Here is a 72,089-nt window from a genome sequence, read left to right as displayed (position 1 = left end):
AGCAAGAAAAGTGCGCTTTCCAGATAGAGCTCAAATTCGAAAAACAAACACATATTCATGTTCCCCCAGCTCACCGAAGACCAAAAAACCATCAGTTATGCAGATCTGATGTCTCCTTGCGGAGATAGCCCATGTTATATCTTGCATTTGTTAGGAAAAACTGCTTAAAGCATGAAAAGTGCCCTTTGCAGATAGAGCTCAAATTTGAAAAACAAACACATATTCATGTTCCCCCGGCTTACGGAAGACCAAAAACCCATCAGTTATGCAGATCTGATGTCTCCTTGCGGAGATAGCCCATGTTATATCTTGCATTTGTTAGGAAAAACAGCTTATAGCAAGAAAAGTGCCCTTTGCAGATAGAGCTCAAATTCGAAAAACGAACACATATTCATGTTCCCCCGGCTCACCGAAGACCAAAAAACCATCAGTTATGCAGATCTGATGTTTCCTTGCGGAGATTGCCCGTTATATCTTGCATTTGTTAGGAAAAACTGCTTTTAGCAAGAAAAGTGCCCTTTGCAGATAGAGCTCAAATTCGAAAAACAAACACATATTCATGTTCCCCCGGCTCACCGAAGACCAAAAAACCATAAGTTTTGCAGATCTGATGTCTCCTTGCGGAGATAGCCCATGTTATAACTTGCATTTGTAAGGAAAAAATGCTTTTAGCAAGAAAAGTGCCCTTTGCAGATAGAGCTCAATTTCGAAAAACAAACACATATTCATGTTCCCCCGGCTCACCGAAGACCAAAAAACCATGAGTTTTACAGATCTGATGTCTCCTTGCGGAGATAGCCCATGTTATATCTTGCATTTGTTAGGAAAAACTGCCTAAAGCATGAAAAGTGCCCTTTGCAGATAGAGCTCAAATTCGAAAAACAAACACATATTCATGTTCCCCCGGCTCACAGAAGACCAAAAACCCATGAGTTATGCAGATCTGATATCTCCTTGCGCAGATAGCCGATGTTATATCTTGCATTTGTTAGGAAAAACTGCTTAAAGCATGAAAAGTGCCCTTTGCAGATAGAGCTCAAATTCGAAAAACAAACACGTATTCATGTTCCCCCGGCTCACCGAAGACGAAAAAACCATGAGTTTTGCAGATCTGATGTCTCCTTGCGGAGATAGCCCATGTTATATCTTGCATTTGTTAGGAAAAACTGCTTTTAGCAAGAAAAGTGCCCTTTGCAGATAGAGCTCAAATTCGAAAAACGAACACATATTCATGTTCCCCCGGCTCACCGAAGACCAAAAAACCATCAGTTATGCAGATCTGATGTCTCCTTGCGGAGATAGCCCATGTTATATCTTGCATTTGTTAGGAAAAACTGCTTTTCGCAAGAAAAGTGCCCTTAGCAGATAGAGCTCAAATTCGAAAACGAACACATATTCATGTTCCCCCGGGTCACCGAAGACCAAAAAACCATCAGTTATGCAGATCTGATGTCTCCTTGCAGAGATAGCCCATGTTATAACTTGCATTTGTTAGGAAAAACTGCTTTTAGCAAGAAAAGTGCCCTTTGCAGATAGAGCTCAATTTTGAAAAACAAACACATATTCATGTTCCCCCGGCTCACCGAAGACCAAAAAACCATGAGTTATGCAGATCTGATGTTTCCTTGCGGAGATACCCCATGTTATATCTTGCATTTGTTAGGAAAAACTGCTTTTAGCAAGAAAAGTGCCCTTTGCAGATAGAGCTCAAATTCGAAAAACGAACACATATTCATGTTCCCCCGGCTCACCGAAGACCAAAAAACCATCAGTTATGCAGATCTGATGTCTCCTTGCGGAGATAGCCCATGTTATATCTTGCATTTGTTAGGAAAAACTGCTTTTAGCAAGAAAAGTGCCCTTTGCAGATAGAGCTCAAATTTGAAAAACAAACACATATTCATGTTCCCCCGGCTCACCGAAGACCAAAAAACCATGAGTTTTGCAGATCTGATGTCTCCTTGCGGAGATAGCCCATGTTATATCTTGCATTTGTTAGGAAAAACTGCTTTTAGCAAGAAAAGTGCCCTTTGCAGATAGAGCTCAAATTCGAAAAACAAACACATATTCATGTTCCCCCGGCTCACCGAAGACCAAAAAACCATCAGTTATGCAGATCTGATGTCTCCTTGCGGAGATAGCCCATGTTATATCTTGCATTTGATAGGAAAAACTGCTTTTAGCAAGAAAAGTGCCCTTTGCAGATAGAGCTCAAATTCGAAAAACAAACACATATTCATGTTCCCCTGGCTCACCGAAGACCAAAAAACCATGAGTTTTACAGATCTGATATCTCCTTGCGGAGATAGCCCATGTTATATCTTGCATTTGTTAGGAAAAACTGCTTATAGCATGAAAAGTGCCCTTTAAAGATAGAGCTCAAATTCGAAAAACAAACACGTATTCATGTTCCCCAACCTCCCCGAAGACCAAAAAACCATGCGTTTTGCAGTTCTGATGTCTCCTTGCAGAGATAGCCCATGTTATATCTTGCATTTGTTTGTAAAAACTGTTTATAGCATGAAAAGTTCTCATTGCAGATAGAGCTCAAATTCGAAAAACAAACACATATTCATGTTCCCCCGGCTCACTGAAGACAAAAAAACCATGAGTTTTGCAGATCTGATGTCTCCTTGCGGAGATAGCCCATGTTATATCTTGCATTTGTTAGGAAAAACTGCTTATAGCAAGAAAAGTGCCCTTTGCAGATAGAGCTCAAATTCGAAAAACGAACACATATTCATGTTCCCCCGGCTCACCGAAGACCAAAAAACCATGAGTTTTACAGTTCTGATGTCTCCTTGCGGAGATAGCCCATGTTATATCTTGCATTTGTTAGGAAAAACTGCTTATAGCATGAAAAGTGCCCTTTGCAGATAGAGCTCAAATTCGAAAAACAAACACATATTCATGTTCCGCCGGCTCACCGAAGACCAAAAAACCATGAGTTTTACAGATCTGATGTCTCCTTGCGGAGATAGCCCATGTTATATCTTGCATTTGTTAGGAAAAACTGCTTAAAGCATGAAAAGTGCCCTTTGCAGATAGAGCTCAAATTCGAAAAACAAACACATATTCATGTTCCCCCGGCTCACGGAAGACCAAAAACCCATCAGTTATGCAGATGTGATGTCTCCTTGCGCAGATAGCTCATGTTATATCTTGCATTTGTTAGGAAAAACTGCTTTTAGCAAGAAAAGTGCCCTTTCCAGATAGAGCTCAAATTCGAAAAACAAACACATATTCATGTTCCCCCAGCTCACCGAAGACCAAAAAACCATCAGTTATGCAGATCTGATGTCTCCTTGCGGAGATAGCCCATGTTATATCTTGCATTTGTTAGGAAAAACTGCTTAAAGCATGAAAAGTGCCCTTTGCAGATAGAGCTCAAATTTGAAAAACAAACACATATTCATGTTCCCCCGGCTCACGGAAGACCAAAAACCCATCAGTTATGCAGATCTGATGTCTCCTTGCGGAGATAGCCCATGTTATATCTTGCATTTGTTAGGAAAAACAGCTTATAGCAAGAAAAGTGCCCTTTGCAGATAGAGCTCAAATTCGAAAAACGAACACATATTCATGTTCCCCCGGCTCACCGAAGACCAAAAAACCATCATTTATGCAGATCTGATGTTTCCATGCGGAGATTGCCCGTTATATCTTGCATTTGTTAGGAAAAACTGCTTTTAGCAAGAAAAGTGCCCTTTGCAGATAGAGCTCAAATTCGAAAAACAAACACATATTCATGTTCCCCCGGCTCACCGAAGACCAAAAAACCATAAGTTTTGCAGATCTGATGTCTCCTTGCGGAGATAGCCCATGTTATAACTTGCATTTGTAAGGAAAAAATGCTTTTAGCAAGAAAAGTGCCCTTTGCAGATAGAGCTCAATTTCGAAAAACAAACACATATTCATGTTCCCCCGGCTCACAGAAGACCAAAAACCCATGAGTTATGCAGATCTGATATCTCCTTGCGCAGATAGCCGATGTTATATCTTGCATTTGTTAGGAAAAACTGCTTAAAGCATGAAAAGTGCCCTTTGCAGATAGAGCTCAAATTCGAAAAACAAACACGTATTCATGTTCCCCCGGCTCACCGAAGACGAAAAAACCATGAGTTTTGCAGATCTGATGTCTCCTTGCGGAGATAGCCCATGTTATATCTTGCATTTGTTAGGAAAAACTGCTTTTAGCAAGAAAAGTGCCCTTTGCAGATAGAGCTCAAATTCGAAAAACGAACACATATTCATGTTCCCCCGGCTCACCGAAGACCAAAAAACCATCAGTTATGCAGATCTGATGTCTCCTTGCGGAGATAGCCCATGTTATATCTTGCATTTGTTAGGAAAAACTGCTTTTCGCAAGAAAAGTGCCCTTAGCAGATAGAGCTCAAATTCGAAAACGAACACATATTCATGTTCCCCCGGCTCACCGAAGACCAAAAAACCATCAGTTATGCAGATCTGATGTCTCCTTGCAGAGATAGCCCATGTTATAACTTGCATTTGTTAGGAAAAACTGCTTTTAGCAAGAAAAGTGCCCTTTGCAGATAGAGCTCAATTTTGAAAAACAAACACATATTCATGTTCCCCCGGCTCACCGAAGACCAAAAAACCATGAGTTATGCAGATCTGATGTTTCCTTGCGGAGATAGCCCATGTTATATCTTGCATTTGTTAGGAAAAACTGCTTTTAGCAAGAAAAGTGCCCTTTGCAGATAGAGCTCAAATTCGAAAAACGAACACATATTCATGTTCCCCCGGCTCACCGAAGACCAAAAAACCATCAGTTATGCAGATCTGATGTCTCCTTGCGGAGATAGCCCATGTTATATCTTGCATTTGTTAGGAAAAACTGCTTTTAGCAAGAAAAGTGCCCTTTGCAGATAGAGCTCAAATTTGAAAAACAAACACATATTCATGTTCCCCCGGCTCACCGAAGACCAAAAAACCATGAGTTTTGCAGATCTGATGTCTCCTTGCGGATATAGCCCATGTTATATCTTGCATTTGTTAGGAAAAACTGCTTAAAGGATGAAAAGAGCCCTTTGCAGATAGAGCTCAAATTCGAAAAACAAAGACATATTCATGTTCCCCCGGCTCACCGAAGACCAAAAACCCATCAGTTATGCAGATCTCATGTCTCCTTGCGGAGATAGCCCATGTTATATCTTGCATTTGTTAGGAAAAACTGCTTATAGCATGAAAAGTGCCCTTTGCAGATAGAGCTCAAATTCGAAAAACAAACACGTATTCATGTTCCCCAACCTCCCCGAAGACCAAAAAACCATGAGTTACGCAGATCTGATGTTTCCTTGCGGAGATAGCCCATGTTATATCTTGCATTTGTTAGGAAAAACTGCTTTTCGCAAGAAAAGTGCCCTTAGCAGATAGAGCTCAAATTCGAAAAACGAACACATATTCATGTTCCCCCGGCTCACCGAAGACCAAAAAACCATCAGTTATGCAGATCTGATGTCTCCTTGCGGAGATAGCCCATGTTATATCTTGCATTTGTTAGGAAAAACTGCTTTTAGCAAGAAAAGTGCCCTTTGCAGATAGAGCTCAAATTCGAAAAACAAACACATATTCATGTTCCCCCGGCTCACCGAAGACCAAAAAACCATGAGTTTTGCAGATCTGATGTCTCCTTGCGGAGATAGCCCATGTTATAACTTGCATTTGTTAGGAAAAACTGCTTTTAGCAAGAAAAGTGCCCTTTGCAGATAGAGCTCAATTTCGAAAAACAAACACATATTCATGTTCCCCCGGCTCACCGAAGACCAAAAAACCATCAGTTATGCAGATCTGATATTTCCTTGCGGAGATAGCCCATGTTATATCTTGCATTTGTTAGGAAAAACTGCTTATAGCATGAAAAGTGCCCTTTAAAGATAGAGCTCAAATTCGAAAAACAAACACGTATTCATGTTCCCCAACCTCCCCGAAGACCAAAAAACCATGCGTTTTGCAGTTCTGATGTCTCCTTGCAGAGATAGCCCATGTTATATATAGCATTTGTTAGGAAAAACTGCTTATAGCATGAAAAGTGCCCTTTGCAGATAGAGCTCAAATTCAAAAAACAAACACATATTCATGTTCCGCCGGCTCACCGAAGACCAAAAAACCATGAGTTTTGCAGATCTGATGTCTCCTTGCGGAGATAGCCCATGTTATATCTTGCATTTGTTAGGAAAAACTGCTTTTAGCAAGAAAAGTGCCCTTTGCAGATAGAGCTCAAATTCGAAAAACGAACACATATTCATGTTCCCCCGGCTCACCGAAGACCAAAAAACCATCAGTTATGCAGATCTGATGTCTCCTTGCGGAGATAGCCCATGTTATATCTTGCATTTGTTAGGAAAAACTGCTTTTAGCAAGAAAAGTGCCCTTTGCAGATAGAGCTCAAATTCGAAAAACAAACACATATTCATGTTCCCCCGGCTCACCGAAGACCAAAAAACCATGAGTTTTGCAGATCTGATGTCTCCTTGCGGAGATAGCCCATGTTATATGTTGCATTTGTTAGGAAAAACTGCTTAAAGCATGAAAAGTGCCCTTTGCAGATAGAGCTCAAATTCGAAAAACAAACACATATTCATGTTCCCCCGGCTCACCGAAGACCAAAAACCCATCAGTTATGCAGATCTCATGTCTCCTTACGGAGATAGCCCATGTTATATCTTGCATTTGTTAGGAAAAACTGCTTATAGCATGAAAAGTGCCCTTTGCAGATAGAGCTCAAATTCGAAAAACAAACACATATTCATGTTCCCCCGGCTCACCGAAGACCAAAAAACCATCAGTTACGCAGATCTGATGTCTCCTTGCGGAGATAGCCCATGTTATATCTTGCATTTGTTAGGAAAAACTGCTTTTAGCAAGAAAAGTGCCCTTTCAAGATAGAGCTCAAATTCGAAAAACAAACACATATTCATGTTCCCCCGGCTCACCGAATACCAAAAAACCATGAGTTTTGCAGATCTGATGTCTCCTTGCGGAGATAGCCCATGTTATAACTTGCATTTGTTAGGAAAAACTGCTTTTAGCAAGAAAAGTGCCCTTTCAAGATAGAGCTCAATTTCGAAAAACAAACACATATTCATGTTCCGCCGGCTCACCGAAGACCAAAAAACCATGAGTTATGCAGATCTGATGTATCCTTGCGGAGATAGCCCATGTTGTATCTTGCATTTGTTAGGAAAAACTGCTTTTAGCAAGAAAAGTGCCCTTTGCAGATAGAGCTCAAATTCGAAAAACAAACACATATTCATGTTCCCCCGGCTCACCAAAGACCAAAAAACCATCAGTAATGCAGATCTGATGTCTCCTTGCGGAGATAGCCCATGTTGCATTTGTTAGGAAAAACTGCTTATAGCAAGAAAAGTGCCCTTTGCAGATAGAGCTCAAATTCGAAAAACAAACACGTATTCTTGTTCCCCAACCTCCCCGAAGACCAAAAAACCATGCGTTTTGCAGTTCTGATGTCTCCTTGCGGAGATAGCCCATGTTATATCTTGCATTTGTTAGTAAAAAGTGTTTATAGCATGAAAAGTGCCCATTGCAGATAGAGCTCAAATTCGAAAAACAAACACATATTCATGTTCCCCCGGCTCACTGAAGACCAAAAAACCATGAGTTATGCAGATCTGATATCTCCTTGCGCAGATAGCCCATGTTATATCTTGCATTTGTTAGGAAAAACTGCTTAAAGCATGAAAAGTGCCCTTTGCAGATAGAGCTCAAATTCGAAAAACAAACACGTATTCATGTTCCCCCGGCTCACCGAAGACAAAAAAAACCATAAGTTTTGCAGATCTGATGTCTCCTTGCGGAGATAGCCCATGTTATAACTTGCATTTGTTAGGAAAAACTGCTTTTAGCAAGAAAAGTGCCCTTTGCAGATAGAGCTGAAATTCGAAAAATAAACACATATTCATGTTCCCCCGGCTCACCGAAGACCAAAAAACCATCAGTTATGCAGATCTGATGTCTCCTTGCGGAGATAGCCCATGTTGCATTTGTTAGGAAAAACTGCTTATAGCAAGAAAAGTGCCCTTTGCAGATAGAGCTCAAATTCGAAAAACAAACACATATTCATGTTCCCCCAGCTCACCGAAGACCAAAAAATCATGAGTTTTACAGATCTGATGTCTCCTTGCGGAGATAGCCCATGTTATATCTTGCATTTGTTAGGAAAAACTACTTATAGCATGAAAAGTGCCCTTTGCAGATAGAGCTCAAATTCGAAAAACAAACACGTATTCTTGTTCCCCAACCTCCCCAAAGACCAAAAAACCATGCGTTTTGCAGTTCTGATGTTTCCTTGCGGAGATAGCCCATGTTATATCTTGCATTTGTTAGGAAAAACTGCTTTTAGCAAGAAAAGTGCCCTTTGCAGATAGAGCTCAAATTCGAAAAACGAACACATATTCATGTTCCCCCGGCTCACCGAAGACCAAAAAACCATCAGTTATGCAGATCTGATGTCTCCTTGCGGAGATAGCCCATGTTATATCTTGCATTTGTTAGGAAAAACTGCTTTTAGCAAGAAAAGTGCCCTTTGCAGATAGAGCTCAAATTCGAAAAACAAACACATATTCATGTTCCCCCGGCTCACCGAAGACCAAAAAACCATGAGTTTTGCAGATCTGATGTCTCCTTGCGGAGATAGCCCATGTTATATCTTGCATTTGTTAGGAAAAACTGCTTAAAGCATGAAAAGTGCCCTTTGCAGATAGAGCTCAAATTCGAAAAACAAACACATATTCATGTTCCCCCGGCTCACCGAAGACCAAAAACCCATCAGTTATGCAGATCTCATGTCTCCTTACGGAGATAGCCCATGTTATATCTTGCATTTGTTAGGAAAAACTGCTTATAGCATGAAAAGTGCCCTTTGCAGATAGAGCTCAAATTCGAAAAACAAACACATATTCATGTTCCCCCGGCTCACCGAAGACCAAAAAACCATCAGTTACGCAGATCTGATGTCTCCTTGCGGAGATAGCCCATGTTATATCTTGCATTTGTTAGGAAAAACTGCTTTTAGCAAGAAAAGTGCCCTTTCAAGATAGAGCTCAAATTCGAAAAACAAACACATATTCATGTTCCCCCGGCTCACCGAATACCAAAAAACCATGAGTTTTGCAGATCTGATGTCTCCTTGCGGAGATAGCCCATGTTATAACTTGCATTTGTTAGGAAAAACTGCTTTTAGCAAGAAAAGTGCCCTTTCAAGATAGAGCTCAATTTCGAAAAACAAACACATATTCATGTTCCGCCGGCTCACCGAAGACCAAAAAACCATGAGTTATGCAGATCTGATGTATCCTTGCGGAGATAGCCCATGTTGTATCTTGCATTTGTTAGGAAAAACTGCTTTTAGCAAGAAAAGTGCCCTTTGCAGATAGAGCTCAAATTCGAAAAACAAACACATATTCATGTTCCCCCGGCTCACCAAAGACCAAAAAACCATCAGTAATGCAGATCTGATGTCTCCTTGCGGAGATAGCCCATGTTGCATTTGTTAGGAAAAACTGCTTATAGCAAGAAAAGTGCCCTTTGCAGATAGAGCTCAAATTCGAAAAACAAACACGTATTCTTGTTCCCCAACCTCCCCGAAGACCAAAAAACCATGCGTTTTGCAGTTCTGATGTCTCCTTGCGGAGATAGCCCATGTTATATCTTGCATTTGTTAGTAAAAAGTGTTTATAGCATGAAAAGTGCCCATTGCAGATAGAGCTCAAATTCGAAAAACAAACACATATTCATGTTCCCCCGGCTCACTGAAGACCAAAAAACCATGAGTTATGCAGATCTGATATCTCCTTGCGCAGATAGCCCATGTTATATCTTGCATTTGTTAGGAAAAACTGCTTAAAGCATGAAAAGTGCCCTTTGCAGATAGAGCTCAAATTCGAAAAACAAACACGTATTCATGTTCCCCCGGCTCACCGAAGACAAAAAAACCATAAGTTTTGCAGATCTGATGTCTCCTTGCGGAGATAGCCCATGTTATAACTTGCATTTGTTAGGAAAAACTGCTTTTAGCAAGAAAAGTGCCCTTTGCAGATAGAGCTCAAATTCGAAAAATAAACACATATTCATGTTCCCCCGGCTCACCGAAGACCAAAAAACCATCAGTTATGCAGATCTGATGTCTCCTTGCGGAGATAGCCCATGTTGCATTTGTTAGGAAAAACTGCTTATAGCAAGAAAAGTGCCCTTTGCAGATAGAGCTCAAATTCGAAAAACAAACACATATTCATGTTCCCCCAGCTCACCGAAGACCAAAAAATCATGAGTTTTACAGATCTGATGTCTCCTTGCGGAGATAGCCCATGTTATATCTTGCATTTGTTAGTAAAAACTGTTTATTGCATGAAAAGTGCCCATTGCAGATAGAGCTCAAATTCGAAAAACAAACACATATTCATGTTCCCCCGGCTCACTGAAGACCAAAAAACCATGAGTTATGCAGATCTGATATCTCCTTGCGCAGATAGCCCATGTTATATCTTGCATTTGTTAGGAAAAAAAGCATGAAAAGTGCCCTTTGCAGATAGAGCTCAAATTCGAAAAACAAACACGTATTCATGTTCCCCCGGCTCACCGAAGATGAAAAAACCATGAGTTTTGCAGATCTGATGTCTCTTTGCGGAGATAGCCCATGTTATATCTTGCATTTGTTAGGAAAAACTGCTTTTAGCAAGAAAAGTGCCCTTTGCAGATAGAGCTCAAATTCGAAAAACAAACACATATTCATGTTCCCCCGGCTCACCAAAGACCAAAAAACCATCAGTAATGCAGATCTGATGTCTCCTTGCGGAGATAGCCCATGTTGCATTTGTTAGGAAAAACTGCTTATAGCAAGAAAAGTGCCCTTTGCAGATAGAGCTCAAATTCGAAAAACAAACACGTATTCTTGTTCCCCAACCTCCCCGAAGACCAAAAAACCATGCGTTTTGCAGTTCTGATGTCTCCTTGCGGAGATAGCCCATGTTATATCTTGCATTTGTTAGTAAAAAGTGTTTATAGCATGAAAAGTGCCCATTGCAGATAGAGCTCAAATTCGAAAAACAAACACATATTCATGTTCCCCCGGCTCACTGAAGACCAAAAAACCATGAGTTATGCAGATCTGATATCTCCTTGCGCAGATAGCCCATGTTATATCTTGCATTTGTTAGGAAAAACTGCTTAAAGCATGAAAAGTGCCCTTTGCAGATAGAGCTCAAATTCGAAAAACAAACACGTATTCATGTTCCCCCGGCTCACCGAAGACAAAAAAACCATAAGTTTTGCAGATCTGATGTCTCCTTGCGGAGATAGCCCATGTTATAACTTGCATTTGTTAGGAAAAACTGCTTTTAGCAAGAAAAGTGCCCTTTGCAGATAGAGCTCAAATTCGAAAAATAAACACATATTCATGTTCCCCCGGCTCACCGAAGACCAAAAAACCATCAGTTATGCAGATCTGATGTCTCCTTGCGGAGATAGCCCATGTTGCATTTGTTAGGAAAAACTGCTTATAGCAAGAAAAGTGCCCTTTGCAGATAGAGCTCAAATTCGAAAAACAAACACATATTCATGTTCCCCCAGCTCACCGAAGACCAAAAAATCATGAGTTTTACAGATCTGATGTCTCCTTGCGGAGATAGCCCATGTTATATCTTGCATTTGTTAGTAAAAACTGTTTATTGCATGAAAAGTGCCCATTGCAGATAGAGCTCAAATTCGAAAAACAAACACATATTCATGTTCCCCCGGCTCACTGAAGACCAAAAAACCATGAGTTATGCAGATCTGATATCTCCTTGCGCAGATAGCCCATGTTATATCTTGCATTTGTTAGGAAAAAAAGCATGAAAAGTGCCCTTTGCAGATAGAGCTCAAATTCGAAAAACAAACACGTATTCATGTTCCCCCGGCTCACCGAAGATGAAAAAACCATGAGTTTTGCAGATCTGATGTCTCTTTGCGGAGATAGCCCATGTTATATCTTGCATTTGTTAGGAAAAACTGCTTTTAGCAAGAAAAGTGCCCTTTGCAGATAGAGCTCAAATTCGAAAAATGAACACATATTCATGTTCCCCCGGCTCACCGAAGACCAAAAAACCATCAGTTATGCAGATCTGATGTCTCCTTGTGCAGATAGCTCATGTTTTATCTTGCATTTGTTAGGAAAAACTGCTTTTAGCAAGAAAAGTGCCCTTTGCAGATAGAGCTCAAATTCGAAAAACAAACACATATTCATGTTCCCCCGGCTCACCGAAGACCGAAAAACCATCAGTTATGCAGATCTGATGTCTCCTTGCGGAGATAGCCCATGTTATATCTTGCATTTGTTAGGAAAAACTGCTTATAGCATGAAAAGTGCCCTTTGCAGATAGAGCTCAAATTCGAAAAACAAACACATATTCATGGTCCCCCGGCTCACCGAAGACCAAAAAACCATGAGTTTTGCAGATCTGATGTCTCCTGCGGAGATAGCCCATGTTATAAATTGCATTGGTTAGGAAAAACTGCTTTTAGCAAGAAAAGTGCCCTTTGCAGATAGAGCTCAATTTCGAAAAACAAACACATATTCATGTTCCCCCGGCTCACCGAAGACCAAAAAAACCATGAGTTATGCAGATCTGATGTCTCCTTGCGGAGATAGCCCATGTTATATCTTGCATTTGTTAGGAAAAACTGCTTATAGCATGAAAAGTGCCCTTTGCAGATAGAGCTCAAATTCGAAAAACAAACACGTATTCATGTTCCCCAACCTCCCCGAAGACCAAAAAACCATGAGTTATGCAGATCTGATGTTTCCTTGCGGAGATAGCCCATGTTATATCTTGCATTTGTTAGGAAAAACTGCTTATAGCATGAAAAGTGCCCTTTGCAGATAGAGCTCAAATTCGAAAAACAAACACGTATTCATGTTCCCCAACCTCCCCGAAGACCAAAAAACCATGTGTTTTGCAGTTCTGATGTTTCCTTGCGGAGATAGCCCATGTTATATCTTGTATTTGTTAGGAAAAACTGCTTATAGCAAGAAAAGTGCCCTTTGCAGATAGAGCTCAAATTCGAAAAACAAACACATATTCATGTTCCCCCGGCTCACCGAAGACCAAAAAACCATGAGTTTTGCAGATCTGATGTCTCCTTGCGGAGATAACCCATGTTATAACTTGCATTTCTTAGGAAAAACTGCTTTTAGCAAGAAAAGTGCCCTTAGCAGATAGAGCTCAAATTCGAAAAACAAACACATATTCATGTTCCCCCGGCTCACCGAAGACCAAAAAACCATCAGTTATGCAGATCTGATATCTCCTTGCGGAGATAGCCCATGTTATATCTTGCATTTGTTAGGAAAAACTGCTTATAGCATGAAAAGTGCCCTTTAAAGATAGAGCTCAAATTCGAAAAACAAACACGTATTCATGTTCCCCAACCTCCCCGAAGACCAAAAAACCATGCGTTTTGCAGTTCTGATGTCTCCTTGCAGAGATAGCCCATGTTATATCTTGCATTTGTTAGTAAAAACTGTTTATAGCATGAAAAGTTCTCATTGCAGATAGAGCTCAAATTCGAAAAACAAACACATATTCATGTTCCCCCGGCTCACTGAAGACAAAAAAACCATGAGTTTTGCAGATCTGATGTCTCCTTGCGGAGATAGCCCATGTTATATCTTGCATTTGTTAGGAAAAACTGCTTATAGCAAGAAAAGTGCCCTTTGCAGATAGAGCTCAAATTCGAAAAACGAACACATATTCATGTTCCCCCGGCTCACCGAAGACCAAAAAACCATGATTTTTACAGTTCTGATGTCTCCTTGCGGAGATAGCCCATGTTATATCTTGCATTTGTTAGGAAAAACTGCTTATAGCATGAAAAGTGCCCTTTGCAGATAGAGCTCAAATTCGAAAAACAAACACATATTCATGTTCCGCCGGCTCACCGAAGACCAAAAAACCATGAGTTTTACAGATCTGATGTCTCCTTGCGGAGATAGCCCATGTTATATCTTGCATTTGTTAGGAAAAACTGCTTAAAGCATGAAAAGTGCCCTTTGCAGATAGAGCTCAAATTCGAAAAACAAACACATATTCATGTTCCCCCGGCTCACGGAAGACCAAAAACCCATCAGTTATGCAGATCTGATGTCTCCTTGCGCAGATAGCTCATGTTATATCTTGCATTTGTTAGGAAAAACTGCTTTTAGCAAGAAAAGTGCCCTTTCCAGATAGAGCTCAAATTCGAAAAACAAACACATATTCATGTTCCCCCAGCTCACGGAAGACCAAAAACCCATCAGTTATGCAGATCTGATGTCTCCTTGCGTAGATAGCCCATGTTATATCTTGCATTTGTTAGGAAAAACAGCTTATAGCAAGAAAAGTGCCCTTTGCAGATAGAGCTCAAATTCGAAAAACGAACACATATTCATGTTCCCCCGGCTCACCGAAGACCAAAAAACCATCAGTTATGCAGATCTGATGTTTCCTTGCGGAGATTGCCCGTTATATCTTGCATTTGTTAGGAAAAACTGCTTTTAGCAAGAAAAGTGCCCTTTGCAGATAGAGCTCAAATTCGAAAAACAAACACGTATTCATGTTCCCCCGGCTCACCGAAGACGAAAAAACCATGAGTTTTGCAGATCTGATGTCTCCTTGCGGAGATAGCCCATGTTATATCTTGCATTTGTTAGGAAAAACTGCTTTTAGCAAGAAAAGTGCCCTTTGCAGATAGAGCTCAAATTCGAAAAACGAACACATATTCATGTTCCCCCGGCTCACCGAAGACCAAAAAACCATCAGTTATGCAGATCTGATGTCTCCTTGCGGAGATAGCCAATGTTATATCTTGCATTTGTTAGGAAAAACTGCTTTTAAGCAAGAAAAGTGCCCTTTGCAGATAGAGCTCAAATTCGAAAAACAAACACATATTCATGTTCCCCCGGCTCACCGAAGACCAAAAAACCACGAGTTTTGCAGATCTGATGTCTCCTTGCGGAGATAGCCCATGTTATTATATCTTGCATTTGTTAGGAAAAACTGCTTTTCGCAAGAAAAGTGCCCTTAGCAGATAGAGCTCAAATTCGAAAACGAACACATATTCATGTTCCCCCGGCTCACCGAAGACCAAAAAACCATCAGTTATGCAGATCTGATGTCTCCTTGCAGAGATAGCCCATGTTATAACTAGCATTTGTTAGGAAAAACTGCTTTTAGCAAGAAAAGTGCCCTTTGCAGATAGAGCTCAATTTTGAAAAACAAACACATATTCATGTTCCCCTGGCTCACCGAAGACCAAAAAACCATGAGTTATGCAGATCTGATGTTTCCTTGCGTAGATAGCCCATGTTATATCTTGCATTTGTTAGGAAAAACTGCTTTTAGCAAGAAAAGTGCCCTTTGCAGATAGAGCTCAAATTCGAAAAACGAACACATATTCATGTTCCCCCGGCTCACCGAAGACCAAAAAACCATCAGTTATGCAGATCTGATGTCTCCTTGCGGAGATAGCCCATGTTATATCTTGCATTTGTTAGGAAAAACTGCTTTTAGCAAGAAAAGTGCCCTTTGCAGATAGAGCTCAAATTTGAAAAACAAACACATATTCATGTTCCCCCGGCTCACCGAAGACCAAAAAACCATGAGTTTTGCAGATCTGATGTCTCCTTGCGGAGATAGCCCATGTTATATCTTGCATTTGTTAGGAAAAACTGCTTAAAGGATGAAAAGAGCCCTTTGCAGATAGAGCTCAAATTCGAAAAACAAAGACATATTCATGTTCCCCCGGCTCACCGAAGACCAAAAACCCATCAGTTATGCAGATCTCATGTCTCCTTGCGGAGATAGCCCATGTTATATCTTGCATTTGTTAGAAAAAACTGCTTATAGCATGAAAAGTGCCCTTTGCAGATAGAGCTCAAATTCGAAAAACAAACACGTATTCATGTTCCCCAACCTCCCCGAAGACCAAAAAACCATGAGTTACGCAGATCTGATGTTTCCTTGCGGAGATAGCCCATGTTATATCTTGCATTTCTTAGGAAAAACTGCTTTTAGCAAGAAAAGTGCCCTTTGCAGATAGAGCTCAAATTCGAAAAACAAACACATATTCATGTTCCCCCGGCTCACCGAAGACCAAAAAACCATGAGTTTTGCAGATCTGATGTCTCCTTGCGGAGATAGCCCATGTTATAACTTGCATTTGTTAGGAAAAACTGCTTTTAGCAAGAAAAGTGCCCTTTGCAGATAGAGCTCAATTTCGAAAAACAAACACATATTCATGTTCCCCCGGCTCACCGAAGACCAAAAAACCATCAGTTATGCAGATCTGATGTTTCCTTGCGGAGATAGCCCATGTTATATCTTGCATTTGTTAGGAAAAACTGCTTATAGCATGAAAAGTGCCCTTTAAAGATAGAGCTCAAATTCGAAAAACAAACACGTATTCATGTTCCCCAACCTCCCCGAAGACCAAAAAACCATGCGTTTTGCAGTTCTGATGTCTCCTTGCAGAGATAGCCCATGTTATATATTGCATTTGTTAGGAAAAACTGCTTATAGCATGAAAAGTGCCCTTTGCAGATAGAGCTCAAATTCAAAAAACAAACACATATTCATGTTCCGCCGGCTCACCGAAGACCAAAAAACCATGAGTTTTGCAGATCTGATGTCTCCTTGCGGAGATAGCCCATGTTATAACTTGCATTTGTTAGGAAAAACTGCTTTTAGCAAGAAAAGTGCCCTTTGCAGATAGAGATCAATTTCGAAAAACAAACACATATTCATGTTCCCCCGGCTCACCGAAGACCAAAAAACCATGAGTTATGCAGATCTGATGTTTCCTTGCGGAGATAGCCCATGTTATATCTTGCATTTGTTAGGGAAAACTGCTTTTAGCAAGAAAAGTGCCCTTTGCAGATAGAGCTCAAATTCGAAAAACGAACACATATTCATGTTCCCCCGGCTCACCGAAGACCAAAAAACCATGAGTTTTGCAGATCTGATGTCTCCTTGCGGAGATAGCCCATGTTATAACTTGCATTTGTTAGGAAAAACTGCTTATAGCAAGAAAAGTGCCCTTTGCAGATAGAGCTCAATTTCGAAAAACAAACACATATTCATGTTCCCCCGGCTCACCGAAGACCAAAAAACCATCAGTTATGCAGATCTGATGTTTCCTTGCGGAGATAGCCCATGTTATATCTTGCATTTGTTAGGAAAAACTGCTTATAGCATGAAAAGTGCCCTTTAAAGATAGAGCTCAAATTCGAAAAACAAACACGTATTCATGTTCCCCAACCTCCCCGAAGACCAAAAAACCATGCGTTTTGCAGTTCTGATGTCTCCTTGCAGAGATAGCCCATGTTATAACTTGCATTTGTTAGGAAAAACTGCTTTTAGCAAGAAAATTGCCCTTTGCAGATAGAGCTCAATTTCGAAAAACAAACACATATTCATGTTCCCCCGGCTCACCGAAGACCAAAAAACCATGAGTTTTGCAGATCTGATGTCTCCTTGCGGAGATAGCCCATGTTATAACTTGCATTTGTTAGGAAAAACTGCTTATAGCAAGAAAAGTGCCCTTTGCAGATAGAGCTCAATTTCGAAAAACAAACACATATTCATGTTCCCCCGGCTCACCGAAGACCAAAAAACCATCAGTTATGCAGATCTGATGTTTCCTTGCGGAGATAGCCCATGTTATATCTTGCATTTGTTAGGAAAAACTGCTTATAGCATGAAAAGTGCCCTTTAAAGATAGAGCTCAAATTCGAAAAACAAACACGTATTCATGTTCCCCAACCTCCCCGAAGACCAAAAAACCATGCGTTTTGCAGTTCTGATGTCTCCTTGCAGAGATAGCCCATGTTATAACTTGCATTTGTTAGGAAAAACTGCTTTTAGCAAGAAAATTGCCCTTTGCAGATAGAGCTCAATTTCGAAAAACAAACACATATTCATGTTCCCCCGGCTCACCGAAGACCAAAAAACCATGAGTTATGCAGATCTGATGTTTCCTTGCGGAGATAGCCCATGTTATATCTTGCATTTGTTAGGGAAAACTGCTTTTAGCAAGAAAAGTGCCCTTTGCAGATAGAGCTCAAATTCGAAAAACGAACACATATTCATGTTCCCCCGGCTCACCGAAGACCAAAAAACCATCAGTTATGCAGATCTGATGTCTCCTTGCGGAGATAGCCCATGTTATATCTTGCATTTGTTAGGAAAAACTGCTTTTAGCAAGAAAAGTGCCCTTTGCAGATAGAGCTCAAATTCGAAAAACAAACACATATTCATGTTCCCCCGGCTCACCGAAGACCAAAAAACCATGAGTTTTGCAGATCTGATGTCTCCTTGCGGAGATAGCCCATGTTATATCTTGCATTTGTTAGGAAAAACTGCTTAAAGCATGAAAAGTGCCCTTTGCAGATAGAGCTCAAATTCGAAAAACAAACACATATTCATGTTCCCCCGGCTCACCGAAGACCAAAAACCCATCAGTTATGCAGATCTGATGTCTCCTTGCGGAGATAGCCCATGTTATATCTTGCATTTGTTAGGAAAAACTGCTTATAGCATGAAAAGTGCCCTTTGCAGATAGAGCTCAAATTCGAAAAACAAACACATATTCATGTTCCCCCGGCTCACCGAAGACCAAAAAACCATGAGTTTTGCAGATCTGATGTCTCCTTGCGGAGATAGCCCATGTTATATCTTGCATTTGTTAGGAAAAACTGCTTAAAGCATGAAAAGTGCCCTTTGCAGATAGAGCTCAAATTCGAAAAACAAACACATATTCATGTTCCCCCGGCTCACCGAAGACCAAAAACCCATCAGTTATGCAGATCTCATGTCTCCTTGCGGAGATAGCCCATGTTATATCTTGCATTTGTTAGGAAAAACTGCTTATAGCATGAAAAGTGCCCTTTGCAGATAGAGCTCAAATTCGAAAAACAAACACGTATTCATGTTCCCCAACCTCCCCGAAGACAAAAAAACCATGAGTTACGCAGATCTGATGTTTCCTTGCGGAGATAGCCCATGTTATATCTTGCATTTGTTAGGAAAAACTGCTTTTCGCAAGAAAAGTGCCCTTAGCAGATAGAGCTCAAATTCGAAAAACGAACACATATTCATGTTCCCCCGGCTCACCGAAGACCAAAAAACCATCAGTTATGCAGATCTGATGTCTCCTTGCGGAGATAGCCCATGTTATAACTTGCATTTGTTAGGAAAAACTGCTTTTAGCAAGAAAAGTGCCCTTTGCAGATAGAGCTCAATTTCGAAAAACAAACACATATTCATGTTCCCCCGGCTCACCGAAGACCAAAAAACCATGAGTTATGCAGATCTGATGTCTCCTTGCGGAGATAGCCCATGTTATATCTTGCATTTGTTAGGAAAAACTGCTTATAGCATGAAAAGTGCCCTTTGCAGATAGAGCTCAAATTCGAAAAACAAACACGTATTCATGTTCCCCAACCTCCCCGAAGACCAAAAAACCATGAGTTACGCAGATCTGATGTTTCCTTGCGGAGATAGCCCATGTTATATCTTGCATTTGTTAGGAAAAACTGCTTTTCGCAAGAAAAGTGCCCTTAGCAGATAGAGCTCAAATTCGAAAAACGAACACATATTCATGTTCCCCCGGCTCACCGAAGACCAAAAAACCATCAGTTATGCAGATCTGATGTCTCCTTGCGGAGATAGCCCATGTTATATGTTGCATTTGTTAGGAAAAACTGCTTTTAGCAAGAAAAGTGCCCTTTGCAGATAGAGCTCAAATTCGAAAAACAAACACATATTCATGTTCCCCCGGCTCACCGAAGACCAAAAAACCATGAGTTTTGCAGATCTGATGTCTCCTTGCGGAGATAGCCCATGTTATAACTTGCATTTGTTAGGAAAAACTGCTTTTAGCAAGAAAAGTGCCCTTTGCAGATAGAGCTCAATTTCGAAAAACAAACACATATTCATGTTCCCCCGGCTCACCGAAGACCAAAAAACCATGAGTTTTGCAGATCTGATGTCTCCTTGCAGAGATAGCCCATGTTATATCTTGCATTTGTTAGTAAAAACTGTTTATAGCATGAAAAGTTCTCATTGCAGATAGAGCTCAAATTCAAAAAACAAACACATATTCATGTTCCCCCGGCTCACTGAAGACGAAAAAACCATCAGTTATGCAGATCTGATGTCTCCTTGCGGAGATAGCCCATGTTATATCTTGCATTTGTTAGGAAAAACTGCTTTTAGCAAGAAAAGTGCCCTTTGCAGATAGAGCTCAAATTCGAAAAACAAACACATATTCATGTTCCCCCGGCTCACCGAAGACCAAAAAACCATGAGTTTTGCAGATCTGATGTCTCCTTGCGGAGATAGCCCATGTTATAACTTGCATTTGTTAGGAAAAACTGCTTTTAGCAAGAAAAGTGCCCTTTGCAGATAGAGCTCAATTTCGAAAAACAAACACATATTCATGTTCCCCCGGCTCACCGAAGACCAAAAAACCATCAGTTATGCAGATCTGATGTTTCCTTGCGGAGATAGCCCATGTTATATCTTGCATTTGTTAGGAAAAACTGCTTATAGCATGAAAAGTGCCCTTTAAAGATAGAGCTCAAATTCAAAAAACAAACACGTATTCATGTTCCCCAACCTCCCCGAAGACCAAAAAACCATGCGTTTTGCAGTTCTGATGTCTCCTTGCAGAGATAGCCCATGTTATATATTGCATTGTTAGGAAAAACTGCTTATAGCATGAAAAGTGCCCTTTGCAGATAGAGCTCAAATTCGAAAAACAAACACATATTCATGTTCCGCCGGCTCACCGAAGACCAAAAAACCATGAGTTTTGCAGATCTGATGTCTCCTTGCGGAGATAGCCCATGTTATAACTTGCATTTGTTAGGAAAAACTGCTTTTAGCAAGAAAAGTGCCCTTTGCAGATAGAGCTCAATTTCGAAAAACAAACACATATTCATGTTCCCCCGGCTCACCGAAGACCAAAAAACCATGAGTTATGCAGATCTGATGTTTCCTTGCGGAGATAGCCCATGTTATATCTTGCATTTGTTAGGAAAAACTGCTTTTAGCAAGAAAAGTGCCCTTTGCAGATAGAGCTCAAATTCGAAAAACGAACACATATTCATGTTCCGCCGGCTCACCGAAGACCAAAAAACCATCAGTTATGCAGATCTGATGTCTCCTTGCGGAGATAGCCCATGTTATATCTTGCATTTGTTAGGAAAAACTGCTTTTAGCAAGAAAAGTGCCCTTTGCAGATAGAGCTCAAATTCGAAAAACAAACACATATTCATGTTCCCCCGGCTCACCGAAGACCAAAAACCCATCAGTTATGCAGATCTCATGTCTCCTTGCGGAGATAGCCCATGTTATATCTTGCATTTGTTAGGAAAAACTGCTTTTCGCAAGAAAAGTGCCCTTAGCAGATAGAGCTCAAATTCGAAAAACGAACACATATTCATGTTCCCCCGGCTCACCGAAGACCAAAAAACCATCAGTTATGCAGATCTGATGTCTCCTTGCGGAGATAGCCCATGTTATAACTTGCATTTGTTAGGAAAAACTGCTTTTAGCAAGAAAAGTGCCCTTTGCAGATAGAGCTCAATTTCGAAAAACAAACACATATTCATGTTCCCCCGGCTCACCGAAGACCAAAAAACCATGAGTTATGCAGATCTGATGTTTCCTTGCGGAGATAGCCCATGTTATATCTTGCATTTGTTAGGAAAAACTGCTTTTAGCAAGAAACGACCCTTTGCAGATAGAGCTCAAATTCGAAAAACGAACACATATTCATGTTCCCCCGGCTCACCGAAGACCAAAAAACCATCAGTTATGCAGATCTGATGTCTCCTTGCGGAGATAGCCCATGTTATATCTTGCATTTGTTAGGAAAAACTGCTTATAGCATGAAAAGTGCCCTTTGCAGATAGAGCTCAAATTCGAAAAACAAACACGTATTCATGTTCCCCAACCTCCCCGAAGACCAAAAAACCATGAGTTACGCAGATCTGATGTTTCCTTGCGGAGATAGCCCATGTTATATCTTGCATTTGTTAGGAAAAACTGCTTTTCGCAAGAAAAGTGCCCTTAGCAGATAGAGCTCAAATTCGAAAAACGAACACATATTCATGTTCCCCCGGCTCACCGAAGACCAAAAAACCATGAGTTACGCAGATCTGATGTTTCCTTGCGGAGATAGCCCATGTTATATCTTGCATTTGTTAGGAAAAACTGCTTATAGCATGAAAAGTGCCCTTTGCAGATAGAGCTCAAATTCGAAAAACAAACACGTATTCATGTTCCCCAACCTCCCCGAAGACCAAAAAACCATGAGTTACGCAGATCTGATGTTTCCTTGCGGAGATAGCCCATGTTATATCTTGCATTTGTTAGGAAAAACTGCTTTTCGCAAGAAAAGTGCCCTTAGCAGATAGAGCTCAAATTCGAAAAACGAACACATATTCATGTTCCCCCGGCTCACCGAAGACCAAAAAACCATCAGTTATGCAGATCTGATGTCTCCTTGCGGAGATAGCCCATGTTATATCTTGCATTTGTTAGGAAAACTGCTTTTAGCAAGAAAAGTGCCCTTTGCAGATAGAGCTCAAATTCGAAAAACAAACACATATTCATGTTCCCCCGGCTCACCGAAGACCAAAAAACCATGAGTTTTGCAGATCTGATGTCTCCTTGCGGAGATAGCCCATGTTATAACTTGCATTTGTTAGGAAAAACTGCTTTTAGCAAGAAAAGTGCCCTTTGCAGATAGAGCTCAATTTCGAAAAACAAACACATATTCATGTTCCCCCGGCTCACCGAAGACCAAAAAACCATGAGTTTTGCAGATCTGATGTCTCCTTGCGGAGATAGCCCATGTTATAACTTGCATTTGTTAGGAAAAACTGCTTATAGCATGAAAAGTGCCCTTTAAAGATAGAGCTCAAATTCGAAAAACAAACACGTATTCATGTTCCCCAACCTCCCCGAAGACCAAAAAACCATGCGTTTTGCAGTTCTGATGTCTCCTTGCAGAGATAGCCCATGTTATATCTTGCATTTGTTAGTAAAAACTGTTTATAGCATGAAAAGTTCTCATTGCAGATAGAGCTCAAATTCGAAAAACAAACACATATTCATGTTCCCCCGGCTCACTGAAGACAAAAAAACCATGAGTTTTGCAGATCTGATGTCTCCTTGCGGAGATAGCCCATGTTATATCTTGCATTTGTTAGGAAAAACTGCTTTTAGCAAGAAAAGTGCCCTTTGCAGATAGAGCTCAAATTCGAAAAACGAACACATATTCATGTTCCCCCGGCTCACCGAAGACCAAAAAACCATCAGTTATGCAGATCTGATGTCTCCTTGCGGAGATAGCCCATGTTATATCTTGCATTTGTTAGGAAAAACTGCTTATAGCATGAAAAGTGCCCTTTGCAGATAGAGCTCAAATTCGAAAAACAAACACGTATTCATGTTCCCCAACCTCCCCGAAGACCAAAAAACCATGAGTTACGCAGATCTGATGTTTCCTTGCGGAGATAGCCCATGTTATATCTTGCATTTGTTAGGAAAAACTGCTTTTCGCAAGAAAAGTGCCCTTTAAAGATAGAGCTCAAATTCAAAAAACGAACACATATTCATGTTCCCCCGGCTCACCGAAGACAAAAAACCATCAGTTATGCAGATCTGATGTCTCCTTGCGGAGATAGCCCATGTTATATCTTGCATTTGTTAGGAAAAACTGCTTTTAGCAAGAAAAGTGCCCTTTGCAGATAGAGCTCAAATTCGAAAAACAAACACATATTCATGTTCCCCCGGCTTACCGAAGACCAAAAAACCATGAGTTTTGCAGATCTGATGTCTCCTTGCGGAGATAGCCCATGTTATATATTGCATTTGTTAGGAAAAACTGCTTATAGCATGAAAAGTGCCCTTTGCAGATAGAGCTCAAATTCGAAAAACAAACACATATTCATGTTCCGCCGGCTCACCGAAGACCAAAAAACCATGAGTTTTGCAGATCTGATGTCTCCTTGCGGAGATAGCCCATGTTATAACTTGCATTTGTTAGGAAAAACTGCTTTTAGCAAGAAAAGTGCCCTTTGCAGATAGAGCTCAATTTCGAAAAACAAACACATATTCATGTTCCCCCGGCTCACCGAAGACCAAAAAACCATGAGTTATGCAATTCTGATGTTTCCTTGCGGAGATAGCCCATGTTATATCTTGCATTTGTTAGGAAAAACTGCTTTTAGCAAGAAAAGTGCCCTTTGCAGATAGAGCTCAAATTCGAAAAACGAACACATATTCATGTTCCCCCGGCTCACCGAAGACCAAAAAACCATCAGTTATGCAGATCTGATGTCTCCTTGCGGAGATAGCCCATGTTATATCTTGCATTTGTTAGGAAAAACTGCTTTTAGCAAGAAAAGTGCCCTTTGCAGATAGAGCTCAAATTCGAAAAACAAACACATATTCATGTTCCCCCGGCTCACCGAAGACCAAAAAACCATGAGTTTTGCAGATCTGATGTCTCCTTGCGGAGATAGCCCATGTTATATCTTGCATTTGTTAGGAAAAACTGCTTAAAGCATGAAAAGTGCCCTTTGCAGATAGAGCTCAAATTCGAAAAACAAACACATATTCATGTTCCCCCGGCTCACCGAAGACCAAAAACCCATCAGTTATGCAGATCTCATGTCTCCTTGCGGAGATAGCCCATGTTATATCTTGCATTTGTTAGGAAAAACTGCTTATAGCATGAAAAGTGCCCTTTGCAGATAGAGCTCAAATTCGAAAAACAAACACGTATTCATGTTCCCCAACCTCCCCGAAGACAAAAAAACCATGAGTTACGCAGATCTGATGTTTCCTTGCGGAGATAGCCCATGTTATATCTTGCATTTGTTAGGAAAAACTGCTTATAGCATGAAAAGTGCCCTTTGCAGATAGAGCTCAAATTCGAAAAACGAACACATATTCATGTTCCCCCGGCTCACCGAAGACCAAAAAACCATGAGTTTTGCAGATCTGATGTCTCCTTGCGGAGATAGCCCATGTTATAACTTGCATTTGTTAGGAAAAACTGCTTTTAGCAAGAAAAGTGCCCTTTGCAGATAGAGCTCAATTTCGAAAAACAAACACATATTCATGTTCCCCCGGCTCACCGAAGACCAAAAAACCATGAGTTTTGCAGATCTGATGTCTCCTTGCGGAGATAGCCCATGTTATAACTTGCATTTGTTAGGAAAAACTGCTTATAGCATGAAAAGTGCCCTTTAAAGATAGAGCTCAAATTCGAAAAACAAACACGTATTCATGTTCCCCAACCTCCCCGAAGACCAAAAAACCATGCGTTTTGCAGTTCTGATGTCTCCTTGCAGAGATAGCCCATGTTATATCTTGCATTTGTTAGTAAAAACTGTTTATAGCATGAAAAGTTCTCATTGCAGATAGAGCTCAAATTCGAAAAACAAACACATATTCATGTTCCCCCGGCTCACTGAAGACGAAAAAACCATGAGTTTTGCAGATCTGATGTCTCCTTGCGGAGATAGCCCATGTTATATCTTGCATTTGTTAGGAAAAACTGCTTATAGCAAGAAAAGTGCCCTTTGCAGATAGAGCTCAAATTCGAAAAACGAACACATATTCATGTTCCCCCGGCTCACCGAAGACCAAAAAACCATGAGTTTTACAGATCTGATGTCTCCTTGCGGAGATAGCCCATGTTATATATTGCATTTGTTAGGAAAAACTGCTTATAGCATGAAAAGTGCCCTTTGCAGATAGAGCTCAAATTCGAAAAACAAACACATATTCATGTTCCGCCGGCTCACCGAAGACCAAAAAACCATGAGTTTTGCAGATCTGATGTCTCCTTGCGGAGATAGCCCATGTTATAACTTGCATTTGTTAGGAAAAACTGCTTTTAGCAAGAAAAGTGCCCTTTGCAGATAGAGCTCAATTTCGAAAAACAAACACATATTCATGTTCCCCCGGCTCACCGAAGACCAAAAAACCATGAGTTATGCAATTCTGATGTTTCCTTGCGGAGATAGCCCATGTTATATCTTGCATTTGTTAGGAAAAACTGCTTTTAGCAAGAAAAGTGCCCTTTGCAGATAGAGCTCAAATTCGAAAAACGAACACATATTCATGTTCCCCCGTCTCACCGAAGACCAAAAAACCATCAGTTATGCAGATCTGATGTCTCCTTGCGGAGATAGCCCATGTTATATCTTGCATTTGTTAGGAAAAACTGCTTTTAGCAAGAAAAGTGCCCTTTGCAGATAGAGCTCAAATTCGAAAAACAAACACATATTCATGTTCCCCCGGCTCACCGAAGACCAAAAAACCATGAGTTTTGCAGATCTGATGTCTCCTTGCGGAGATAGCCCATGTTATATCTTGCATTTGTTAGGAAAAACTGCTTAAAGCATGAAAAGTGCCCTTTGCAGATAGAGCTCAAATTCGAAAAACAAACACGTATTCATGTTCCCCAACCTCCCCGAAGACAAAAAAACCATGAGTTACGCAGATCTGATGTTTCCTTGCGGAGATAGCCCATGTTATATCTTGCATTTGTTAGGAAAAACTGCTTATAGCATGAAAAGTGCCCTTTGCAGATAGAGCTCAAATTCGAAAAACAAACACGTATTCATGTTCCCCAACCTCCCCGAAGACCAAAAAACCATGTGTTTTGCAGTTCTGATGTTTCCTTGCGGAGATAGCCCATGTTATATCTTGCATTTGTTAGGAAAAACTGCTTTTCGCAAGAAAAGTGCCCTTAGCAGATAGAGCTCAATTTCGAAAAACAAACACATATTCATGTTCCCCCGGCTCACCGAAGACCAAAAAACCATCAGTTATGCAGATCTGATGTTTCCTTGCGGAGATAGCCCATGTTATATCTTGCATTTGTTAGGAAAAACTGCTTATAGCATGAAAAGTGCCCTTTAAAGATAGAGCTCAAATTCGAAAAACAAACACGTATTCATGTTCCCCAACCTCCCCGAAGACCAAAAAACCATGCGTTCTGCAGTTCTGATGTCGCCTTGCAGAGATAGCCCATGTTATATCTTGCATTTGTTAGTAAAAACTGTTTATAGCATGAAAATTTCTCATTGCAGATAGAGCTCAAATTCGAAAAACAAACACATATTCATGTTCCCCCGGCTCACTGAAGACGAAAAAACCATGAGTTTTGCAGATCTGATGTCTCCTTGCGGAGATAGCCCATGTTATATCTTGCATTTGTTAGGAAAAACTGCTTATAGCAAGAAAAGTGCCCTTTGCAGATAGAGCTCAAATTCGAAAAACAAACACATATTCATGTTCCCCCGGCTCACCGAAGACCAAAAAACCATGAGTTTTACAGATCTGATGTCACCTTGCGGAGATAGCCCATGTTATATCTTGCATTTGTTAGGAAAAACTGCTATAGCATGAAAAGTGCCCTTTGCAGATAGAGCTCAAATTCGAAAAACAAACACATATTCATGTTCCGCCGGCTCACCGAAGACCAAAAAACCATGAGTTTTACAGATCTGATGTCTCCTTGCGGAGATAGCCCATGTTATATCTTGCATTTGTTAGGAAAAACTGCTTAAAGCATGAAAAGTGCCCTTTGCAGATAGAGCTCAAATTCGAAAAACAAACACATATTCATGTTCCCCCGGCTCACGGACGACCAAAAACCCATCAGTTATGCAGATCTGATGTCTCCTTGCGCAGATAGCTCATGTTTATATCTTGCATTTGTTAGGAAAAACTGCTTTTAGCAAGAAAAGTGCCCTTTGCAGATAGAGCTCAAATTCGAAAAACGAACACATATTCATGTTCCCCCGGCTCACCGAAGACCAAAAAACCATGAGTTTTACAGATCTGATGTCTCCTTGCGGAGATAGCCCATGTTATATCTTGCATTTGTTAGGAAAAACTGCTTAAAGCATGAAAAGTGCCCTTTGCAGATAGAGCTCAAATTCGAAAAACAAACACATATTCATGTTCCGCCGGCTCACCGAAGACCAAAAAACCATGAGTTTTACAGATCTGATGTCTCCTTGCGGAGATAGCCCATGTTATATCTTGCATTTGTTAGGAAAAACTGCTTAAAGCATGAAAAGTGCCCTTTGCAGATAGAGCTCAAATTCGAAAAACAAACACATATTCATGTTCCCCCGGCTCACGGAAGACCAAAAACCCATCAGTAATGCAGATCTGATGTCTCCTTGCGCAGATAGCTCATGTTATATCTTGCATTTGTTAGGAAAAACTGCTTTTAGCAAGAAAAGTGCCCTTTGCAGATAGAGCTCAAATTCGAAAAACGAACACATATTCATGTTCCCCCGGCTCACCGAAGACCAAAAAACCATCAGTTATGCAGATCTGATGTTTCCTTGCGGAGATTGCCCGTTATATCTTGCATTTCTTAGGGAAAACTGCTTTTAGCAAGAAAAGTGCCCTTTGCAGATAGAGCTCAAATTCGAAAAACAAACACATATTCATGTTCCCCTGGCTCACCGAAGACCAAAAAACCATGAGTTATGCAGATCTGATGTCTCCTTGCGGAGATAGCCCATGTTATATCTTGCATTTGTTAGGAAAAACTGCTTTTAGCAAGAAAAGTGCCCTTTGCAGATAGAGCTCAAATTCGAAAAACGAACACATATTCATGTTCCCCCGGCTCACCGAAGACCAAAAAACCATAATTTTTGCAGATCTGATGTCTCCTTGCGGAGATAGCCCATGTTATATCTTGCATTTGTTAGGAAAAACTGCTTAAAGCATGAAAAGTGCCCTTTGCAGATAGAGCTCAAATTCGAAAAACAAACACATATTCATGTTCCCCCGGCTCACCGAAGACCAAAAACCCATCAGTTATGCAGATCTCATGTCTCCTTGCGGAGATAGCCCATGTTATATCTTGCATTTGTTAGGAAAAACTGCTTATAGCATGAAAAGTGCCCTTTGCAGATAGAGCTCAAATTCGAAAAACAAACACGTATTCATGTTCCCCAACCTCCCCGAAGACCAAAAAACCATGCGTTCTGCAGTTCTGATGTCGCCTTGCAGAGATAGCCCATGTTATATCTTGCATTTGTTAGTAAAAACTGTTTATAGCATGAAAATTTCTCATTGCAGATAGAGCTCAAATTCGAAAAACAAACACATATTCATGTTCCCCCGGCTCACTGAAGACGAAAAAACCATGAGTTTTGCAGATCTGATGTCTCCTTGCGGAGATAGCCCATGTTATATCTTGCATTTGTTAGGAAAAACTGCTTATAGCAAGAAAAGTGCCCTTTGCAGATAGAGCTCAAATTCGAAAAACGAACACATATTCATGTTCCCCCGGCTCACCGAAGACCAAAAAACCATGAGTTTTACAGATCTGATGTCACCTTGCGGAGATAGCCCATGTTATATCTTGCATTTGTTAGGAAAAACTGCTATAGCATGAAAAGTGCCCTTTGCAGATAGAGCTCAAATTCGAAAAACAAACACATATTCATGTTCCGCCGGCTCACCGAAGACCAAAAAACCATGAGTTTTACAGATCTGATGTCACCTTGCGGAGATAGCCCATGTTATATCTTGCATTTGTTAGGAAAAACTGCTTAAAGCATGAAAAGTGCCCTTTGCAGATAGAGCTCAAATTCGAAAAACAAACACATATTCATGTTCCCCCGGCTCACGGACGACCAAAAACCCATCAGTTATGCAGATCTGATGTCTCCTTGCGCAGATAGCTCATGTTTATATCTTGCATTTGTTAGGAAAAACTGCTTTTAGCAAGAAAAGTGCCCTTTGCAGATAGAGCTCAAATTCGAAAAACGAACACATATTCATGTTCCCCCGGCTCACCGAAGACCAAAAAACCATGAGTTTTACAGATCTGATGTCTCCTTGCGGAGATAGCCCATGTTATATCTTGCATTTGTTAGGAAAAACTGCTTAAAGCATGAAAAGTGCCCTTTGCAGATAGAGCTCAAATTCGAAAAACAAACACATATTCATGTTCCGCCGGCTCACCGAAGACCAAAAAACCATGAGTTTTACAGATCTGATGTCTCCTTGCGGAGATAGCCCATGTTATATCTTGCATTTGTTAGGAAAAACTGCTTAAAGCATGAAAAGTGCCCTTTGCAGATAGAGCTCAAATTCGAAAAACAAACACATATTCATGTTCCCCCGGCTCACGGAAGACCAAAAACCCATCAGTAATGCAGATCTGATGTCTCCTTGCGCAGATAGCTCATGTTATATCTTGCATTTGTTAGGAAAAACTGCTTTTAGCAAGAAAAGTGCCCTTTGCAGATAGAGCTCAAATTCGAAAAACGAACACATATTCATGTTCCCCCGGCTCACCGAAGACCAAAAAACCATCAGTTATGCAGATCTGATGTTTCCTTGCGGAGATTGCCCGTTATATCTTGCATTTGTTAGGGAAAACTGCTTTTAGCAAGAAAAGTGCCCTTTGCAGATAGAGCTCAAATTCGAAAAACAAACACATATTCATGTTCCCCTGGCTCACCGAAGACCAAAAAACCATGAGTTATGCAGATCTGATGTCTCCTTGCGGAGATAGCCCATGTTATATCTTGCATTTGTTAGGAAAAACTGCTTTTAGCAAGAAAAGTGCCCTTTGCAGATAGAGCTCAAATTCGAAAAACGAACACATATTCATGTTCCCCCGGCTCACCGAAGACCAAAAAACCATAAGTTTTGCAGATCTGATGTCTCCTTGCGGAGATAGCCCATGTTATATCTTGCATTTGTTAGGAAAAACTGCTTAAAGCATGAAAAGTGCCCTTTGCAGATAGAGCTCAAATTCGAAAAACAAACACATATTCATGTTCCCCCGGCTCACCGAAGACCAAAAACCCATCAGTTATGCAGATCTCATGTCTCCTTGCGGAGATAGCCCATGTTATATCTTGCATTTGTTAGGAAAAACTACTTATAGCATGAAAAGTGCCCTTTGCAGATAGAGCTCAAATTCGAAAAAGAAACACGTATTCATGTTCCCCAACCTCCCCGAAGACCAAAAAACCATGTGTTTTGCAGTTCTGATGTTTCCTTGCGGAGATAGCCCATGTTATATCTTGCATTTGTTAGGAAAAACTGCTTTTAGCAAGAAAAGTACCCTTTGCAGATAGAGCTCAAATTCGAAAAACAAACACATATTCATGTTCCCCCGGATCACCGAAGACCAAAAAACCATCAGTTATGCAGATCTGATGTATGCTTGCGGAGATTGCCCATGTTATATCTTGCATTTGTTAGGAAAAACTGCTTAAAGCATGAAAAGTGCCCTTTGCAGATAGAGCTCAAATTCGAAAAACAAACACATATTCATGTTCCCCCGGCTCACCGAAGACCAAAAAACCATCAGTTATGCAGATCTGATGTTTCCTTGCGGAGATTGCCCGTTATATCTTGCATTTGTTAGGAAAAACTGCTTTTAGCAAGAAAAGTGCCCTTTGCAGATAGAGCTCAAATTCGAAAAACAAACACATATTCATGTTCCCCCGGCTCACCGAAGACCAAAAAACCATGCGTTTTGCAGTTCTGATGTCTCCTTGCGGAGATAGCCCATGTTATATCTTGCATTAGTTAGTAAAAACTGTTTATAGCATGAAAAGTGCCCATTGCAGATAGAGCTCAATTTCGAAAAACAAACACATATTCATGTTCCCCCGGCTCACTGAAGACCAAAAAACCATGAGTTTTACAGATCTGATGTCTCCTTGCGGAGATAGCCCATGTTATATCTTGCATTAGTTAGTAAAAACTGTTTATAGCATGAAAAGTGCCCATTGCAGATAGAGCTCAATTTCGAAAAACGAACACATATTCATGTTCCCCCGGCTCACCGAAGACCAAAAAACCATCAGTTATGCAGATCTGATGTCTCCTTGCGGAGATAGCCCATGTTATATCTTGCATTTGTTAGGAAAAACTGCTTTTAGCAAGAAAAGTGCCCTTTGCAGATAGAGCTCAAATTCGAAAAACAAACACATATTCATGTTCCCCCGGCTCACCGAAGACCAAAAAACCATGAGTTTTGCAGATCTGATGTCTCCTTGCGGAGATAGCCCATGTTATATCTTGCATTTGTTAGGAAAAACTGCTTTTCGCAAGAAAAGTGCCCTTAGCAGATAGAGCTCAAATTCGAAAACGAACACATATTCATGTTCCCCCGGCTCACCGAAGACCAAAAAACCATCAGTTATGCAGATCTGATGTCTCCTTGCGGAGATAGCCCATGTTATAACTTGCATTTGTTAGGAAAAACTGCTTTTAGCAAGAAAAGTGCCCTTTGCAGATAGAGCTCAATTTCGAAAAACAAACACATATTCATGTTCCCCCGGCTCACCGAAGACCAAAAAACCATGAGTTATGCAGATCTGATGTTTCCTTGCGGAGATAGCCCATGTTATATCTTGCATTTGTTAGGAAAAACTGCTTTTAGCAAGAAAAGTGCCCTTTGCAGATAGAGCTCAAATTCGAAAAACGAACACATATTCATGTTCCCCCGGCTCACCGAAGACCAAAAAACCATCAGTTATGCAGATCTGATGTCTCCTTGCGGAGATAGCCCATGTTATATCTTGCATTTGTTAGGAAAAACTGCTTTTAGCAAGAAAAGTGCCCTTTGCAGATAGAGCTCAAATTCGAAAAACAAACACATATTCATGTTCCCCAACCTCCCCGAAGACCAAAAAACCATGAGTTTTGCAGATCTGATGTCTCCTTGCGGAGATAGCCCATGTTATATCTTGCATTTGTTAGGAAAAACTGCTTAATGCATGAAAAGAGCCCTTTGCAGATAGAGCTCAAATTCGAAAAACAAACACATATTCATGTTCCCCCGGCTCACCGAAGACCAAAAACCCATCAGTTATGCAGATCTCATGTCTCCTTGCGGAGATAGCCCATGTTATATCTTGCATTTGTTAGGAAAAACTGCTTATAGCATGAAAAGTGCCCTTTGCAGATAGAGCTCAAATTCGAAAAACAAACACGTATTCATGTTCCCCAACCTCCCCGAAGACCAAAAAACCATGAGTTACGCAGATCTGATGTTTCCTTGCGGAGATAGCCCATGTTATATCTTGCATTTGTTAGGAAAAACTGCTTTTCGCAAGAAAAGTGCCCTTAGCAGATAGAGCTCAAATTCGAAAAACGAACACATATTCATGTTCCCCCGGCTCACCGAAGACCAAAAAACCATCAGTTATGCAGATCTGATGTCTCCTTGCGGAGATAGCCCATGTTATATCTTGCATTTGTTAGGAAAAACTGCTTTTAGCAAGAAAAGTGCCCTTTGCAGATAGAGCTCAAATTCGAAAAACAAACACATATTCATGTTCCCCCGGCTCACTGAAGACCAAAAAACCATGAGTTATGCAGATCTGATATCTCCTTGCGCTGATAGCCAATGTTATATCTTGCATTTGTTAGGAAAAACTGCTTAAAGCATGAAAAGTGCCCTTTGCAGATAGAGCTCAAATTCGAAAAACAAACACGTATTCATGTTCCCCCGGCTCACCGAAGACGAAAAAACCATGAGTTTTGCAGATCTGATGTCTCCTTGCGGAGATCGCCCATGTTATATCTTGCATTTGTTAGGAAAAACTGCTTTTAGCAAGAAAAGTGCCCTTTGCAGATAGAGCTCAAATTCGAAAAACGAACACATATTCATGTTCCCCCGGCTCACCGAAGACCAAAAAACCATCAGTTATGCAGATCTGATGTCTCCTTGCGGAGATAGCCCATGTTATATCTTGCATTTGTTAGGAAAAACTGCTTTTAGCAAGAAAAGTGCCCTTTGCAGATAGAGCTCAAATTCGAAAAACAAACACATATTCATGTTCCCCCAGCTCACCGAAGACCAAAAAACCATCAGTTATGCAGATCTGATGTCTCCTTGCGGAGATAGCCCATGTTATATCTTGCATTTGTTAGGAAAAACTGCTTAAAGCATGAAAAGTGCCCTTTGCAGATAGAGCTCAAATTCGAAAAACAAACACATATTCATGTTCCCCCGGCTCACCGAAGACCAAAAAACCATCAGTTATGCAGATCTGATGTTTCCTTGCGGAGATTGCCCGTTATATCTTGCATTTGTTAGGAAAAACTGCTTTTAGCAAGAAAAGTGCCCTTTGCAGATAGAGCTCAAATTCGAAAAACAAACACATATTCATGTTCCCCCGGCTCACCGAAGACCAAAAAACCATGCGTTTTGCAGTTCTGATGTCTCCTTGCGGAGATAGCCCATGTTATATCTTGCATTAGTTAGTAAAAACTGTTTATAGCATGAAAAGTGCCCATTGCAGATAGAGCTCAATTTCGAAAAACAAACACATATTCATGTTCCCCCGGCTCACTGAAGACCAAAAAACCATCAGTTATGCAGATCTGATGTCTCCTTGCGGAGATAGCCCATGTTATATCTTGCATTTGTTAGGAAAAACTGCTTTTAGCAAGAAAAGTGCCCTTTGCAGATAGAGCTCAAATTCGAAAAACAAACACATATTCATGTTCCCCCGGCTCACCGAAGACCAAAAAACCATGAGTTTTGCAGATCTGATGTCTCCTTGCGGAGATAGCCCATGTTATATCTTGCATTTGTTAGGAAAAACTGCTTTTCGCAAGAAAAGTGCCCTTAGCAGATAGAGCTCAAATTCGAAAACGAACACATATTCATGTTCCCCCGGCTCACCGAAGACCAAAAAACCATCAGTTATGCAGATCTGATGTCTCCTTGCGGAGATCGCCCATGTTATAACTTGCATTTGTTAGGAAAAACTGCTTTTAGCAAGAAAAGTGCCCTTTGCAGATAGAACTCAATTTCGAAAAACGAACACATATTCATGTTCCCCCGGCTCACCGAAGACCAAAAAACCATCAGTTATGCAGATCTGATGTTTCCTTGCGGAGATTGCCCGTTATATCTTGCATTTGTTAGGGAAAACTGCTTTTAGCAAGAAAAGTGCCCTTTGCAGATAGAGCTCAAATTCGAAAAACAAACACATATTCATGTTCCCCTGGCTCACCGAAGACCAAAAAACCATGAGTTATGCAGATCTGATGTCTCCTTGCGGAGATAGCCCATGTTATATCTTGCATTTGTTAGGAAAAACTGCTTTTAGCAAGAAAAGTGCCCTTTGCAGATAGAGCTCAAATTCGAAAAACGAACACATATTCATGTTCCCCCGGCTCACCGAAGACCAAAAAACCATAAGTTTTGCAGATCTGATGTCTCCTTGCGGAGATAGCCCATGTTATATCTTGCATTTGTTAGGAAAAACTGCTTAAAGCATGAAAAGTGCCCTTTGCAGATAGAGCTCAAATTCGAAAAACAAACACATATTCATGTTCCCCCGGCTCACCGAAGACCAAAAACCCATCAGTTATGCAGATCTCATGTCTCCTTGCGGAGATAGCCCATGTTATATCTTGCATTTGTTAGGAAAAACTGCTTATAGCATGAAAAGTGCCCTTTGCAGATAGAGCTCAAATTCGAAAAAGAAACACGTATTCATGTTCCCCAACCTCCCCGAAGACCAAAAAACCATGTGTTTTGCAGTTCTGATGTTTCCTTGCGGAGATAGCCCATGTTATATCTTGCATTTGTTAGGAAAAACTGCTTTTAGCAAGAAAAGTACCCTTTGCAGATAGAGCTCAAATTCGAAAAACAAACACATATTCATGTTCCCCCGGATCACCGAAGACCAAAAAACCATCAGTTATGCAGATCTGATGTATGCTTGCGGAGATTGCCCATGTTATATCTTGCATTTGTTAGGAAAAACTGCTTATAGCATGAAAAGTGCCCTTTGCAGATAGAGCTCAAATTCGAAAAACAAACACGTATTCTTGTTCCCCAACCTCCCTAAAGACCAAAAAACCATGCGTTTTGCAGTTCTGATGTCTCCTTGCGGAGATAGCCCATGTTATATCTTGCATTAGTTAGTAAAAACTGTTTATAGCATGAAAAGTGCCCATTGCAGATAGAGCTCAAATTCGAAAAACAAACACATATTCATGTTCCCCCGGCTCACTGAAGACCAAAAAACCATGAGTTATGCAGATCTGATATCTCCTTGCGCTGATAGCCAATGTTATATCTTGCATTTGTTAGGAAAAACTGCTTAAAGCATGAAAAGTGCCCTTTGCAGATAGAGCTCAAATTCGAAAAACAAACACGTATTCATGTTCCCCCGGCTCACCGAAGACGAAAAAACCATGAGTTTTGCAGATCTGATGTCTCCTTGCGGAGATCGCCCATGTTATATCTTGCATTTGTTAGGAAAAACTGCTTTTAGCAAGAAAAGTGCCCTTTGCAGATAGAGCTCAAATTCGAAAAACGAACACATATTCATGTTCCCCCGGCTCACCGAAGACCAAAAAACCATCAGTTATGCAGATCTGATGTCTCCTTGCGGAGATAGCCCATGTTATATCTTGCATTTGTTAGGAAAAACTGCTTTTAGCAAGAAAAGTGCCCTTTGCAGATAGAGCTCAAATTCGAAAAACAAACACATATTCATGTTCCCCCAGCTCACCGAAGACCAAAAAACCATCAGTTATGCAGATCTGATGTCTCCTTGCGGAGATAGCCCATGTTATATCTTGCATTTGTTAGGAAAAACTGCTTAAAGCATGAAAAGTGCCCTTTGCAGATAGAGCTCAAATTCGAAAAACAAACACATATTCATGTTCCCCCGGCTCACCGAAGACCAAAAAACCATCAGTTATGCAGATCTGATGTTTCCTTGCGGAGATTGCCCGTTATATCTTGCATTTGTTAGGAAAAACTGCTTTTAGCAAGAAAAGTGCCCTTTGCAGATAGAGCTCAAATTCGAAAAACAAACACATATTCATGTTCCCCCGGCTCACCGAAGACCAAAAAACCATGCGTTTTGCAGTTCTGATGTCTCCTTGCGGAGATAGCCCATGTTATATCTTGCATTAGTTAGTAAAAACTGTTTATAGCATGAAAAGTGCCCATTGCAGATAGAGCTCAATTTCGAAAAACAAACACATATTCATGTTCCCCCGGCTCACTGAAGACCAAAAAACCATGAGTTTTACAGATCTGATGTCTCCTTGCGGAGATAGCCCATGTTATATCTTGCATTAGTTAGTAAAAACTGTTTATAGCATGAAAAGTGCCCATTGCAGATAGAGCTCAATTTCGAAAAACGAACACATATTCATGTTCCCCCGGCTCACCGAAGACCAAAAAACCATCAGTTATGCAGATCTGATGTCTCCTTGCGGAGATAGCCCATGTTATATCTTGCATTTGTTAGGAAAAACTGCTTTTAGCAAGAAAAGTGCCCTTTGCAGATAGAGCTCAAATTCGAAAAACAAACACATATTCATGTTCCCCCGGCTCACCGAAGACCAAAAAACCATGAGTTTTGCAGATCTGATGTCTCCTTGCGGAGATAGCCCATGTTATATCTTGCATTTGTTAGGAAAAACTGCTTTTCGCAAGAAAAGTGCCCTTAGCAGATAGAGCTCAAATTCGAAAACGAACACATATTCATGTTCCCCCGGCTCACCGAAGACCAAAAAACCATCAGTTATGCAGATCTGATGTCTCCTTGCGGAGATAGCCCATGTTATAACTTGCATTTGTTAGGAAAAACTGCTTTTAGCAAGAAAAGTGCCCTTTGCAGATAGAGCTCAATTTCGAAAAACAAACACATATTCATGTTCCCCCGGCTCACCGAAGACCAAAAAACCATGAGTTATGCAGATCTGATGTTTCCTTGCGGAGATAGCCCATGTTATATCTTGCATTTGTTAGGAAAAACTGCTTTTAGCAAGAAAAGTGCCCTTTGCAGATAGAGCTCAAATTCGAAAAACGAACACATATTCATGTTCCCCCGGCTCACCGAAGACCAAAAAACCATCAGTTATGCAGATCTGATGTCTCCTTGCGGAGATAGCCCATGTTATATCTTGCATTTGTTAGGAAAAACTGCTTTTAGCAAGAAAAGTGCCCTTTGCAGATAGAGCTCAAATTCGAAAAACAAACACATATTCATGTTCCCCAACCTCCCCGAAGACCAAAAAACCATGAGTTTTGCAGATCTGATGTCTCCTTGCGGAGATAGCCCATGTTATATCTTGCATTTGTTAGGAAAAACTGCTTAATGCATGAAAAGAGCCCTTTGCAGATAGAGCTCAAATTCGAAAAACAAACACATATTCATGTTCCCCCGGCTCACCGAAGACCAAAAACCCATCAGTTATGCAGATCTCATGTCTCCTTGCGGAGATAGCCCATGTTATATCTTGCATTTGTTAGGAAAAACTGCTTATAGCATGAAAAGTGCCCTTTGCAGATAGAGCTCAAATTCGAAAAACAAACACGTATTCATGTTCCCCAACCTCCCCGAAGACCAAAAAACCATGAGTTACGCAGATCTGATGTTTCCTTGCGGAGATAGCCCATGTTATATCTTGCATTTGTTAGGAAAAACTGCTTTTCGCAAGAAAAGTGCCCTTAGCAGATAGAGCTCAAATTCGAAAAACGAACACATATTCATGTTCCCCCGGCTCACCGAAGACCAAAAAACCATCAGTTATGCAGATCTGATGTCTCCTTGCGGAGATAGCCCATGTTATATCTTGCATTTGTTAGGAAAAACTGCTTTTAGCAAGAAAAGTGCCCTTTGCAGATAGAGCTCAAATTCGAAAAACAAACACATATTCATGTTCCCCCGGCTCACTGAAGACCAAAAAACCATGAGTTATGCAGATCTGATATCTCCTTGCGCTGATAGCCAATGTTATATCTTGCATTTGTTAGGAAAAACTGCTTAAAGCATGAAAAGTGCCCTTTGCAGATAGAGCTCAAATTCGAAAAACAAACACGTATTCATGTTCCCCCGGCTCACCGAAGACGAAAAAACCATGAGTTTTGCAGATCTGATGTCTCCTTGCGGAGATCGCCCATGTTATATCTTGCATTTGTTAGGAAAAACTGCTTTTAGCAAGAAAAGTGCCCTTTGCAGATAGAGCTCAAATTCGAAAAACGAACACATATTCATGTTCCCCCGGCTCACCGAAGACCAAAAAACCATCAGTTATGCAGATCTGATGTCTCCTTGCGGAGATAGCCCATGTTATATCTTGCATTTGTTAGGAAAAACTGCTTTTAGCAAGAAAAGTGCCCTTTGCAGATAGAGCTCAAATTCGAAAAACAAACACATATTCATGTTCCCCCAGCTCACCGAAGACCAAAAAACCATCAGTTATGCAGATCTGATGTCTCCTTGCGGAGATAGCCCATGTTATAACTTGCATTTGTTAGGAAAAACTGCTTTTAGCAAGAAAAGTGCCCTTTGCAGATAGAGCTCAATTTCGAAAAACAAACACATATTCATGTTCCCCCGGCTCACCGAAGACCAAAAAACCATCAGTTATGCAGATCTGATGTTTCCTTGCGGAGATTGCCCGTTATATCTTGCATTTGTTAGGAAAAACTGCTTTTAGCAAGAAAAGTGCCCTTTGCAGATAGAGCTCAAATTCGAAAAACAAACACATATTCATGTTCCCCTGGCTCACCGAAGACCAAAAAACCATGAGTTATGCAGATCTGATGTCTCCTTGCGGAGATAGCCCATGTTATATCTTGCATTTGTTAGGAAAAACTGCTTTTAGCAAGAAAAGTGCCCTTTGCAGATAGAGCTCAAATTCGAAAAACGAACACATATTCATGTTCCCCCGGCTCACCGAAGACCAAAAAACCATAAGTTTTGCAGATCTGATGTCTCCTTGCGGAGATAGCCCATGTTATATCTTGCATTTGTTAGGAAAAACTGCTTAAAGCATGAAAAGTGCCCTTTGCAGATAGAGCTCAAATTCGAAAAACAAACACATATTCATGTTCCCCCGGCTCACCGAAGACCAAAAACCCATCAGTTATGCAGATCTCATGTCTCCTTGCGGAGATAGCCCATGTTATATCTTGCATTTGTTAGGAAAAACTGCTTTTAGCAAGAAAAGTGCCCTTTGCAGATAGAGCTCAAATTCGAAAAACAAACACATATTCATGTTCCCCTGGCTCACCGAAGACCAAAAAACCATGAGTTATGCAGATCTGATGTCTCCTTGCGGAGATAGCCCATGTTATATCTTGCATTTGTTAGGAAAAACTGCTTTTAGCAAGAAAAGTGCCCTTTGCAGATAGAGCTCAAATTCGAAAAACGAACACATATTCATGTTCCCCCGGCTCACCGAAGACCAAAAAACCATGAGTTATGCAGATCTGATATCTCCTTGCGCTGATAGCCAATGTTATATCTTGCATTTGTTAGGAAAAACTGCTTAAAGCATGAAAAGTGCCCTTTGCAGATAGAGCTCAAATTCGAAAAACAAACACGTATTCATGTTCCCCCGGCTCACCGAAGACGAAAAAACCATGAGTTTTGCAGATCTGATGTCTCCTTGCGGAGATCGCCCATGTTATATCTTGCATTTGTTAGGAAAAACTGCTTTTAGCAAGAAAAGTGCCCTTTGCAGATAGAGCTCAAATTCGAAAAACGAACACATATTCATGTTCCCCCGGCTCACCGAAGACCAAAAAACCATCAGTTATGCAGATCTGATGTCTCCTTGCGGAGATAGCCCATGTTATATCTTGCATTTGTTAGGAAAAACTGCTTTTAGCAAGAAAAGTGCCCTTTGCAGATAGAGCTCAAATTCGAAAAACAAACACATATTCATGTTCCCCCAGCTCACCGAAGACCAAAAAACCATCAGTTATGCAGATCTGATGTCTCCTTGCGGAGATAGCCCATGTTATATCTTGCATTTGTTAGGAAAAACTGCTTAAAGCATGAAAAGTGCCCTTTGCAGATAGAGCTCAAATTCGAAAAACAAACACATATTCATGTTCCCCCGGCTCACCGAAGACCAAAAAACCATCAGTTATGCAGATCTGATGTTTCCTTGCGGAGATTGCCCGTTATATCTTGCATTTGTTAGGAAAAACTGCTTTTAGCAAGAAAAGTGCCCTTTGCAGATAGAGCTCAAATTCGAAAAACAAACACATATTCATGTTCCCCCGGCTCACCGAAGACCAAAAAACCATGCGTTTTGCAGTTCTGATGTCTCCTTGCGGAGATAGCCCATGTTATATCTTGCATTAGTTAGTAAAAACTGTTTATAGCATGAAAAGTGCCCATTGCAGATAGAGCTCAATTTCGAAAAACAAACACATATTCATGTTCCCCCGGCTCACTGAAGACCAAAAAACCATGAGTTTTACAGATCTGATGTCTCCTTGCGGAGATAGCCCATGTTATATCTTGCATTAGTTAGTAAAAACTGTTTATAGCATGAAAAGTGCCCATTGCAGATAGAGCTCAATTTCGAAAAACGAACACATATTCATGTTCCCCCGGCTCACCGAAGACCAAAAAACCATCAGTTATGCAGATCTGATGTCTCCTTGCGGAGATAGCCCATGTTATATCTTGCATTTGTTAGGAAAAACTGCTTTTAGCAAGAAAAGTGCCCTTTGCAGATAGAGCTCAAATTCGAAAAACAAACACATATTCATGTTCCCCCGGCTCACCGAAGACCAAAAAACCATGAGTTTTGCAGATCTGATGTCTCCTTGCGGAGATAGCCCATGTTATATCTTGCATTTGTTAGGAAAAACTGCTTTTCGCAAGAAAAGTGCCCTTAGCAGATAGAGCTCAAATTCGAAAACGAACACATATTCATGTTCCCCCGGCTCACCGAAGACCAAAAAACCATCAGTTATGCAGATCTGATGTCTCCTTGCGGAGATAGCCCATGTTATAACTTGCATTTGTTAGGAAAAACTGCTTTTAGCAAGAAAAGTGCCCTTTGCAGATAGAGCTCAATTTCGAAAAACAAACACATATTCATGTTCCCCCGGCTCACCGAAGACCAAAAAACCATGAGTTATGCAGATCTGATGTTTCCTTGCGGAGATAGCCCATGTTATATCTTGCATTTGTTAGGAAAAACTGCTTTTAGCAAGAAAAGTGCCCTTTGCAGATAGAGCTCAAATTCGAAAAACGAACACATATTCATGTTCCCCCGGCTCACCGAAGACCAAAAAACCATCAGTTATGCAGATCTGATGTCTCCTTGCGGAGATAGCCCATGTTATATCTTGCATTTGTTAGGAAAAACTGCTTTTAGCAAGAAAAGTGCCCTTTGCAGATAGAGCTCAAATTCGAAAAACAAACACATATTCATGTTCCCCAACCTCCCCGAAGACCAAAAAACCATGAGTTTTGCAGATCTGATGTCTCCTTGCGGAGATAGCCCATGTTATATCTTGCATTTGTTAGGAAAAACTGCTTAATGCATGAAAAGAGCCCTTTGCAGATAGAGCTCAAATTCGAAAAACAAACACATATTCATGTTCCCCCGGCTCACCGAAGACCAAAAACCCATCAGTTATGCAGATCTCATGTCTCCTTGCGGAGATAGCCCATGTTATATCTTGCATTTGTTAGGAAAAACTGCTTATAGCATGAAAAGTGCCCTTTGCAGATAGAGCTCAAATTCGAAAAACAAACACGTATTCATGTTCCCCAACCTCCCCGAAGACCAAAAAACCATGAGTTACGCAGATCTGATGTTTCCTTGCGGAGATAGCCCATGTTATATCTTGCATTTGTTAGGAAAAACTGCTTTTCGCAAGAAAAGTGCCCTTAGCAGATAGAGCTCAAATTCGAAAAACGAACACATATTCATGTTCCCCCGGCTCACCGAAGACCAAAAAACCATCAGTTATGCAGATCTGATGTCTCCTTGCGGAGATAGCCCATGTTATATCTTGCATTTGTTAGGAAAAACTGCTTTTAGCAAGAAAAGTGCCCTTTGCAGATAGAGCTCAAATTCGAAAAACAAACACATATTCATGTTCCCCCGGCTCACTGAAGACCAAAAAACCATGAGTTATGCAGATCTGATATCTCCTTGCGCTGATAGCCAATGTTATATCTTGCATTTGTTAGGAAAAACTGCTTAAAGCATGAAAAGTGCCCTTTGCAGATAGAGCTCAAATTCGAAAAACAAACACGTATTCATGTTCCCCCGGCTCACCGAAGACGAAAAAACCATGAGTTTTGCAGATCTGATGTCTCCTTGCGGAGATCGCCCATGTTATATCTTGCATTTGTTAGGAAAAACTGCTTTTAGCAAGAAAAGTGCCCTTTGCAGATAGAGCTCAAATTCGAAAAACGAACACATATTCATGTTCCCCCGGCTCACCGAAGACCAAAAAACCATCAGTTATGCAGATCTGATGTCTCCTTGCGGAGATAGCCCATGTTATATCTTGCATTTGTTAGGAAAAACTGCTTTTAGCAAGAAAAGTGCCCTTTGCAGATAGAGCTCAAATTCGAAAAACAAACACATATTCATGTTCCCCCAGCTCACCGAAGACCAAAAAACCATCAGTTATGCAGATCTGATGTCTCCTTGCGGAGATAGCCCATGTTATATCTTGCATTTGTTAGGAAAAACTGCTTAAAGCATGAAAAGTGCCCTTTGCAGATAGAGCTCAAATTCGAAAAACAAACACATATTCATGTTCCCCCGGCTCACCGAAGACCAAAAAACCATCAGTTATGCAGATCTGATGTTTCCTTGCGGAGATTGCCCGTTATATCTTGCATTTGTTAGGAAAAACTGCTTTTAGCAAGAAAAGTGCCCTTTGCAGATAGAGCTCAAATTCGAAAAACAAACACATATTCATGTTCCCCCGGCTCACCGAAGACCAAAAAACCATGCGTTTTGCAGTTCTGATGTCTCCTTGCGGAGATAGCCCATGTTATATCTTGCATTAGTTAGTAAAAACTGTTTATAGCATGAAAAGTGCCCATTGCAGATAGAGCTCAATTTCGAAAAACAAACACATATTCATGTTCCCCCGGCTCACTGAAGACCAAAAAACCATCAGTTATGCAGATCTGATGTCTCCTTGCGGAGATAGCCCATGTTATATCTTGCATTTGTTAGGAAAAACTGCTTTTAGCAAGAAAAGTGCCCTTTGCAGATAGAGCTCAAATTCGAAAAACAAACACATATTCATGTTCCCCCGGCTCACCGAAGACCAAAAAACCATGAGTTTTGCAGATCTGATGTCTCCTTGCGGAGATAGCCCATGTTATATCTTGCATTTGTTAGGAAAAACTGCTTTTCGCAAGAAAAGTGCCCTTAGCAGATAGAGCTCAAATTCGAAAACGAACACATATTCATGTTCCCCCGGCTCACCGAAGACCAAAAAACCATCAGTTATGCAGATCTGATGTCTCCTTGCGGAGATCGCCCATGTTATAACTTGCATTTGTTAGGAAAAACTGCTTTTAGCAAGAAAAGTGCCCTTTGCAGATAGAGCTCAATTTCGAAAAACAAACACATATTCATGTTCCCCCGGCTCACCGAAGACCAAAAAACCATCAGTTATGCAGATCTGATGTTTCCTTGCGGAGATTGCCCGTTATATCTTGCATTTGTTAGGAAAAACTGCTTTTAGCAAGAAAAGTGCCCTTTGCAGATAGAGCTCAAATTCGAAAAACAAACACATATTCATGTTCCCCCGGCTCACCGAAGACCAAAAAACCATCAGTTATGCAGATCTGATGTCTCCTTACGGAGATAGCCCATGTTATATCTTGCATTAGTTAGTAAAAACTGTTTATAGCATGAAAAGTGCCCATTGCAGATAGAGCTCAATTTCGAAAAACAAACACATATTCATGTTCCCCCGGCTCACTGAAGACCAAAAAACCATGAGTTTTACAGATCTGATGTCTCCTTGCGGAGATAGCCCATGTTATATCTTGCATTAGTTAGTAAAAACTGTTTATAGCATGAAAAGTGCCCATTGCAGATAGAGCTCAATTTCGAAAAACGAACACATATTCATGTTCCCCCGGCTCACCGAAGACCAAAAAACCATCAGTTATGCAGATCTGATGTCTCCTTGCGGAGATAGCCCATGTTATATCTTGCATTTGTTAGGAAAAACTGCTTTTAGCAAGAAAAGTGCCCTTTGCAGATAGAGCTCAAATTCGAAAAACAAACACATATTCATGTTCCCCCGGCTCACCGAAGACCAAAAAACCATGAGTTTTGCAGATCTGATGTCTCCTTGCGGAGATAGCCCATGTTATATCTTGCATTTGTTAGGAAAAACTGCTTTTCGCAAGAAAAGTGCCCTTAGCAGATAGAGCTCAAATTCGAAAACGAACACATATTCATGTTCCCCCGGCTCACCGAAGACCAAAAAACCATCAGTTATGCAGATCTGATGTCTCCTTGCGGAGATAGCCCATGTTATAACTTGCATTTGTTAGGAAAAACTGCTTTTAGCAAGAAAAGTGCCCTTTGCAGATAGAGCTCAATTTCGAAAAACAAACACATATTCATGTTCCCCCGGCTCACCGAAGACCAAAAAACCATCAGTTATGCAGATCTGATGTTTCCTTGCGGAGATTGCCCGTTATATCTTGCATTTGTTAGGAAAAACTGCTTTTAGCAAGAAAAGTGCCCTTTGCAGATAGAGCTCAAATTCGAAAAACAAACACATATTCATGTTCCCCTGGCTCACCGAAGACCAAAAAACCATGAGTTATGCAGATCTGATGTCTCCTTGCGGAGATAGCCCATGTTATATCTTGCATTTGTTAGGAAAAACTGCTTTTAGCAAGAAAAGTGCCCTTTGCAGATAGAGCTCAAATTCGAAAAACGAACACATATTCATGTTCCCCCGGCTCACCGAAGACCAAAAAACCATAAGTTTTGCAGATCTGATGTCTCCTTGCGGAGATAGCCCATGTTATATCTTGCATTTGTTAGGAAAAACTGCTTAAAGCATGAAAAGTGCCCTTTGCAGATAGAGCTCAAATTCGAAAAACAAACACATATTCATGTTCCCCCGGCTCACCGAAGACCAAAAACCCATCAGTTATGCAGATCTCATGTCTCCTTGCGGAGATAGCCCATGTTATATCTTGCATTTGTTAGGAAAAACTGCTTTTAGCAAGAAAAGTGCCCTTTGCAGATAGAGCTCAAATTCGAAAAACAAACACATATTCATGTTCCCCTGGCTCACCGAAGACCAAAAAACCATGAGTTATGCAGATCTGATGTCTCCTTGCGGAGATAGCCCATGTTATATCTTGCATTTGTTAGGAAAAACTGCTTTTAGCAAGAAAAGTGCCCTTTGCAGATAGAGCTCAAATTCGAAAAACGAACACATATTCATGTTCCCCCGGCTCACCGAAGACCAAAAAACCATGAGTTATGCAGATCTGATATCTCCTTGCGCTGATAGCCAATGTTATATCTTGCATTTGTTAGGAAAAACTGCTTAAAGCATGAAAAGTGCCCTTTGCAGATAGAGCTCAAATTCGAAAAACAAACACGTATTCATGTTCCCCCGGCTCACCGAAGACGAAAAAACCATGAGTTTTGCAGATCTGATGTCTCCTTGCGGAGATCGCCCATGTTATATCTTGCATTTGTTAGGAAAAACTGCTTTTAGCAAGAAAAGTGCCCTTTGCAGATAGAGCTCAAATTCGAAAAACGAACACATATTCATGTTCCCCCGGCTCACCGAAGACCAAAAAACCATCAGTTATGCAGATCTGATGTCTCCTTGCGGAGATAGCCCATGTTATATCTTGCATTTGTTAGGAAAAACTGCTTTTAGCAAGAAAAGTGCCCTTTGCAGATAGAGCTCAAATTCGAAAAACAAACACATATTCATGTTCCCCCAGCTCACCGAAGACCAAAAAACCATCAGTTATGCAGATCTGATGTCTCCTTGCGGAGATAGCCCATGTTATATCTTGCATTTGTTAGGAAAAACTGCTTAAAGCATGAAAAGTGCCCTTTGCAGATAGAGCTCAAATTCGAAAAACAAACACATATTCATGTTCCCCCGGCTCACCGAAGACCAAAAAACCATCAGTTATGCAGATCTGATGTTTCCTTGCGGAGATTGCCCGTTATATCTTGCATTTGTTAGGAAAAACTGCTTTTAGCAAGAAAAGTGCCCTTTGCAGATAGAGCTCAAATTCGAAAAACAAACACATATTCATGTTCCCCCGGCTCACCGAAGACCAAAAAACCATGCGTTTTGCAGTTCTGATGTCTCCTTGCGGAGATAGCCCATGTTATATCTTGCATTAGTTAGTAAAAACTGTTTATAGCATGAAAAGTGCCCATTGCAGATAGAGCTCAATTTCGAAAAACAAACACATATTCATGTTCCCCCGGCTCACTGAAGACCAAAAAACCATGAGTTTTACAGATCTGATGTCTCCTTGCGGAGATAGCCCATGTTATATCTTGCATTAGTTAGTAAAAACTGTTTATAGCATGAAAAGTGCCCATTGCAGATAGAGCTCAATTTCGAAAAACGAACACATATTCATGTTCCCCCGGCTCACCGAAGACCAAAAAACCATCAGTTATGCAGATCTGATGTCTCCTTGCGGAGATAGCCCATGTTATATCTTGCATTTGTTAGGAAAAACTGCTTTTAGCAAGAAAAGTGCCCTTTGCAGATAGAGCTCAAATTCGAAAAACAAACACATATTCATGTTCCCCCGGCTCACCGAAGACCAAAAAACCATGAGTTTTGCAGATCTGATGTCTCCTTGCGGAGATAGCCCATGTTATATCTTGCATTTGTTAGGAAAAACTGCTTTTCGCAAGAAAAGTGCCCTTAGCAGATAGAGCTCAAATTCGAAAACGAACACATATTCATGTTCCCCCGGCTCACCGAAGACCAAAAAACCATCAGTTATGCAGATCTGATGTCTCCTTGCGGAGATAGCCCATGTTATAACTTGCATTTGTTAGGAAAAACTGCTTTTAGCAAGAAAAGTGCCCTTTGCAGATAGAGCTCAATTTCGAAAAACAAACACATATTCATGTTCCCCCGGCTCACCGAAGACCAAAAAACCATGAGTTATGCAGATCTGATGTTTCCTTGCGGAGATAGCCCATGTTATATCTTGCATTTGTTAGGAAAAACTGCTTTTAGCAAGAAAAGTGCCCTTTGCAGATAGAGCTCAAATTCGAAAAACGAACACATATTCATGTTCCCCCGGCTCACCGAAGACCAAAAAACCATCAGTTATGCAGATCTGATGTCTCCTTGCGGAGATAGCCCATGTTATATCTTGCATTTGTTAGGAAAAACTGCTTTTAGCAAGAAAAGTGCCCTTTGCAGATAGAGCTCAAATTCGAAAAACAAACACATATTCATGTTCCCCAACCTCCCCGAAGACCAAAAAACCATGAGTTTTGCAGATCTGATGTCTCCTTGCGGAGATAGCCCATGTTATATCTTGCATTTGTTAGGAAAAACTGCTTAATGCATGAAAAGAGCCCTTTGCAGATAGAGCTCAAATTCGAAAAACAAACACATATTCATGTTCCCCCGGCTCACCGAAGACCAAAAACCCATCAGTTATGCAGATCTCATGTCTCCTTGCGGAGATAGCCCATGTTATATCTTGCATTTGTTAGGAAAAACTGCTTATAGCATGAAAAGTGCCCTTTGCAGATAGAGCTCAAATTCGAAAAACAAACACGTATTCATGTTCCCCAACCTCCCCGAAGACCAAAAAACCATGAGTTACGCAGATCTGATGTTTCCTTGCGGAGATAGCCCATGTTATATCTTGCATTTGTTAGGAAAAACTGCTTTTCGCAAGAAAAGTGCCCTTAGCAGATAGAGCTCAAATTCGAAAAACGAACACATATTCATGTTCCCCCGGCTCACCGAAGACCAAAAAACCATCAGTTATGCAGATCTGATGTCTCCTTGCGGAGATAGCCCATGTTATATCTTGCATTTGTTAGGAAAAACTGCTTTTAGCAAGAAAAGTGCCCTTTGCAGATAGAGCTCAAATTCGAAAAACAAACACATATTCATGTTCCCCCGGCTCACTGAAGACCAAAAAACCATGAGTTATGCAGATCTGATATCTCCTTGCGCTGATAGCCAATGTTATATCTTGCATTTGTTAGGAAAAACTGCTTAAAGCATGAAAAGTGCCCTTTGCAGATAGAGCTCAAATTCGAAAAACAAACACGTATTCATGTTCCCCCGGCTCACCGAAGACGAAAAAACCATGAGTTTTGCAGATCTGATGTCTCCTTGCGGAGATCGCCCATGTTATATCTTGCATTTGTTAGGAAAAACTGCTTTTAGCAAGAAAAGTGCCCTTTGCAGATAGAGCTCAAATTCGAAAAACGAACACATATTCATGTTCCCCCGGCTCACCGAAGACCAAAAAACCATCAGTTATGCAGATCTGATGTCTCCTTGCGGAGATAGCCCATGTTATATCTTGCATTTGTTAGGAAAAACTGCTTTTAGCAAGAAAAGTGCCCTTTGCAGATAGAGCTCAAATTCGAAAAACAAACACATATTCATGTTCCCCCAGCTCACCGAAGACCAAAAAACCATCAGTTATGCAGATCTGATGTCTCCTTGCGGAGATAGCCCATGTTATATCTTGCATTTGTTAGGAAAAACTGCTTAAAGCATGAAAAGTGCCCTTTGCAGATAGAGCTCAAATTCGAAAAACAAACACATATTCATGTTCCCCCGGCTCACCGAAGACCAAAAAACCATCAGTTATGCAGATCTGATGTTTCCTTGCGGAGATTGCCCGTTATATCTTGCATTTGTTAGGAAAAACTGCTTTTAGCAAGAAAAGTGCCCTTTGCAGATAGAGCTCAAATTCGAAAAACAAACACATATTCATGTTCCCCCGGCTCACCGAAGACCAAAAAACCATGCGTTTTGCAGTTCTGATGTCTCCTTGCGGAGATAGCCCATGTTATATCTTGCATTAGTTAGTAAAAACTGTTTATAGCATGAAAAGTGCCCATTGCAGATAGAGCTCAATTTCGAAAAACAAACACATATTCATGTTCCCCCGGCTCACTGAAGACCAAAAAACCATCAGTTATGCAGATCTGATGTCTCCTTGCGGAGATAGCCCATGTTATATCTTGCATTTGTTAGGAAAAACTGCTTTTAGCAAGAAAAGTGCCCTTTGCAGATAGAGCTCAAATTCGAAAAACAAACACATATTCATGTTCCCCCGGCTCACCGAAGACCAAAAAACCATGAGTTTTGCAGATCTGATGTCTCCTTGCGGAGATAGCCCATGTTATATCTTGCATTTGTTAGGAAAAACTGCTTTTCGCAAGAAAAGTGCCCTTAGCAGATAGAGCTCAAATTCGAAAACGAACACATATTCATGTTCCCCCGGCTCACCGAAGACCAAAAAACCATCAGTTATGCAGATCTGATGTCTCCTTGCGGAGATAGCCCATGTTATAACTTGCATTTGTTAGGAAAAACTGCTTTTAGCAAGAAAAGTGCCCTTTGCAGATAGAGCTCAATTTCGAAAAACAAACACATATTCATGTTCCCCCGGCTCACCGAAGACCAAAAAACCATCAGTTATGCAGATCTGATGTTTCCTTGCGGAGATTGCCCGTTATATCTTGCATTTGTTAGGAAAAACTGCTTTTAGCAAGAAAAGTGCCCTTTGCAGATAGAGCTCAAATTCGAAAAACAAACACATATTCATGTTCCCCTGGCTCACCGAAGACCAAAAAACCATGAGTTATGCAGATCTGATGTCTCCTTGCGGAGATAGCCCATGTTATATCTTGCATTTGTTAGGAAAAACTGCTTTTAGCAAGAAAAGTGCCCTTTGCAGATAGAGCTCAAATTCGAAAAACGAACACATATTCATGTTCCCCCGGCTCACCGAAGACCAAAAAACCATAAGTTTTGCAGATCTGATGTCTCCTTGCGGAGATAGCCCATGTTATATCTTGCATTTGTTAGGAAAAACTGCTTAAAGCATGAAAAGTGCCCTTTGCAGATAGAGCTCAAATTCGAAAAACAAACACATATTCATGTTCCCCCGGCTCACCGAAGACCAAAAACCCATCAGTTATGCAGATCTCATGTCTCCTTGCGGAGATAGCCCATGTTATATCTTGCATTTGTTAGGAAAAACTGCTTTTAGCAAGAAAAGTGCCCTTTGCAGATAGAGCTCAAATTCGAAAAACAAACACATATTCATGTTCCCCTGGCTCACCGAAGACCAAAAAACCATGAGTTATGCAGATCTGATGTCTCCTTGCGGAGATAGCCCATGTTATATCTTGCATTTGTTAGGAAAAACTGCTTTTAGCAAGAAAAGTGCCCTTTGCAGATAGAGCTCAAATTCGAAAAACGAACACATATTCATGTTCCCCCGGCTCACCGAAGACCAAAAAACCATAAGTTTTGCAGATCTGATGTCTCCTTGCGGAGATAGCCCATGTTATATCTTGCATTTGTTAGGAAAAACTGCTTAAAGCATGAAAAGTGCCCTTTGCAGATAGAGCTCAAATTCGAAAAACAAACACATATTCATGTTCCCCCGGCTCACCGAAGACCAAAAACCCATCAGTTATGCAGATCTCATGTCTCCTTGCGGAGATAGCCCATGTTATATCTTGCATTTGTTAGGAAAAACTGCTTATAGCATGAAAAGTGCCCTTTGCAGATAGAGCTCAAATTCGAAAAACAAACACGTATTCATGTTCCCCAACCTCCCCGAAGACCAAAAAACCATGAGTTACGCAGATCTGATGTTTCCTTGCGGAGATAGCCCATGTTATATCTTGCATTTGTTAGGAAAAACTGCTTATAGCATGAAAAGTGCCCTTTGCAGATAGAGCTCAAATTCGAAAAAGAAACACGTATTCATGTTCCCCAACCTCCCCGAAGACCAAAAAACCATGTGTTTTGCAGTTCTGATGTTTCCTTGCGGAGATAGCCCATGTTATATCTTGCATTTGTTAGGAAAAACTGCTTTTAGCAAGAAAAGTACCCTTTGCAGATAGAGCTCAAATTCGAAAAACAAACACATATTCATGTTCCCCCGGATCACCGAAGACCAAAAAACCATCAGTTATGCAGATCTGATGTATGCTTGCGGAGATTGCCCATGTTATATCTTGCATTTGTTAGGAAAAACTGCTTATAGCATGAAAAGTGCCCTTTGCAGATAGAGCTCAAATTCGAAAAACAAACACGTATTCTTGTTCCCCAACCTCCCTAAAGACCAAAAAACCATGCGTTTTGCAGTTCTGATGTCTCCTTGCGGAGATAGCCCATGTTATATCTTGCATTAGTTAGTAAAAACTGTTTATAGCATGAAAAGTGCCCATTGCAGATAGAGCTCAAATTCGAAAAACAAACACATATTCATGTTCCCCCGGCTCACTGAAGACCAAAAAACCATGAGTTATGCAGATCTGATATCTCCTTGCGCAGATAGCCGATGTTATATCTTGCATTTGTTAGGAAAAACTGCTTAAAGCATGAAAAGTGCCCTTTGCAGATAGAGCTCAAATTCGAAAAACAAACACGTATTCATGTTCCCCCGGCTCACCGAAGACGAAAAAACCATGAGTTTTGCAGATCTGATGTCTCCTTGCGGAGATCGCCCATGTTATATCTTGCATTTGTTAGGAAAAACTGCTTTTAGCAAGAAAAGTGCCCTTTGCAGATAGAGCTCAAATTCGAAAAACGAACACATATTCATGTTCCCCCGGCTCACCGAAGACCAAAAAACCATCAGTTATGCAGATCTGATGTCTCCTTGCGGAGATAGCCCATGTTATATCTTGCATTTGTTAGGAAAAACTGCTTTTAGCAAGAAAAGTGCCCTTTGCAGATAGAGCTCAAATTCGAAAAACAAACACATATTCATGTTCCCCCAGCTCACCGAAGACCAAAAAACCATCAGTTATGCAGATCTGATGTCTCCTTGCGGAGATAGCCCATGTTATATCTTGCATTTGTTAGGAAAAACTGCTTAAAGCATGAAAAGTGCCCTTTGCAGATAGAGCTCAAATTCGAAAAACAAACACATATTCATGTTCCCCCGGCTCACCGAAGACCAAAAAACCATCAGTTATGCAGATCTGATGTTTCCTTGCGGAGATTGCCCGTTATATCTTGCATTTGTTAGGAAAAACTGCTTTTAGCAAGAAAAGTGCCCTTTGCAGATAGAGCTCAAATTCGAAAAACAAACACATATTCATGTTCCCCCGGCTCACCGAAGACCAAAAAACCATGCGTTTTGCAGTTCTGATGTCTCCTTGCGGAGATAGCCCACGTTATATCTTGCATTAGTTAGTAAAAACTGTTTATAGCATGAAAAGTGCCCATTGCAGATAGAGCTCAATTTCGAAAAACAAACACATATTCATGTTCCCCCGGCTCACTGAAGACCAAAAAACCATGAGTTTTACAGATCTGATGTCTCCTTGCGGAGATAGCCCATGTTATATCTTGCATTAGTTAGTAAAAACTGTTTATAGCATGAAAAGTGCCCATTGCAGATAGAGCTCAATTTCGAAAAACGAACACATATTCATGTTCCCCCGGCTCACCGAAGACCAAAAAACCATCAGTTATGCAGATCTGATGTCTCCTTGCGGAGATAGCCCATGTTATAACTTGCATTTGTTAGGAAAAACTGCTTTTAGCAAGAAAAGTGCCCTTTGCAGATAGAGCTCAATTTCGAAAAACAAACACATATTCATGTTCCCCCGGCTCACCGAAGACCAAAAAACCATGAGTTATGCAGATCTGATGTTTCCTTGCGGAGATAGCCCATGTTATATCTTGCATTTGTTAGGAAAAACTGCTTTTAGCAAGAAAAGTGCCCTTTGCAGATAGAGCTCAAATTCGAAAAACGAACACATATTCATGTTCCCCCGGCTCACCGAAGACCAAAAAACCATCAGTTATGCAGATCTGATGTCTCCTTGCGGAGATAGCCCATGTTATATCTTGCATTTGTTAGGAAAAACTGCTTTTAGCAAGAAAAGTGCCCTTTGCAGATAGAGCTCAAATTCGAAAAACAAACACATATTCATGTTCCCCAACCTCCCCGAAGACCAAAAAACCATGAGTTTTGCAGATCTGATGTCTCCTTGCGGAGATAGCCCATGTTATATCTTGCATTTGTTAGGAAAAACTGCTTAATGCATGAAAAGAGCCCTTTGCAGATAGAGCTCAAATTCGAAAAACAAACACATATTCATGTTCCCCCGGCTCACCGAAGACCAAAAACCCATCAGTTATGCAGATCTCATGTCTCCTTGCGGAGATAGCCCATGTTATATCTTGCATTTGTTAGGAAAAACTGCTTATATCATGAAAAGTGCCCTTTGCAGATAGAGCTCAAATTCGAAAAACAAACACGTATTCATGTTCCCCAACCTCCCCGAAGACCAAAAAACCATGAGTTACGCAGATCTGATGTTTCCTTGCGGAGATAGCCCATGTTATATCTTGCATTTGTTAGGAAAAACTGCTTTTCGCAAGAAAAGTGCCCTTAGCAGATAGAGCTCAAATTCGAAAAACGAACACATATTCATGTTCCCCCGGCTCACCGAAGACCAAAAAACCATCAGTTATGCAGATCTGATGTCTCCTTGCGGAGATAGCCCATGTTATATCTTGCATTTGTTAGGAAAAACTGCTTTTAGCAAGAAAAGTGCCCTTTGCAGATAGAGCTCAAATTCGAAAAACAAACACATATTCATGTTCCCCCGGCTCACCGAAGACCAAAAAACCATGAGTTTTGCAGATCTGATGTCTCCTTGCGGAGATAGCCCATGTTATAACTTGCATTTGTTAGGAAAAACTGCTTTCAGCAAGAAAAGTGCCCTTTGCAGATAGAGCTCAATTTCGAAAAACAAACACATATTCATGTTCCCCCGGCTCACCGAAGACCAAAAAACCATCAGTTATGCAGATCTGATGTTTCCTTGCGGAGATAGCCCATGTTATATCTTGCATTTGTTAGGAAAAACTGCTTATAGCATGAAAAGTGCCCTTTAAAGATAGAGCTCAAATTCGAAAAACAAACACGTATTCATGTTCCCCAACCTCCCCGAAGACCAAAAAACCATGCGTTTTGCAGTTCTGATGTCTCCTTGCAGAGATAGCCCATGTTATATCTTGCATTTGTTAGTAAAAACTGTTTATAGCATGAAAAGTTCTCATTGCAGATAGAGCTCAAATTCGAAAAACAAACACATATTCATGTTCCCCCGGCTCACTGAAGACGAAAAAACCATGAGTTTTGCAGATCTGATGTCTCCTTGCGGAGATAGCCCATGTTATATCTTGCATTTGTTAGGAAAAACTGCTTATAGCAAGAAAAGTGCCCTTTGCAGATAGAGCTCAAATTCGAAAAACGAACACATATTCATGTTCCCCCGGCTCACCGAAGACCAAAAAACCATGAGTTTTACAGATCTGATGTCTCCTTGCGGAGATAGCCCATGTTATATATTGCATTTGTTAGGAAAAACTGCTTATAGCATGAAATGTGCCCTTTGCAGATAGAGCTTAAATTCGAAAAACAAACACATATTCATGTTCCGCCGGCTCACCGAAGACCAAAAAACCATGAGTTTTGCAGATCTGATGTCTCCTTGCGGAGATAGCCCATGTTATAACTTGCATTTGTTAGGAAAAACTGCTTTTAGCAAGAAAAGTGCCCTTTGCAGATAGAGCTCAATTTCGAAAAACAAACACATATTCATGTTCCCCCGGCTCACCGAAGACCAAAAAACCATGAGTTATGCAGATCTGATGTTTCCTTGCGGAGATAGCCCATGTTATATCTTGCATTTGTTAGGAAAAACTGCTTTTAGCAAGAAAAGTGCCCTTTGCAGATAGAGCTCAAATTCGAAAAACGAACACATATTCATGTTCCCCCGGCTCACCGAAGACCAAAAAACCATCAGTTATGCAGATCTGATGTCTCCTTGCGGAGATAGCCCATGTTATATCTTGCATTTATTAGGAAAAACTGCTTTTAGCAAGAAAAGTGCCCTTTGCAGATAGAGCTCAAATTCGAAAAACAAACACATATTCATGTTCCCCCGGCTCACCGAAGACCAAAAAACCATGAGTTTTGCAGATCTGATGTCTCCTTGGGGAGATAGCCCATGTTATATCTTGCATTTGTTAGGAAAAACTGCTTAAAGCATGAAAAGTGCCCTTTGCAGATAGAGCTCAAATTCGAAAAACAAACACATATTCATGTTCCCCCGGCTCACCGAAGACCAAAAACCCATCAGTTATGCAGATCTCATGTCTCCTTGCGGAGATAGCCCATGTTATATCTTGCATTTGTTAGGAAAAACTGCTTATAGCATGAAAAGTGCCCTTTGCAGATAGAGCTCAAATTCGAAAAACAAACACGTATTCATGTTCCCCAACCTCCCCGAAGACAAAAAAAACCATGAGTTACGCAGATCTGATGTTTCCTTGCGGAGATAGCCCATGTTATATCTTGCATTTGTTAGGAAAAACTGCTTTTAGCAAGAAAAGTGCCCTTTGCAGATAGAGCTCAAATTCGAAAAACGAACACATATTCATGTTCCCCCGGCTCACCGAAGACCAAAAAACCATCAGTTATGCAGATCTGATGTCTCCTTGCGGAGATAGCCCATGTTATATCTTGCATTTATTAGGAAAAACTGCTTTTAGCAAGAAAAGTGCCCTTTGCAGATAGAGCTCAAATTCGAAAAACAAACACATATTCATGTTCCCCCGGCTCACCGAAGACCAAAAAACCATGAGTTTTGCAGATCTGATGTCTCCTTGCGGAGATAGCCCATGTTATATCTTGCATTTGTTAGGAAAAACTGCTTAAAGCATGAAAAGTGCCCTTTGCAGATAGAGCTCAAATTCGAAAAACAAACACATATTCATGTTCCCCCGGCTCACCGAAGACCAAAAACCCATCAGTTATGCAGATCTCATGTCTCCTTGCGGAGATAGCCCATGTTATATCTTGCATTTGTTAGGAAAAACTGCTTATAGCATGAAAAGTGCCCTTTGCAGATAGAGCTCAAATTCGAAAAACAAACACGTATTCATGTTCCCCAACCTCCCCGAAGACAAAAAAAACCATGAGTTACGCAGATCTGATGTTTCCTTGCGGAGATAGCCCATGTTATATCTTGCATTTGTTAGGAAAAACTGCTTTTAGCAAGAAAAGTGCCCTTTGCAGATAGAGCTCAAATTCGAAAAACGAACACATATTCATGTTCCCCCGGCTCACCGAAGACCAAAAAACCATCAGTTATGCAGATCTGATGTCTCCTTGCGGAGATAGCCCATGTTATATCTTGCATTTGTTAGGAAAAACTGCTTTTAGCAAGAAAAGTGCCCTTTGCAGATAGAGCTCAAATTCGAAAAACAAACACATATTCATGTTCCCCCGGCTCACCGAAGACCAAAAAACCATGAGTTTTGCAGATCTGATGTCTCCTTGCGGAGATAGCCCATGTTATATCTTGCATTTGTTAGGAAAAACTGCTTATAGCATGAAAAGTGCCCTTTGCAGATAGAGCTCAAATTCGAAAAACAAACACGTATTCATGTTCCCCAACCTCCCCGAAGACCAAAAAACCATGAGTTACGCAGATCTGATGTTTCCTTGCGGAGATAGCCCATGTTATATCTTGCATTTGTTAGGAAAAACTGCTTATAGCATGAAAAGTGCCCTTTGCAGATAGAGCTCAAATTCGAAAAAGAAACACGTATTCATGTTCCCCAACCTCCCCGAAGACCAAAAAACCATGTGTTTTGCAGTTCTGATGTTTCCTTGCGGAGATAGCCCATGTTATATCTTGCATTTGTTAGGAAAAACTGCTTTTAGCAAGAAAAGTACCCTTTGCAGATAGAGCTCAAATTCGAAAAACAAACACATATTCATGTTCCCCCGGATCACCGAAGACCAAAAAACCATCAGTTATGCAGATCTGATGTATGCTTGCGGAGATTGCCCATGTTATATCTTGCATTTGTTAGGAAAAACTGCTTATAGCATGAAAAGTGCCCTTTGCAGATAGAGCTCAAATTCGAAAAACAAACACGTATTCTTGTTCCCCAACCTCCCTAAAGACCAAAAAACCATGCGTTTTGCAGTTCTGATGTCTCCTTGCGGAGATAGCCCATGTTATATCTTGCATTAGTTAGTAAAAACTGTTTATAGCATGAAAAGTGCCCATTGCAGATAGAGCTCAAATTCGAAAAACAAACACATATTCATGTTCCCCCGGCTCACTGAAGACCAAAAAACCATGAGTTATGCAGATCTGATATCTCCTTGCGCAGATAGCCGATGTTATATCTTGCATTTGTTAGGAAAAACTGCTTAAAGCATGAAAAGAGCCCTTTGCAGATAGAGCTCAAATTCGAAAAACAAACACGTATTCATGTTCCCCCGGCTCACCGAAGACGAAAAAACCATGAGTTTTGCAGATCTGATGTCTCCTTGCGGAGATCGCCCATGTTATATCTTGCATTTGTTAGGAAAAACTGCTTTTAGCAAGAAAAGTGCCCTTTGCAGATAGAGCTCAAATTCGAAAAACGAACACATATTCATGTTCCCCCGGCTCACCGAAGACCAAAAAACCATCAGTTATGCAGATCTGATGTCTCCTTGCGGAGATAGCCCATGTTATATCTTGCATTTGTTAGGAAAAACTGCTTTTAGCAAGAAAAGTGCCCTTTGCAGATAGAGCTCAAATTCGAAAAACAAACACATATTCATGTTCCCCCAGCTCACCGAAGACCAAAAAACCATCAGTTATGCAGATCTGATGTCTCCTTGCGGAGATAGCCCATGTTATATCTTGCATTTGTTAGGAAAAACTGCTTAAAGCATGAAAAGTGCCCTTTGCAGATAGAGCTCAAATTCGAAAAACAAACACATATTCATGTTCCCCCGGCTCACCGAAGACCAAAAAACCATCAGTTATGCAGATCTGATGTTTCCTTGCGGAGATTGCCCGTTATATCTTGCATTTGTTAGGAAAAACTGCTTTTAGCAAGAAAAGTGCCCTTTGCAGATAGAGCTCAAATTCGAAAAACAAACACATATTCATGTTCCCCCGGCTCACCGAAGACCAAAAAACCATGCGTTTTGCAGTTCTGATGTCTCCTTGCGGAGATAGCCCACGTTATATCTTGCATTAGTTAGTAAAAACTGTTTATAGCATGAAAAGTGCCCATTGCAGATAGAGCTCAATTTCGAAAAACAAACACATATTCATGTTCCCCCGGCTCACTGAAGACCAAAAAACCATGAGTTTTACAGATCTGATGTCTCCTTGCGGAGATAGCCCATGTTATATCTTGCATTAGTTAGTAAAAACTGTTTATAGCATGAAAAGTGCCCATTGCAGATAGAGCTCAATTTCGAAAAACGAACACATATTCATGTTCCCCCGGCTCACCGAAGACCAAAAAACCATCAGTTATGCAGATCTGATGTCTCCTTGCGGAGATAGCCCATGTTATAACTTGCATTTGTTAGGAAAAACTGCTTTTAGCAAGAAAAGTGCCCTTTGCAGATAGAGCTCAATTTCGAAAAACAAACACATATTCATGTTCCCCCGGCTCACCGAAGACCAAAAAACCATGAGTTATGCAGATCTGATGTTTCCTTGCGGAGATAGCCCATGTTATATCTTGCATTTGTTAGGAAAAACTGCTTTTAGCAAGAAAAGTGCCCTTTGCAGATAGAGCTCAAATTCGAAAAACGAACACATATTCATGTTCCCCCGGCTCACCGAAGACCAAAAAACCATCAGTTATGCAGATCTGATGTCTCCTTGCGGAGATAGCCCATGTTATATCTTGCATTTGTTAGGAAAAACTGCTTTTAGCAAGAAAAGTGCCCTTTGCAGATAGAGCTCAAATTCGAAAAACAAACACATATTCATGTTCCCCAACCTCCCCGAAGACCAAAAAACCATGAGTTTTGCAGATCTGATGTCTCCTTGCGGAGATAGCCCATGTTATATCTTGCATTTGTTAGGAAAAACTGCTTAATGCATGAAAAGAGCCCTTTGCAGATAGAGCTCAAATTCGAAAAACAAACACATATTCATGTTCCCCCGGCTCACCGAAGACCAAAAACCCATCAGTTATGCAGATCTCATGTCTCCTTGCGGAGATAGCCCATGTTATATCTTGCATTTGTTAGGAAAAACTGCTTATAGCATGAAAAGTGCCCTTTGCAGATAGAGCTCAAATTCGAAAAACAAACACGTATTCATGTTCCCCAACCTCCCCGAAGACCAAAAAACCATGAGTTATGCAGATCTGATGTTTCCTTGCGGAGATAGCCCATGTTATATCTTGCATTTGTTAGGAAAAACTGCTTTTCGCAAGAAAAGTGCCCTTAGCAGATAGAGCTCAAATTCGAAAAACGAACACATATTCATGTTCCCCCGGCTCACCGAAGACCAAAAAACCATCAGTTATGCAGATCTGATGTCTCCTTGCGGAGATAGCCCATGTTATATCTTGCATTTGTTAGGAAAAACTGCTTTTAGCAAGAAAAGTGCCCTTTGCAGATAGAGCTCAAATTCGAAAAACAAACACATATTCATGTTCCCCCGGCTCACCGAAGACCAAAAAACCATGAGTTTTGCAGATCTGATGTCTCCTTGCGGAGATAGCCCATGTTATATCTTGCATTTGTTAGGAAAAACTGCTTAAAGCATGAAAAGTGCCCTTTGCAGATAGAGCTCAAATTCGAAAAACAAACACATATTCATGTTCCCCCGGCTCACCGAAGACCAAAAACCCATCAGTTATGCAGATCTCATGTCTCCTTGCGGAGATAGCCCATGTTATATCTTGCATTTGTTAGGAAAAACTGCTTATAGCATGAAAAGTGCCCTTTGCAGATAGAGCTCAAATTCGAAAAACAAACACGTATTCTTGTTCCCCAACCTCCCTAAAGACCAAAAAACCATGCGTTTTGCAGTTCTGATGTCTCCTTGCGGAGATAGCCCATGTTATATCTTGCATTAGTTAGTAAAAACTGTTTATAGCATGAAAAGTGCCCATTGCAGATAGAGCTCAAATTCGAAAAACAAACACATATTCATGTTCCCCCGGCTCACTGAAGACCAAAAAACCATGAGTTATGCAGATCTGATATCTCCTTGCGCAGATAGCCGATGTTATATCTTGCATTTGTTAGGAAAAACTGCTTAAAGCATGAAAAGAGCCCTTTGCAGATAGAGCTCAAATTCGAAAAACAAACACGTATTCATGTTCCCCCGGCTCACCGAAGACGAAAAAACCATGAGTTTTGCAGATCTGATGTCTCCTTGCGGAGATCGCCCATGTTATATCTTGCATTTGTTAGGAAAAACTGCTTTTAGCAAGAAAAGTGCCCTTTGCAGATAGAGCTCAAATTCGAAAAACGAACACATATTCATGTTCCCCCGGCTCACCGAAGACCAAAAAACCATCAGTTATGCAGATCTGATGTCTCCTTGCGGAGATAGCCCATGTTATATCTTGCATTTGTTAGGAAAAACTGCTTTTAGCAAGAAAAGTGCCCTTTGCAGATAGAGCTCAAATTCGAAAAACAAACACATATTCATGTTCCCCCAGCTCACCGAAGACCAAAAAACCATCAGTTATGCAGATCTGATGTCTCCTTGCGGAGATAGCCCATGTTATATCTTGCATTTGTTAGGAAAAACTGCTTAAAGCATGAAAAGTGCCCTTTGCAGATAGAGCTCAAATTCGAAAAACAAACACATATTCATGTTCCCCCGGCTCACCGAAGACCAAAAAACCATCAGTTATGCAGATCTGATGTTTCCTTGCGGAGATTGCCCGTTATATCTTGCATTTGTTAGGAAAAACTGCTTTTAGCAAGAAAAGTGCCCTTTGCAGATAGAGCTCAAATTCGAAAAACAAACACATATTCATGTTCCCCCGGCTCACCGAAGACCAAAAAACCATGCGTTTTGCAGTTCTGATGTCTCCTTGCGGAGATAGCCCACGTTATATCTTGCATTAGTTAGTAAAAACTGTTTATAGCATGAAAAGTGCCCATTGCAGATAGAGCTCAATTTCGAAAAACAAACACATATTCATGTTCCCCCGGCTCACTGAAGACCAAAAAACCATGAGTTTTACAGATCTGATGTCTCCTTGCGGAGATAGCCCATGTTATATCTTGCATTAGTTAGTAAAAACTGTTTATAGCATGAAAAGTGCCCATTGCAGATAGAGCTCAATTTCGAAAAACGAACACATATTCATGTTCCCCCGGCTCACCGAAGACCAAAAAACCATCAGTTATGCAGATCTGATGTCTCCTTGCGGAGATAGCCCATGTTATAACTTGCATTTGTTAGGAAAAACTGCTTTTAGCAAGAAAAGTGCCCTTTGCAGATAGAGCTCAATTTCGAAAAACAAACACATATTCATGTTCCCCCGGCTCACCGAAGACCAAAAAACCATGAGTTATGCAGATCTGATGTTTCCTTGCGGAGATAGCCCATGTTATATCTTGCATTTGTTAGGAAAAACTGCTTTTAGCAAGAAAAGTGCCCTTTGCAGATAGAGCTCAAATTCGAAAAACGAACACATATTCATGTTCCCCCGGCTCACCGAAGACCAAAAAACCATCAGTTATGCAGATCTGATGTCTCCTTGCGGAGATAGCCCATGTTATATCTTGCATTTGTTAGGAAAAACTGCTTTTAGCAAGAAAAGTGCCCTTTGCAGATAGAGCTCAAATTCGAAAAACAAACACATATTCATGTTCCCCAACCTCCCCGAAGACCAAAAAACCATGAGTTTTGCAGATCTGATGTCTCCTTGCGGAGATAGCCCATGTTATATCTTGCATTTGTTAGGAAAAACTGCTTAATGCATGAAAAGAGCCCTTTGCAGATAGAGCTCAAATTCGAAAAACAAACACATATTCATGTTCCCCCGGCTCACCGAAGACCAAAAACCCATCAGTTATGCAGATCTCATGTCTCCTTGCGGAGATAGCCCATGTTATATCTTGCATTTGTTAGGAAAAACTGCTTATAGCATGAAAAGTGCCCTTTGCAGATAGAGCTCAAATTCGAAAAACAAACACGTATTCATGTTCCCCAACCTCCCCGAAGACCAAAAAACCATGAGTTATGCAGATCTGATGTTTCCTTGCGGAGATAGCCCATGTTATATCTTGCATTTGTTAGGAAAAACTGCTTTTCGCAAGAAAAGTGCCCTTAGCAGATAGAGCTCAAATTCGAAAAACGAACACATATTCATGTTCCCCCGGCTCACCGAAGACCAAAAAACCATCAGTTATGCAGATCTGATGTCTCCTTGCGGAGATAGCCCATGTTATATCTTGCATTTGTTAGGAAAAACTGCTTTTAGCAAGAAAAGTGCCCTTTGCAGATAGAGCTCAAATTCGAAAAACAAACACATATTCATGTTCCCCCGGCTCACCGAAGACCAAAAAACCATGAGTTTTGCAGATCTGATGTCTCCTTGCGGAGATAGCCCATGTTATAACTTGCATTTGTTAGGAAAAACTGCTTTCAGCAAGAAAAGTGCCCTTTGCAGATAGAGCTCAATTTCGAAAAACAAACACATATTCATGTTCCCCCGGCTCACCGAAGACCAAAAAACCATCAGTTATGCAGATCTGATGTTTCCTTGCGGAGATAGCCCATGTTATATCTTGCATTTGTTAGGAAAAACTGCTTATAGCATGAAAAGTGCCCTTTAAAGATAGAGCTCAAATTCGAAAAACAAACACGTATTCATGTTCCCCAACCTCCCCGAAGACCAAAAAACCATGCGTTTTGCAGTTCTGATGTCTCCTTGCAGAGATAGCCCATGTTATATCTTGCATTTGTTAGTAAAAACTGTTTATAGCATGAAAAGTTCTCATTGCAGATAGAGCTCAAATTCGAAAAACAAACACATATTCATGTTCCCCCGGCTCACTGAAGACGAAAAAACCATGAGTTTTGCAGATCTGATGTCTCCTTGCGGAGATAGCCCATGTTATATCTTGCATTTGTTAGGAAAAACTGCTTATAGCAAGAAAAGTGCCCTTTGCAGATAGAGCTCAAATTCGAAAAACGAACACATATTCATGTTCCCCCGGCTCACCGAAGACCAAAAAACCATGAGTTTTACAGATCTGATGTCTCCTTGCGGAGATAGCCCATGTTATATATTGCATTTGTTAGGAAAAACTGCTTATAGCATGAAATGTGCCCTTTGCAGATAGAGCTTAAATTCGAAAAACAAACACATATTCATGTTCCGCCGGCTCACCGAAGACCAAAAAACCATGAGTTTTGCAGATCTGATGTCTCCTTGCGGAGATAGCCCATGTTATAACTTGCATTTGTTAGGAAAAACTGCTTTTAGCAAGAAAAGTGCCCTTTGCAGATAGAGCTCAATTTCGAAAAACAAACACATATTCATGTTCCCCCGGCTCACCGAAGACCAAAAAACCATGAGTTATGCAGATCTGATGTTTCCTTGCGGAGATAGCCCATGTTATATCTTGCATTTGTTAGGAAAAACTGCTTTTAGCAAGAAAAGTGCCCTTTGCAGATAGAGCTCAAATTCGAAAAACGAACACATATTCATGTTCCCCCGGCTCACCGAAGACCAAAAAACCATCAGTTATGCAGATCTGATGTCTCCTTGCGGAGATAGCCCATGTTATATCTTGCATTTATTAGGAAAAACTGCTTTTAGCAAGAAAAGTGCCCTTTGCAGATAGAGCTCAAATTCGAAAAACAAACACATATTCATGTTCCCCCGGCTCACCGAAGACCAAAAAACCATGAGTTTTGCAGATCTGATGTCTCCTTGCGGAGATAGCCCATGTTATATCTTGCATTTGTTAGGAAAAACTGCTTAAAGCATGAAAAGTGCCCTTTGCAGATAGAGCTCAAATTCGAAAAACAAACACATATTCATGTTCCCCCGGCTCACCGAAGACCAAAAACCCATCAGTTATGCAGATCTCATGTCTCCTTGCGGAGATAGCCCATGTTATATCTTGCATTTGTTAGGAAAAACTGCTTATAGCATGAAAAGTGCCCTTTGCAGATAGAGCTCAAATTCGAAAAACAAACACGTATTCATGTTCCCCAACCTCCCCGAAGACAAAAAAAACCATGAGTTACGCAGATCTGATGTTTCCTTGCGGAGATAGCCCATGTTATATCTTGCATTTGTTAGGAAAAACTGCTTTTAGCAAGAAAAGTGACCTTTGCAGATAGAGCTCAAATTCGAAAAACGAACACATATTCATGTTCCCCCGGCTCACCGAAGACCAAAAAACCATCAGTTATGCAGATCTGATGTCTCCTTGCGGAGATAGCCCATGTTATATCTTGCATTTGTTAGGAAAAACTGCTTTTAGCAAGAAAAGTGCCCTTTGCAGATAGAGCTCAAATTCGAAAAACAAACACATATTCATGTTCCCCCGGCTCACCGAAGACCAAAAAACCATGAGTTTTGCAGATCTGATGTCTCCTTGCGGAGATAGCCCATGTTATATCTTGCATTTGTTAGGAAAAACTGCTTAAAGCATGAAAAGTGCCCTTTGCAGATAGAGCTCAAATTCGAAAAACAAACACATATTCATGTTCCCCCGGCTCACCGAAGACCAAAAACCCATCAGTTATGCAGATCTCATGTCTCCTTGCGGAGATAGCCCATGTTATATCTTGCATTTGTTAGGAAAAACTGCTTATAGCATGAAAAGTGTCCTTTGCAGATAGAGCTCAAATTCGAAAAACAAACACGTATTCATGTTCCCCAACCTCCCCAAAGACAAAAAAACCATGAGTTACGCAGATCTGATGTTTCCTTGCGGAGATAGCCCATGTTATATCTTGCATTTGTTAGGAAAAACTGCTTATAGCATGAAAAGTGCCCTTTGCAGATAGAGCTCAAATTCGAAAAATAAACACGTATTCATGTTCCCCAACCTCCCCGAAGACCAAAAAACCATGTGTTTTGCAGTTCTGATGTTTCCTTGCGGAGATAGCCCATGTTATATCTTGCATTTGTTAGGAAAAACTGCTTTTCGCAAGAAAAGTGCCCTTAGCAGATAGAGCTCAAATTCGAAAAACAAACACATATTCATGTTCCCCCGGCTCACCGAAGACCAAAAAACCATGAGTTTTGCAGATCTGATGTCTCCTTGCGGAGATAGCCCATGTTATAACTTGCATTTGTTAGTAAAAACTGTTTATAGCATGAAAAGTGCCCATTGCAGATAGAGCTCAATTTCGAAAAACAAACACATATTCATGTTCCCCCAGCTCACCGAAGACCAAAAAACCATGAGTTTTACAGATCTGATGTCTCCTTGCGGAGATAGCCCATGTTATATCTTGCATTTGTTAGGAAAAACTGCTTAAAGCATGAAAAGTGCCCTTTGCAGATAGAGCTCAAATTCGAAAAACAAACACATATTCATGTTCCCCCGGCTCACCGAAGACCAAAAAACCATCAGTTATGCAGATCTGATGTTTCCTTGCGGAGATTGCCCGTTATATCTTGCATTTGTTAGGAAAAACTGCTTTTAGCAAGAAAAGTGCCCTTTGCAGATAGAGCTCAAATTCGAAAAACAAACACATATTCATGTTCCCCCGGCTCACCGAAGACCAAAAAACCATGCGTTTTGCAGTTCTGATGTCTCCTTGCGGAGATAGCCCACGTTATATCTTGCATTAGTTAGTAAAAACTGTTTATAGCATGAAAAGTGCCCATTGCAGATAGAGCTCAATTTCGAAAAACAAACACATATTCATGTTCCCCCGGCTCACTGAAGACCAAAAAACCATGAGTTTTACAGATCTGATGTCTCCTTGCGGAGATAGCCCATGTTATATCTTGCATTAGTTAGTAAAAACTGTTTATAGCATGAAAAGTGCCCATTGCAGATAGAGCTCAATTTCGAAAAACGAACACATATTCATGTTCCCCCGGCTCACCGAAGACCAAAAAACCATCAGTTATGCAGATCTGATGTCTCCTTGCGGAGATAGCCCATGTTATAACTTGCATTTGTTAGGAAAAACTGCTTTTAGCAAGAAAAGTGCCCTTTGCAGATAGAGCTCAATTTCGAAAAACAAACACATATTCATGTTCCCCCGGCTCACCGAAGACCAAAAAACCATGAGTTATGCAGATCTGATGTTTCCTTGCGGAGATAGCCCATGTTATATCTTGCATTTGTTAGGAAAAACTGCTTTTAGCAAGAAAAGTGCCCTTTGCAGATAGAGCTCAAATTCGAAAAACGAACACATATTCATGTTCCCCCGGCTCACCGAAGACCAAAAAACCATCAGTTATGCAGATCTGATGTCTCCTTGCGGAGATAGCCCATGTTATATCTTGCATTTGTTAGGAAAAACTGCTTTTAGCAAGAAAAGTGCCCTTTGCAGATAGAGCTCAAATTCGAAAAACAAACACATATTCATGTTCCCCAACCTCCCCGAAGACCAAAAAACCATGAGTTTTGCAGATCTGATGTCTCCTTGCGGAGATAGCCCATGTTATATCTTGCATTTGTTAGGAAAAACTGCTTAATGCATGAAAAGAGCCCTTTGCAGATAGAGCTCAAATTCGAAAAACAAACACATATTCATGTTCCCCCGGCTCACCGAAGACCAAAAACCCATCAGTTATGCAGATCTCATGTCTCCTTGCGGAGATAGCCCATGTTATATCTTGCATTTGTTAGGAAAAACTGCTTATAGCATGAAAAGTGCCCTTTGCAGATAGAGCTCAAATTCGAAAAACAAACACGTATTCATGTTCCCCAACCTCCCCGAAGACCAAAAAACCATGAGTTATGCAGATCTGATGTTTCCTTGCGGAGATAGCCCATGTTATATCTTGCATTTGTTAGGAAAAACTGCTTTTCGCAAGAAAAGTGCCCTTAGCAGATAGAGCTCAAATTCGAAAAACGAACACATATTCATGTTCCCCCGGCTCACCGAAGACCAAAAAACCATCAGTTATGCAGATCTGATGTCTCCTTGCGGAGATAGCCCATGTTATATCTTGCATTTGTTAGGAAAAACTGCTTTTAGCAAGAAAAGTGCCCTTTGCAGATAGAGCTCAAATTCGAAAAACAAACACATATTCATGTTCCCCCGGCTCACCGAAGACCAAAAAACCATGAGTTTTGCAGATCTGATGTCTCCTTGCGGAGATAGCCCATGTTATAACTTGCATTTGTTAGGAAAAACTGCTTTCAGCAAGAAAAGTGCCCTTTGCAGATAGAGCTCAATTTCGAAAAACAAACACATATTCATGTTCCCCCGGCTCACCGAAGACCAAAAAACCATCAGTTATGCAGATCTGATGTTTCCTTGCGGAGATAGCCCATGTTATATCTTGCATTTGTTAGGAAAAACTGCTTATAGCATGAAAAGTGCCCTTTAAAGATAGAGCTCAAATTCGAAAAACAAACACGTATTCATGTTCCCCAACCTCCCCGAAGACCAAAAAACCATGCGTTTTGCAGTTCTGATGTCTCCTTGCAGAGATAGCCCATGTTATATCTTGCATTTGTTAGTAAAAACTGTTTATAGCATGAAAAGTTCTCATTGCAGATAGAGCTCAAATTCGAAAAACAAACACATATTCATGTTCCCCCGGCTCACTGAAGACGAAAAAACCATGAGTTTTGCAGATCTGATGTCTCCTTGCGGAGATAGCCCATGTTATATCTTGCATTTGTTAGGAAAAACTGCTTATAGCAAGAAAAGTGCCCTTTGCAGATAGAGCTCAAATTCGAAAAACGAACACATATTCATGTTCCCCCGGCTCACCGAAGACCAAAAAACCATGAGTTTTACAGATCTGATGTCTCCTTGCGGAGATAGCCCATGTTATATATTGCATTTGTTAGGAAAAACTGCTTATAGCATGAAATGTGCCCTTTGCAGATAGAGCTTAAATTCGAAAAACAAACACATATTCATGTTCCGCCGGCTCACCGAAGACCAAAAAACCATGAGTTTTGCAGATCTGATGTCTCCTTGCGGAGATAGCCCATGTTATAACTTGCATTTGTTAGGAAAAACTGCTTTTAGCAAGAAAAGTGCCCTTTGCAGATAGAGCTCAATTTCGAAAAACAAACACATATTCATGTTCCCCCGGCTCACCGAAGACCAAAAAACCATGAGTTATGCAGATCTGATGTTTCCTTGCGGAGATAGCCCATGTTATATCTTGCATTTGTTAGGAAAAACTGCTTTTAGCAAGAAAAGTGCCCTTTGCAGATAGAGCTCAAATTCGAAAAACGAACACATATTCATGTTCCCCCGGCTCACCGAAGACCAAAAAACCATCAGTTATGCAGATCTGATGTCTCCTTGCGGAGATAGCCCATGTTATATCTTGCATTTATTAGGAAAAACTGCTTTTAGCAAGAAAAGTGCCCTTTGCAGATAGAGCTCAAATTCGAAAAACAAACACATATTCATGTTCCCCCGGCTCACCGAAGACCAAAAAACCATGAGTTTTGCAGATCTGATGTCTCCTTGCGGAGATAGCCCATGTTATATCTTGCATTTGTTAGGAAAAACTGCTTAAAGCATGAAAAGTGCCCTTTGCAGATAGAGCTCAAATTCGAAAAACAAACACATATTCATGTTCCCCCGGCTCACCGAAGACCAAAAACCCATCAGTTATGCAGATCTCATGTCTCCTTGCGGAGATAGCCCATGTTATATCTTGCATTTGTTAGGAAAAACTGCTTATAGCATGAAAAGTGCCCTTTGCAGATAGAGCTCAAATTCGAAAAACAAACACGTATTCATGTTCCCCAACCTCCCCGAAGACAAAAAAAACCATGAGTTACGCAGATCTGATGTTTCCTTGCGGAGATAGCCCATGTTATATCTTGCATTTGTTAGGAAAAACTGCTTTTAGCAAGAAAAGTGCCCTTTGCAGATAGAGCTCAAATTCGAAAAACGAACACATATTCATGTTCCCCCGGCTCACCGAAGACCAAAAAACCATCAGTTATGCAGATCTGATGTCTCCTTGCGGAGATAGCCCATGTTATATCTTGCATTTGTTAGGAAAAACTGCTTTTAGCAAGAAAAGTGCCCTTTGCAGATAGAGCTCAAATTCGAAAAACAAACACATATTCATGTTCCCCCGGCTCACCGAAGACCAAAAAACCATGAGTTTTGCAGATCTGATGTCTCCTTGCGGAGATAGCCCATGTTATATCTTGCATTTGTTAGGAAAAACTGCTTAAAGCATGAAAAGTGCCCTTTGCAGATAGAGCTCAAATTCGAAAAACAAACACATATTCATGTTCCCCCGGCTCACCGAAGACCAAAAACCCATCAGTTATGCAGATCTCATGTCTCCTTGCGGAGATAGCCCATGTTATATCTTGCATTTGTTAGGAAAAACTGCTTATAGCATGAAAAGTGTCCTTTGCAGATAGAGCTCAAATTCGAAAAACAAACACGTATTCATGTTCCCCAACCTCCCCAAAGACAAAAAAACCATGAGTTACGCAGATCTGATGTTTCCTTGCGGAGATAGCCCATGTTATATCTTGCATTTGTTAGGAAAAACTGCTTATAGCATGAAAAGTGCCCTTTGCAGATAGAGCTCAAATTCGAAAAATAAACACGTATTCATGTTCCCCAACCTCCCCGAAGACCAAAAAACCATGTGTTTTGCAGTTCTGATGTTTCCTTGCGGAGATAGCCCATGTTATATCTTGCATTTGTTAGGAAAAACTGCTTTTCGCAAGAAAAGTGCCCTTAGCAGATAGAGCTCAAATTCGAAAAACAAACACATATTCATGTTCCCCCGGCTCACCGAAGACCAAAAAACCATGAGTTTTGCAGATCTGATGTCTCCTTGCGGAGATAGCCCATGTTATAACTTGCATTTGTTAGTAAAAACTGTTTATAGCATGAAAAGTGCCCATTGCAGATAGAGCTCAATTTCGAAAAACAAACACATATTCATGTTCCCCCGGCTCACCGAAGACCAAAAAACCATGAGTTTTACAGATCTGATGTCTCCTTGCGGAGATAGCCCATGTTATATCTTGCATTTGTTAGGAAAAACTGCTTAAAGCATGAAAAGTGCCCTTTGCAGATAGAGCTCAATTTCGAAAAACAAACACATATTCATGTTCCCCCGGCTCACCGAAGACCAAAAAACCATGAGTTTTGCAGATCTGATGTCTCCTTGCGGAGATCGCCCATGTTATATCTTGCATTTGTTAGGAAAAACTGCTTTTAGCAAGAAAAGTGCCCTTTGCAGATAGAGCTCAAATTCGAAAAACGAACACATATTCATGTTCCCCCGGCTCACCGAAGACCAAAAAACCATCAGTTATGCAGATCTGATGTCTCCTTGCGGAGATTGCCCGTTATATCTTGTATTTGTTAGGAAAAACTGCTTTTAGCAAGAAAAGTGCCCTTTGCAGATAGAGCTCAAATTCGAAAAACAAACACATATTCATGTTCCCCCGGCTCACCGAAGACCAAAAAACCATAAGTTTTGCAGATCTGATGTCTCCTTGCGGAGATACCCCATGTTATAACTTGCATTTGTAAGGAAAAAATGCTTATAGCATGAAAAGTGCCCTTTGCAGATAGAGCTCAAATTCGAAAAACAAACACGTATTCTTGTTCCCCAACCTCCCCAAAGACCAAAAAACCATGCGTTTTGCAGTTCTGATGTCTCCTTGCGGAGATAGCCCATGTTATATCTTGCATTAGTTAGTAAAAACTGTTTATAGCATGAAAAGTGCCCATTGCAGATAGAGCTCAATTTCGAAAAACAAACACATATTCATGTTCCCCCGGCTCACCGAAGACCAAAAAACCATGAGTTTTACAGATCTGATGTCTCCTTGCGGAGATAGCCCATGTTATATCTTGCATTTGTTAGGAAAAACTGCTTAAAGCATGAAAAGTGCCCTTTGCAGATAGAGCTCAATTTCGAAAAACAAACACATATTCATGTTCCCCCGGCTCACCGAAGACCAAAAAACCATGAGTTTTGCAGATCTGATGTCTCCTTGCGGA

This window comes from Vipera ursinii, assembly GCF_947247035.1.
Source record: "Vipera ursinii genome assembly, chromosome: 6".
Taxonomy (NCBI): domain Eukaryota; kingdom Metazoa; phylum Chordata; class Lepidosauria; order Squamata; family Viperidae; genus Vipera; species Vipera ursinii.
This window is presented reverse-complemented; position numbering follows the sequence as displayed.